General features: G+C 37.0%; 1 pseudogene; it reads right to left on the bottom strand.

Annotated features, from left to right (window-relative positions):
- Positions 1 to 46,061: 46,061 nt before the first annotated feature.
- Positions 46,062 to 65,632, bottom strand: LOC136379514 (heterogeneous nuclear ribonucleoprotein D-like pseudogene; annotated as a pseudogene).
- Between the last annotated feature and the right edge of the window lie 6,457 nt (positions 65,633 to 72,089).

The following is a 72,089-nucleotide window of genomic DNA, read 5'->3' as shown; positions in this document are numbered from 1 at the left end:
CAGGTCCAGATGGTTATACTAGTGAATTCTATCAAACATTCAAAGAAGACTTGGTTCCTATTCTACTCAAAGTCTTCCAAAATATTGAAGAAGAAGCAATACTTCCAAACACATTTTATGAGGCCAACATAACCCTCATACCAAAACCTGGCAAGGATGGCACAAAAAAAGAAAACTACAGACCAATATCTCTAATGAATACAGATGCTAAAATAAAATACTGGCAAAATACTGGCAAATCGAATACAACAACATATTAAAAAAATAATACATCATGATCAAGTGGGATTCATCCCAGAATCTCAAGGATGGTTCAACATACGTAAAACAGTTAACGTAATACACCATATCAACAAAACAAAGAACAAAAACCACATGATCTTATCAATAGATGCAGAAAAGGCTTTCGATAAAATACAACACAATTTTATGTTTAAGACTCTCAACAAAATGGGTATAGAAGGAAAATATCTCAACATAATAAAGGCCATATATGATAAACCATCAGCCAACATCATATTAAATGGCGTAAAACTGAGGACTTTCCACCTTAAATCAGGAACACGACAGGGGTGTCCACTCTCTCCACTCTTATTTAACATGGTGCTAGAAGTGCTGGCCAGAGCAATCAGACAAGACAAAGAAATAAAAGGCATCCATATGGGAAAAGAAGAAGTAAAGGTATCACTTTTTGCTGATGATATGATCCTATACATCAAAAACCCAAAGGACTCCACAAAAAGATTACTAGAAACAATAAATCAATACAGTAAGGTCGCAGGATACAAAATTAACATACAGAAGCCCATAGCCTTTCTATTTGCCAACAATGAAATATTAGAAAACGAACTCAAAAAAATAATCCCCTTCAAGTTTGCAACAAAAAAAATAAAATACCTAGGAATAAACATAACAAAGAATGTAAAGGACCTATATAAAGAAAACTACAAGGCATTGCTAAGAGAAATAGAAAAAGATACAATGAGATGGAAAAATATTCCTTGTTCTTGGATAGGAAGAATAAATATAATTAAAATGGCCATATTACCCAAAGTAATATATAAATTTAATGCAATTCCCATCAAAATTCCTATGAGATTTTTTAAAGAAATGGAACAAAAAATCATCAGATTTATATGGAACTATAAAAAACCCCGAATAGCCAAAGCAATCCTAAGGAAAAAGAATGAAGCTGGGGGCATTACAATACCTGACTTTAAACTATATTATAGGGCCATAATAATCAAAACTGCATGGTATTGGCAAAAAAATAGACACTCAGACCAATGGAACAGAATAGAAAGCCCAGAAATAAAACCACATATATATGGTCAAATAATCTTTGATAAAGGGGCCAACAACACAAAATGGAGAAAAGAAAGCCTCTTCAACAAATGGTGTTGGGAAAACTGGAAAGCCACATGCAAAAGAATGAAACTCGACTACAGCCTGTCCCCGTGTACTAAAATTAATTCAAAATGGATCAAAGACCTAAATATAAGACCTGAAACAATAAAGTACATAGAAGAAGACATAGGTACTAAACTCATGGATCTGGGTTTCAAAGAACATTTTATGAACTTGACTCCAATGGCAAGAGAAGTGAAGGCAAAGATAAATGAATGGGACTACATCAGAATAAAAAGTTTTTGCTCAGCAAGAAAAACTGATATCAAAATAAACAGACAGCCAACTAAATGGGTACTGATATTTTCAAACGACAGCTCAGATAAGGGCCTAATATCCAAAATTTACAAAGAACTCATAAAACTCAACAACAAACAAACAAACAATCCAATAAAAAAATGGGAAGAGGACATGAACAGACACTTCTCCCAGGAAGAAATACAAATGGCCAACAGATATATGAAAAGATGCTCAGCTTCATTAGTTATTAGAGAAATGCAAATCAAAACTACAATGAGATACCACCTCACACCTGTTAGATTAGCTATTATCAACAAGTCGGGTAATAACAAATGTTGGAGAGGCTGTGGAGAAAAAGGAACCCTCATACACTATTGGTGGGAATGTAAAGTAGTACAACCACTATGGAGGAAAGTATGGTGGTTCCTCAAAAAACTGCAAATAGAACTACCTTATGACCCAGCAATCCCTCTACTGGTATATACCCCAAAACCTCAGAATCATTGATACGTAAAGACACATGTAGCCCCATGTTCATTGCAGCACTGTTCACAGTGGCCAAGACATGGAAACAACCAAAAAGCCCTTCAATAGAGGATTGGATAAAGAAGATGTGGCATATATACACTATGGAATACTACTCAGCCATAAGAAATGATGACATTAGATCATTTATAGCAAAATGGTGGGATCTTGATAACATTATACGGAGTGAAATAAGTAAATCAGAAAAAAACAAGAACTACATGATTCCATACATTGGTGGAACATAAAAACGAGACTAAGAGACAAGAGTGTGGTGGTTACCAGGGGTGGGGGGAGGGAGTATGCAGGAGGGAGGGAGGGAGAGATTTAGGGGGAGGGGGGGCACAGAGAAAACTAGATAGAGAGTGACGGAGGACAATCTGACTCTGGGCGAGGGGTATGCAACATAATTTAATGACAAGATAACCTAGACATGTTTTCTTTGAATATATGTACCCTGAATTATTAATGTCATCCCATTAACATTAATAAAAATTTATAAAAAAAAAAAGGAAAAGGAAAACCTAAATGAGCATCTGGCAAAACTCTCAGATGGAGTAGCTGTGCTGAAGGTTGGTGGGACAAGCAATGTTGAAGTCAATGAAAAGAAAGACAGAGTAACAGACAGGCTCCAGACAGGTAGCCCAAAGCAGGTTGCAAACACCTGCTGACAATCACCCATGCCCAAACCCACCCAAGAGGACCCAGAATCAACAAAACAAGTAGTGAGTGGCAGATTGCACCAACACAAGACTTAACTAGCCACATAACTAGTGGCATACCCAAAGGAGGAGTCCAGCTGGCACTGGACACTCCACAGCAGGGGTCCCCAGACTTTTTATACAGGGGGCCAGTTCACTGTCCCTCAGACCATTGGAGGGCCGCCACATACAATGCTCCTCTCATTGACCACCAGTGCCCCTTCAGGAAGTGAGGAGGGGGCTGGATAAATGGCTTCAGGGGGCTTCATTGCGGCCCGCGGGCTGTAGTTTGGGGACACCTGCTCCACAGAATAAATAGAACCAACAGGAAAGACACTGTACAGTGTCTAATATATGTGATTAGGGTTGATCCTTAGAGCCAGCCAGCCTGAAGAGATAACACCACCCTTAAAAGGGCCACTTACATTCAAGATTTGTGTAAAACAGCAGGGTAAATATAGCTCTCAGAAGCTTCCCTAGAGCAAAGAATCCAGGTGGCCTAAAGGGCAGTACCTTTGAGTCTATGATCCTCATAAAGATGTTACAACTTGAGGCCCTGGCTGGTTGGCTCAGTGGTAGAGCATTGGCCTGGCGTCCAGGAGTCCCGGGTTTGATTCCTGGCCAGGACACACAGGAGAAGCGCCAATCTGCTTCTCCACCCCTCCCCCTCCCCTTCCTCTCTGTCTCTCTCTTCCCCTCCTGCAGCCAAGGCTCCATTGGAGCAAAGTTGGCCGGGTGCTGAGGATGGCTCCATGGCTTCTGCCTCAGGCATTAGAATGGCCCTGGTTGCAACAGAGCAGCCGCCCAGATGGGCAGAGCATCGCCTCCTGTTGGGCATGACTGGTGGATCCTGGTCGGGCCAATGTGGGAGTCTGTCTGACTGCCACCCCGTTTCCAACTTCAGAAAAATACAAAAAAATAAAAAAGATATTACAACTTGAAAATCAAAATAGAGCTAATTAATACACAGAGAAAATGGGCAGACAAAGAAATATGACCCAAATAAATCAACAAGAAAAATCTCCAGAAAAAAAACTAAATGAAATAAAAGTAATAAAACTAACAGAAACAGAATTTAAAATAATGGTTATTGGAATGCTCAAGGATCTTAGAGCAAGAATGGATCATCACAATGAGAATTTAAATAAAGACATAGTAAGCATTAAAAAGTGACATTGAAGCCCTGGCCGGTTGGCTCAGTGGTAGAGCGTCGGCCTGGCGAGCAGAAGTCTTGGGTTCTATTCCCGGCCAGGGCACACAGGAGAAGCACCCATCTGCTTCTCCGCCCCTCCCCCTCTCTTTCTTCTCTGTCTCTCTTTTCCCCTCCCGCAGCGAGGCTCCATTGGAGCAAAGATGGCCCGGGCGCTGTGGATGGCTCCTTGGCCTCTGCCCCAGGCGCAAGAGTGGCTCTGGTCTCAACAGAGCAACGCCCCGGAGGGGCAGAGCATCACCCCCTGGTGGGAAGAACGTCGCCCCCTGGTGGGCGTGCCAGGTGGATCCCGGTCGGGCGCATGTGGGAGTCTGTCTGACTGTCTCTCCCCATTTCCAGCTTCAGAAAAATACAAAAAAAAAAAATGACATTAAAAGCATAAAAAAGAACGGGTAAGAAATAACAAATACAATATCAGAAATGAAGACTGCAGCAGAAGAAACCAACCGCAGGCTGGATGAAGCAGAGTATCAAATCAGTGATTTACAAAACAAGATAAACACAAACACGAAAACAAAGCAACAAAAAGAAAAAGGCTCAAATAATTTAGGAAACTCTAAGAGAGCTCTATGATGACATGAAGAAAAAAACCCTGCATTATCAGGGTTCCTGAAGGACAAGAGAACAAACAATGAATAGAGAACTTGTTTGAAGATATTAAAATCAAAAACTTTCCTAAGTTAATTAAGAAAATAGTCATGGGATATATTCCTTAAAAATGGAACAGCTGGATCAAAAGGCAGGTTCCATTTTCAATTTTTTTGAGGAATCTTCATACTGTTTTCCACAGTGGCTACACCAGTCTGCATTCCCAATAGCAGTGCAGGAGGGCTCCCCTTTCTCCACATCCTCGCCAGCACCTATCATGTGTTGTTTTGTTAATGAGCACCATTCTGACTGTTGTGAGGTGATATCTCACTGTGGTTTTAATTTGCATTTCATTAAAGAAATGCAAATTAAAGCAGCAGAATATACATTTTTTTTTCAAGTGCTCATAATACATTTTCTAGGATAGACCACATGGTAGGACACAAAACAAGTTTTAGGCCCTGGCCAGTTGGCTCAGTGGTAGAGCGTCGGCCTGGCGTGCAGAGGTCCTGGGTTTGATTCCCGGCCAGGGCACACAGGAGAAGCACCCATCTGCTTCTCCACCCCTCCCCCTCTCCTTCCTCCCTGTCTCTCTCTTCCCCTCCCGCAGCTGACGCTCAATTGGAGCAAAGATGGCCTGGGCGCTGGGGATGCCTCCTTGGCCTCTGCCCAGGCGCTAGAGTGGCTCTGGTCACAAAAAAGCGACGCCCTGGAGGGGCAGAGCATCGCCCCTGGTGGGCGTGCCGGGTGGATCCCGGTCGGTGCATGCAGGAGTCTGTCTGACTGTCTCTCCCTGTTTCCAGCTTCAGAAAAATGCAAAGAAAAAAAAAGAAGTTTCAATAAAGTTAACATTAAAATCATATCAAGCATCTTCTCTGACCACAATAATATGAAACTAGAAATCAACTATAATAAAAAAAATTCAAGCACTTGGAAGCTAAACAGCAAATTATTAAATAATGAATGGGTTAAAAATGAGATCAAGGAAGCAATTAAAAATTTCCTTGAAATAAATTAAAATGGAAATACAACAACACCAAATTTCTGGGATATAGCAAAAGCAGCCCTGAGAGGGAAGTTCATAGCATTAGATGCATATCTTAAGAAGCAAGATAAAGCTCAAGCAAACAATCTAACCCTGCACTTGAAAGAACTAGAAAAAGGACAATAAATAAAGGCCAGAAGAAGTGGAAGGAAGAAAATAAGAAAGATCAGAGTGGAAATAAATGACATAGAGGTTAAAAAAATAAAAAAAAAATCAATAAAAACAAGAGCTACTTCTTTGAAAAGGTAAACAAGATTGATGAAATTATAACCAGACTTCTCAAGAAAAAAAGAGAAGACCAAAATAAATAAAATTAGAAATGAAGAAGGGAAAGTAACAATTGACATCACAGAAATGCAAAGGACTGTAAGAAAATAATATGAAGGTATATATGCCTAGAAATTAGACAACCATGCAAAATGGATAAATTCCTAGAAACATACAGTTTTCCAAACTACAACCTTCCAAAACTAAATCTGAAAGAATCAGAAAACCTAAACAGACTAATTACAAAAAATGAAATTGAAACAGTTATCAAAAAACTTTAAGAAAACAAAAGTCTTAGAACAGATGGCTTCACAGGTAAATTTTACCAAACATTCAAGAAAGAACTAACACCAGTCCTTCTCAAGCTATTCCAAAAAATTCAAGAGAAGAGAAGATTTTCAACTTCATTTTACAAGACAAGCATTATCTTAATTCCAAAACCAGTTAAAGACACAACAAAAAAAGAAAACAATAGACCAATATCCATAATGAAAACAGATGCTAAATTCTCAACAAAATATTAGCAAACCAGATCCTGCAATACATTAAAGAGATCATGCATCATGATTAACTGGGATTTATTCTGGGAAAGCAAGGCCATTATAATATTTGCAAATAAATAAATGTAATTTATGAACAAATAAATAAATAAATGCGTTACATAGACAAAATCAAGGATAAAAATCACATGATCATATTAATAAATACAGAAAAAGTATTTTATCAAGTCTAGCACCCATTTATGATCAAAATTCTCAGCAAAATAAAAATACAAGGAACATATCTCAACATAATAATGACCATATATGACAAACTGACAGCCAACATTATACTCAATGTGCAATCCTCTTAAGAACAGAAACAAGACAATGGTGCCCCCATTATCACTCCTATTCAACATAGTTCTAGAAGTCCTAGCCACAGTAATCAGACAAAAAGAATAAGTAAAACCTATCTAAATTGAAAAAGAAGAAGTAAAACAATCATTATTTTGCTGATGACATGATACTGTACATAGAAAACCCTAAAGTCTCAACCAAAAAGCTGCTATACCTGAAAAACTGAATTCAGCAAGGTGGCAGGCAGGGTATAAAATTAATATTCAAATATCAGTGGCATTTTTATACACCAAAAATAAACTGTCAGAAAGAGACATTAAGTAGTCAAAAAAAATAATAAAAAGACCTCTTTATCACAATAAAGGCTATGTTAGGAGCAGAAGAGTACCAGTATAGATTATAGGTTAATCACACTGTTGACCCAACCACATTTTTATTTTTTAATGTTATCTTAAGAGTATTGAATAAATTCCCTTATGGCCATGAAACAGCTGTCACACAATTCCAACACATCCTTGACAACATCTTACAGTAGAGCAGGGGTCCCCAAACTACGGCCCCCGGGCCACATGCGGACCCCTGAGGCCATTTATCCGGCCCCTGCCGCACTCCCGGAAGGGGCACCTCTTTCATTGGTGGTCAGTGAGAGGAGCACATTGACCATCTCATTAGCCAAAAGCAGGCCCATAGTTCCCATTGAAATACTGGTCAGTTTGTTGATTTAAATTTATTTGTTCTTCATTTTAAATATTGTATTTGTTCCCGTTTTGTTTTTTTACTTTAAAATAAGGTATAGAGCGTCGGCCTGGCATGCAGAAGTCCCGGGTTCGATTCCTGGCCAGGGCACACAGGAGAAGCACTCATCTGCTTCTCCACCCCTCCCCTTCTCCTTCCTCTCTGTCTCTCTCTTCCCCTCCCCCAGCGAGGCTCCATTGGAGCAAAGATGGCCCCGGCACTGGGGATGGCTCCTTGGCCTCTGCCCCAGGCGCTACAGTGGCTCTGGTCACGGCAGAGCATCGCCCCCTGGTGGGCAGAGCGTTGCGCCCTGGTGGGCGTGCCGGGTGGATCCCGGTCGGGTGCATGGGGGAGTCTGTCTGACTGTCTCTCCCCGTTTCCAGCTTCAGAAAAATACAAAAATAAATAAATAAATAAGATATGTGTAGTGTGCATAGGGATTTGTTCATAGTTTTTCTTATAGTCCGGCCCTCCAACGGTCTGAGGGACAGTGAACTGGCCCCCTGTGTAAAAAGTTTGGGGACCCCTGCAGTAGAGGAAGGGTTTTTGTTTGTTTGTTTTTTGTTTTCTGAAGCTGGAAACAGGGAGAGACAGTCAGACAGACTCCCGCATGCGCCCGACCGGGATCCACCCGGCACGCCCACCAGGGGGCGATGCTCTGCCCCTCAAGGGCATCACTCTGTTGCGACCAGAGCCACTCTAGCACCTGGGGCAGAGGCCAAGGAGCCATCCCCAGCGCCCGGGCCATCTTTGCTCCAATGGAGCCTCGCTGCAGGAGGGGAAGAGAGAGACAGAGAGGAAGGAGAGGGGGAGGGGTGGAGAAGCAGATGAGCGCTTCTCCTGTGTGCCCTGGCCAGGAATCGAACCCGGGACTTCTGCACGCCAGGCTGACGCTCTACCACTGAGCCAACTGGCCAGGGCCAAGAAAAAGGTTTATATTGTTTCTCTTTCTCTCTTTATGCAAAATGTAAACCTTTCCTCTGCAGAGACTTCCCTTTTGTCCCACGAATAAAACTGAATTACATTTCCATGCCCAAACCATTCCATTGAACGGGAGTATAAGCATCACAATTCTCTTTTTGGGAAAAAGACCTACATTTCCTGAAGAGACACAGACCTAAGTCATCTGATGAAGCCCAGTTCTTCAAGCAAAAAAAATAATGAGAGAGAGAGAGAAAGAGAGGTTGCGGAATGAATTACTGGTAATAAGAATATCTACTAAAAGTAACTTTTTTGTTGTTTTTCCTGGAATATTTTGGAATGTTTGTTCTTTGTATTTAGAGTCCAGAAATTTAACCAGAATTTATCTAAATGTTTTTTACAATTTATGAGTTTTCACAAATTGGCCATTTGAGTTTTCCCACAACTCAAGATATTTTTTTTCAAGAACTTCTTTGATTATTTCCTGCCTTCATTCTTTCTGGTTTCACCTTAAACTTCAAATTTAACTTTCATATCATTAACTTGCTTTTCAGCAATAGCCATTCAAATTTTTAGTCTTTCTTTTTATTTTTTTGTTGTCTATATTATTTTTGTTTCATATAAATTACTTTTATCTTTCTCATTACACATTTTTTATAGTTTCTTGGTCTTACTTTTGAACTTAAAACTATCCCCAATCTCTGTAATTACTAATAACTAAGTTTGTGTGAGGTTATAATCTATATCCGACATTATCTTTGTTTTTACTTAAGTTGGTCCTGTTTTGTGATGTGGTTCTCCTCTCTACAGTTGACTTATCTCAAATGTATGATAAGTCTTCATTTTCTGTTTCTATTTATATGTGAAAACTTAGATTCACTCATACAAAAAAAATACTTGAGTTTTATTTATGGTTTTGATGGTTTGGTTTTGTTGTTGTTGTTTTTTTGTTTGTTTGTTTGTTTTTGTATTCCATGGGGAAAAACCGGTGCTTACTATAGGTTCTTATAAATGGGTTAAATGAGCAATAGCTAAGTTACCTTATTGTGCATGGTTGGGTGGAAACAGACCAGCTAAGTGTTCCCAGGTTTGTCAAAGTAAAGAATGTTCTGACCTGAGCAGTGATGGTACAGTGAATAGAGGATTGATCTGAAACCCTGAAATCACCAGCTTGATTGCAGGATCACCAGCTTGAGTGTGCAATCATGGACATGGTCACATGATTGTTGGCTTGAAGCCCATGGTCACTGACTTAGCTGGAACCCCTGGGTCAAGGCACATATGTGAAACCATCAACGCACAACTAAAGTGACACAACTATGAGTTGATGTTTTTCTCATCTCTCTCCCTTTGTCTCTCTCTCCATCTCTCTCTCTTGCTAAATGAACAAGTTTTGTTGAAGTGAGAACCATTGGTATATTTTACTTTTAAAGAAGCTACAATTTTTTATTCAACTATTGTATATGTCTACAGTAACCTAAGAGACTACCTTGCTTCTCTAAGTTTATTATCAGTGTCTGATATAAGAATGATATCTAAATGCAGAGCTTATTAATGGGTAAGGCCATCTCAGCACCTCATCCTGAAGTAACTTGTTCTTGTTTTCATGGTTTGGAAGATTTAACTCTTTTGTGAAAACTGTAAAATTAACATATAAGTGCCATAAAAGGAAGAATGTGAGAATATGTAAAGTAAGTGTATCACAAAGTTGAACCAAGCTAACATACGTTTTTCTAAACAGGTAGCAAGTATTAAGTAATCTTTGTCTACTATAGATTTTCTTTTAGCAAAGATCTTTTTAAAATAAACAAATCATTCTTTTGATCAGCCTTGTTAATATAACATAACAATTTCTTTCCTTTTTTAATTCTGTTCCCCAAATCTTTTTTTAATTAGTTTACATTCAGTATTAGTTTGTACTAGTTTCAGGTATACAGCATAGAGGTTAGACAATCATATACTTTATAAAGTGTTCTCCCTGGTATTTCCTGTACTTATTATACAAAGGTATTACAATATTACTGACTATATATATTCTTTATGTTGTACTACATCCCTGTGACTATTTTGTCACTACCAATTCGGACTACTTAAGCCTTTTTTTCTTTTTTACCTAGTCCCCCAATGTTCCTCTCCTTCTGGCAACCATCAGTCTGTTCTCTGGAGCAAATTCTAAAGTTTAAAACTTTATAAAGGGGAGGGAAGTGAGACATGGAAAATTTAGGGAGTCTTACATAAGGTATATTTCAATTAATTAACCTAATAATAGCATCAGTGCCCATAGCTGATCTGTAAACTTAACTCTGAGCTTGAAGTTTCTCCAAAATTTCCATTCTAAAAATTCTTTTTTATGCCACTTTGAGGCTAATTTAATACTATTTTTGTTTTTCCACAAATTAGATCCCATTTTTTTAATTATCTAGAAATTCTTCCAAAATGTGTTTTTTTATGCTGATGCTTCTTTCAAAAACATTTATGGATTCTTTGCAAAACATTTATGGGTTAAAAATATCAGTCTGTTATTTCACTAGGTGGTGGTGGGTGGTTAAACAGACAAGGTAGATAAGATCATTTGCTTAACCTACTCTTTTGACACAGTTTTAAATGTTTCTCTGATTAGAACATTTCACAATCCCTTCCTTATTTCAGCATTTCCAAAGTCATGACAGTGAAGGATATTATCAAGACAAAGTTAGCTAATTACTGAAAACTCTACTCCAAACTTTGAGACTGTCTTCCCTTGGTGTGCCCAGCCTACCCCCTCCATATGCTACTCAACTCCACTTCATGACCCATGGATTTTCTCTTATGTCCAGCATTAATAGGCTAGAAGCCTAGATCGGTCATCCAAACAGAGAATCAACAAAGACATAGTGGCCTTAAACAAAACACTAGAGCACCTGGATATGATAGACATCTACAGGACATTTCATCCCAAAGTGACTGAGTATACATTTTTCTCCAGTGTACATGGATCATTCTCAAGAATTGACCATATGTTGGGCCACAAAAACAACATCAGCAAATTCAGAAAAATTGAAGTTGTACCAAGCATATTTTCTGATCATAAAGCCTTGAAACTAGAATTCAACTGCAAAAAAGAGGAAAAAAATCCCACAAAAATGTGGAAACTAAACAACATACTTTTAAAAAATGAATGGGTCAAAGAAGAAATAAGTGCAGAGATCAAAAGATATATACAGACTAATGAAAATGACAATACGACATATCAGAATCTATGGGATGCAGCAAAAGCAGTGATAAGAGGGAAGTTCATATCACTTCAGGCATATATGAACAAACAAGAGAGAGCCCAAGTGAACCACTTAACTTCCCACCTTAAGGAACTAGAAAAAGAAGAACAAAGACAACCCAAAACCAGCAGAAGAAAGGAGATAATAAAAATCAGAGCAGAGATAAATGAATTAGAGAACAGAAAAACTATAGAAAAAATTAATAGAACAAGGAGCTGGTTCTTTGAAAAGATCAACAAAATTGACAAACCCTTGGCAAGACTTACCAAGGAAAAAAGAGAAAGAACTCATATAAACAAAATCCAAAATGAAAGAGGAGAAATCACCACGGACACCGTAGATATACAAAGAATTATTGTAGAATACTATGAAAAACTTTATGCCACTAAATTCAACAACCTAGAAGAAATGGATATATTCCTAGAAAAATACAACCTTCCTAGACTGAGTCAAGAAGAAGCAGAAAGCCTAAACAGACCTATCAGTAGAGAAGAAATAGAAAAAACCATTAAAAACCTCCCCAAAAATAAAAGTCCAGGCCCAGACGGCTATACCAGCGAATTTTATCAAACATTCAAAGAAGACTTGGTTCCTATTCTACTCAAAGTCTTCCAAAAAATTGAAGAAGAAGCAATACTTCCAAACACATTTTACGAAGCCAACATAACCCTCATACCAAAACCAGGCAAGGATGGCACAAAAAAAGAAAACTACAGACCAATATCTCTAATGAATACAGATGCTAAAATACTAAACAAAATACTAGCAAATCGAATACAACAACATATTAAAAAAATAATACATCATGATCAAGTGGGATTCATCCCAGAATCTCAAGGATGGTTCAACATACGTAAAACGGTTAATGTAATACACCATATCAACAAAACAAAGAACAAAAACCACATGATCTTATCAATAGACGCAGAAAAGGCTTTTGATAAAATACAACACAATTTTATGTTTAAGACTCTCAACAAAATGGGTATAGAAGGAAAATATCTCAACATGATAAAGGCCATATATGATAAACCATCAGCTAACATCATATTAAATGGCACTAAACTGAAGGCTTTCCCCCTTAAATCAGGAACAAGACAGGGTTGTCCACTCTCTCCACTCTTATTTAATGTGGTACTAGAGGTTCTAGCCAGAGCAATCAGACAAGACAAAGAAATAAAAGGCATCCATATCGGAAAAGAAGAAGTAAAGGTATCACTTTTTGCAGATGATATGATACTATACATCAAAAACCCCAAAGAATCCACAAAAAGACTACTAGAAACAATAAGCCAATACAGTAAGGTCGCAGGATACAAAATTAACATACAGAAGTCAATAGCCTTTCTATATGCCAACAATGAAACAACTGAGAAGGAACTCAAAAGAACAATCCCCTTCACGATTGCAACAAAAAAAATAAAATACTTAGGAATAAACATAACAAAGAATGTAAAGGACTTATATAATGAAAACTATAAACCATTGTTAAGGGAAATCGAAAAAGATATAATGAGATGGAAGAATATACCTTGTTCTTGGCTAGGAAGAATAAATATAATCAAGATGGCTATATTACCCAAAGCAATATACAAATTTAATGCAATTCCCATCAAACTTCCAATGACATTTTTTAAAGAAATAGAGCAAAAAATCATCAGATTTATATGGAACTATAAAAAACCCCGAATAGCCAAAGCAATCCTAAAGAAAAAGAATGAAGCTGGGGGCATTTCAATACCTGACTTCAAACTCTATTATAGGGCCACGACAATCAAAACAGCATGGTATTGGCAGAAAAATAGACACTCAGACCAATGGAACAGAATAGAAAGTCCAGAAATAAAACCACATATATATAGTCAAATAATTTTTGATAAAGGGGCCAAGAACACACAATGGAGAAAAGAAAGCCTCTTCAATAAATGGTGCTGGGAAAACTGGAAAGCCACATGCAAAAGAATGAAACTGGACTACAGTCTCTCCCCCTGTACAAAAATTAACTCAAAATGGATCAAAGATCTAAACATAAGACCTGAAACAATTAAGTACATAGAAGAAGACATAGGTACTCAACTCAGGGACCTGGGTTTTAAAGAGCATTTTATGAATTTGACTCCAATGGCAAGAGAAGTGAAGGCAAAAATTAATGAATGGGACTACATCAGACTAAGAAGTTTTTGCTCAGCAAGAGAAACTGATAACAAAATAAACAGAAAGCCAACTAAATGGGAAATGATTTTTTCAAACGACAGCTCAGATAAGGGCCTAATATCCAAAATATACAAAGAACTCATAAAACTCAACAACAAACAAACAAACAATCCAATAAAAAAATGGGAAGAGGATATGAATAGACACTTCTCCCAGGAAGAAATACAAATGGCCAACAGATATATGAAAAGATGCTCATCTTCTTTAGCTATTAGAGAAATGCAAATCAAAACGGCAATGAGATACCACCTCACACCTGTTCGATTAGCTGTTATTAGCAAGTCAGGTAACAGCAAATGTTGGAGAGGCTGTGGAGAAAAAGGAACCCTCATACACTGTTGGTGGGAATGTAAAGTAGTACAACCATTATGGAAGAAAGTATGGTGGTTCCTCAAAAAACTGAAAATAGAACTACCTTATGACCCAGCAATCCCTCTACTGGGTATATATCCCAAAAACTCAGAAACATTGATACGTAAAGACACATGCAGCCCCATGTTTATTGCAGCATTGTTCACAGTGGCCAGGACATGGAAACAACCAAAAAGCCCATCAATAGATGACTGGATAAAGAAGATGTGGCACATATACACTATGGAATACTACTCAGCCATAAGAAATGATGACATCGGAACATTTACAGCAAAATGGTGGGATCTTGATAACATGATACGAAGCGAAATAAGTAAATCAGAAAAAAACAGGAACTGTATTATTCCATACGTAGGTGGGACATAATAGTGAAACTAAGAGACATTTATACGAGTGTGGTGGTTACGGGGGGGGGGGGAGGGGGGAATGGGAGAGGGATAGGGGGTGGGGAGGGGCACAAAGAAAACAAGATAGAAGGTGACAGAGGACAATCTGACTTTGGGTGGTGGGTATGCAACATAATTGAACGACAAGATAACCTGGACTTGTTATCTTTGAATATATGTATCCTGATTTATTGATGTCACCCCATTAAAAAAATAAAATTATATTAAAAAAAAAAAAAAATAGGCTAGAAGCCAAATTATTAAGATCCTACCTGTTACCTAGATAAAAATGAAGGTAACATTCCCTAAAAAAAAAAAATCAAGTTTTCTCATTGATGCTATTAAATAGATAAAGATAGGACAGATGCAGAAAATAAAGCTGTAGCCTGGCGTAATCCCCAATTGGCTCTGATTTTTATTCTTCCAATGCTTAAAGAGCAAGTACATCCAGAGGAGTGTCTTGGCCCAATTCTGAGTAAAACTACTTTCAGTGTTGCCTAAAGCAGAATTTTGGTAAATAGTCCTTTAAATGCACCATAGAGGCAATGATTATTGACTCAAATGATCTAAGAATTAGAGATTCTGATAGTGACTAGCTAATTGCCCTTAAATAAAATACTTAACCTCACTGGTCCTCAGTTTATTTAGCTTTGAACAATTATGTTTCTGTATACTCTCCTAGGTTCATCTCAGCTAAACATTTCTAGGATGTAGAGCAAAAGAATGAAACTGGAATGTGCTTGGGAGATAACAACATCTGATCTTAGAGAAGAGTGTTTGATATCTACAGTCAGGATGTAGTATCCCTACAGGTCAAATGCGTCTGCATTTGACAGAATCTATAATGAAATATAAGCTTAATAAATAGCAAGTGGTTTGCAATTAAAAATGAAGCTTAATGGGAGATACCAAGATGGTAGCGGAGTAGGCAGACACACAGACTCCCAGCTCACACCACCAAACTGGATTACAAATTAATTTAGAAACAATCAGCATGAAAAACCAACTTTGGACTAAAAGAACAGGTCTCAAAAATCAAGGAGCAAAGAAGAAGCCACACCAAGCCTGGTAGGGTATGCAGAGATGCAGTGGGGACTCCCGTATTTCCAGGAGTGAAGGAGGGGCAAGGCTGAGAGCCCAAAAGGGCTCTCATTATAGGAGAAAAGCAGAAAATATCACTCACAGACATTTGCCTGGGGACCTGGGAATGAGGTGGGCTGAGACAACTGGCTTGTCCTCCAAAAAAAAGGGGGGGGGGTAGAGAGAGACAGACAAGTGATGGGCAGAGGAATGCATGGGATGACCTGAAAAGCTGACTCATCAAGTGGGGAGGTAGTGATAGCTGGGGGAGGGGTTGATCCATCCACACAGAACAAGTCTAACGTGGTTCTGGGTGACACAACTCCAGAAAGCTCTCCAGCTCCAATGAACAAAAAAAGACACAGCTGAAAACAGGAAGTGGGGAGGAGGGGCAGTAACTCAGGTCTCTATGGAGATCTGAAATACAACTCCCTCTATTGAAGCTGAGAAAGCACCCCACCCCCAGAGAGTAGCTGGCAGAGTCTCAGAAGTTACACCCACCGCATTCCTGGATACATTTTCAAATAAGCCCCCTGCTGAGAGCAGTAAACAAGATTACAACTGAATTAAAAAAACTAAGAAGAAAACAAACAAATCAAGATTTCAAAGAGACTCTACTAGGCAAAGAGACCACAACTGGAAGAAGCTTACAAGTCATACATAATGGGAAGGCAAAGAAGCATAAGTCATATGCTTTAACAAGATAAATCCTTAGAAAACTTCCTGGATGAATCGGAAGTAATCAAATTACCAGATGCAGAATATAAATTAATTATCATTAGGATGCTTAAGGATCTCAAAGCTACAATGGATGGACTAAATAAACATCTCAATAAAGATATTGTAAGCATCAAAAAGGACACAAAAATCCTGAAGAACCAGACAGAAATGACAAACACAATACCAGAAATGAAGGCTACACTAAAAGAAATTAAAAGCTGGTTGGATGAAGCAGAAGATCAAATCAGTAACTTAGAGGACAAGATAAGCAAAAGGATGGAAGCAGAAAAGCAAAAAGAAAAGAGGATTAAAAAGTCTGAGGAAACTGTAAGAGAGCTCTGTGACAACATGAAGAGAAACAATATCTGCATAATAAGGGTTCCTGAAGGAGAAGAGAAAGAACAAAACCTAGAGAAGCTTTTTAAAGAAATTTTAGTAAAATTACCCTAAATTGATGCAGGAAAGAGTCACACAATTTCCAGAAGCAGAGAGAACCCCATTAAGAAAGAAACCAAAGAGACATATCATAATAAAAATACCAAAGCTAAGAGATAAAGAAAGAATAAAAAAGACTGTAAGAGAAAAACAACCAATCACATACAAAGGAACACCCATAAGGATGATATCTGACTTCTCAAGAGAAACACTTGAGGGCAGAAAGGATTGGGAAGAAATATTCAAAGTAATGCAGAACAAGCAACTACCACCAAGACTTCTTTATTCAGCAAGATTATTGTTTAAAATTGAAGGAGAAATAAAAAGCTTCCCGGACCAAAAAAAAAAAAAAAAAAAACCCTCAAAGAATTCATCACAACCAAACCAATGCTGTAAAAAAATGTTAAGGGAGGGTGACATCACGGAAATGGCGCCGTGAGCAGCGCATCCGACAGATCTCCCCAAAATCACAACAAATTTATCAACTAGAAACAGGAAAATTTATCTTCGGAGCATTACGGAGTTCCACACAAACTGAAAGCGAAAGGACTGTTATCACTTGAATCTGAGAGACGAGGGTGTGGAGGAAGCTACCGCAGGGACGTTCATTCAAGCCGCGAGGAAGTGCGCCTGGGGTGAGTCATCCCGCACTCGGGAGCCGCGAGCCGCCGCCGCGAGCCGCCGCCTTGAGCCGCCGCCGCCGCGAGCTGCCGCCGCGAGCTGCCGCCGCGAGCCGCCGCGAGCAGCGCCCGGGTCGGTTGCAGAGCGAGCACCGCCCACACTCCGGAGCGGCGAGGAGCCGCTGGCGCGCGCCCGGTCTGGTTGCAGACCAAGTATTGCAGACCGAGCACCGCTAACGTTCCCAGCGGCCCGCGCACGGAGAGCGGGAGAGGCCCCAGGGCGGTATTCCCTACTTGGGAGATTCTCTCCGTGAGTGGGGCACCTCACCCAGCCATTCAAGCTAACAATCAAGCGTTGGGGGAGGGGCGCACGCAGGCAGCCTGAAATACCTTCGGGAGCACAGCTGCGACCCAATTACTAAAATTAACTTAACCCGTGAAATCTGCGCACCCTTGGTTCTAATTGATAAGATCTCTCTCAGTTCACTGACCCAAGACAAGAGGTGTGATATTTTTTAGTGCCTCTCGCTAAAGGGGCGGGGGCAACTTCTGATTGATAGAGCCTCCATATTCAGGGATAAACGCTAACAAGAAGGACTTGGCACATAATAAGATCTATACTACACTAGTCGCAAGCAGAGACTAGTGCCTCTTCTTTCCAGCCAAAACAGGCTACAAAGTGTGGAAAGCCTGGGTTGAGAGGTCCAACTGAATGCTAGGCGCTGAACAGTCACCTTGACAACAATTGACTCCCACCCCCGCCTGATTACACTGGAGGCCCTGACTGCCAGGGCCTTTCCCAAAGCCTTGCACTGAGTGGGGATAGAGTGGGGATTTCCCAGCTCTTTGAGCCTCTTACTCCCCACGCAGAAGCAGTGGCAGCCTTATAGCTGGATCACCAGGCTGCTAATTCAGGAAGGGGGGACTAGGAGAGAGAATCCAGGAAAGTAAACTCTCTCATCGTTGGACCCTGCAAACGCCAACAAGCCTTGACTACCAGCAAGACTAAAGCCAATTATATGACATTGCCATAGAATCCCATCAACTGCAAATCCCTACCTAAGTGTGACACAGGGGCAGAGCCTGGGGTACAGAGTCACCGACCAGGAAGAGGGAGAGGAAAGAAAAAGGAAGAAGTTAACCTCTCCAAATCAAGAAAAATCCACAGACTTTACAACTTGTTCCACTAATTTTTTTTTTGTTGTTGTTTGTTTCTTCTATCTTATTGCCTTTATCTCCTCCACCTCAGTCCTTCTATTCTCTGCCCATCTTATGCTTCCCTTTTCTTGAACTACACTACCCATAAGTGTTACATTTTATTTCTCTTCTTCATCCTCACCCTCCTTTGGGGTTATACTCCAGGACACTTAACTCTCACTCTCTCATCTTTTGTTGTTTTTTTCTTTTGTTTTGTTTTTGTTTGTTTTTGTTTTGCTTTATTTTGTTTTTTTTCTCTTCCTTTTTTATTTCTTCCTTCGTTTTTCTCTTTTTCTTATTTTTTCCTTTCTATTCATTTTTTCTTTTCTCGTTTTACTTTCCTCCCATTTAATCCTCAATCACGAACAAATTAGTTAATTTGGGACTCAAGGCTTTTTCTGGCTTTATTTTTCTTTTTCGCTTTTGTTTTTGTTTTTTTCTTGTGAGTTTATTTTTGTGGCATTTTGGGTCCTCCCAACCCAAGGTCTCCTTTGTATTTGGTCTTCGCTCCACTTAATACAACAGATTTTTACTTACTATTTTTATTTTTTTCTTCTTTATTATTCCTTTTTTTGTCCTTTTTTCTGGTTCCCTCTTATCCCTCTCATTATATCTCTTAGTTGACCATCACCCACAGGCAGATCATCTTATGCTTGTCTAAGATTTTCTTCCTTTTTTTTTTTTTTTTTTTTTTTTTTTTTTTTTTTTTTTTTTGCATTTAGTAGGTCCCTACTCCCCTTTTTTTTTGCCCCTTGAACTCTTCACCGCAAACCAGGCCCTCCATTATAGGCACAATATTTCCCTGAGGAGAGGAGAGGAGGGAAGGAGAAGAAAGAAAAAAAGGGGGAAATAATAAATTATTACTGCTTTTTTTTGTGGGGTGTTTTACCCTTTGTTTTTTTGTTTGTTTTTTTTTTTTTTACTTTTTACTCTTTATTAATTCTTTTTTTTTTTTTTTTTATATATATATATAATTTTATTTTTTTAATGGGGTGACATCAATAAATCAGGATACATATATTCAAAGATAACAAGTCCAGGTTATCTTGTCGTTCAATTATGTTGCATACCCACCACCCAAAGTCAGATTGTCCTCTGTCACCTTCTATCTTGTTTTCTTTGTGCCCCTCCCCCTCCCCTATCCCTCTCCCATTCCCCCCTCCCCCCCGTAATCACCGCACTCTTATAAATGTCTCTTAGTTTCACTATTATGTCCCACCTACGTATGGAATAATACAGTTCCTGTTTTTTTCTGATTTACTTATTTCGCTTCGTATCATGTTATCAAGATCCCACCATTTTGCTGTAAATGTTCCGATGTCATCATTTCTTATGGCTGAGTAGTATTCCATAGTGTATATGTGCCACATCTTCTTTATCCAGTCATCTATTGATGGGCTTTTTGGTTGTTTCCATGTCCTGGCCACTGTGAACAATGCTGCAATAAACATGGGGCTGCATGTGTCTTTACGTATCAATGTTTCTGAGTTTTTGGGATATATACCCAGTAGAGGGATTGCTGGGTCATAAGGTAGTTCTATTTTCAGTTTTTTGAGGAACCACCATACTTTCTTCCATAATGGTTGTACTACTTTACATTCCCACCAACAGTGTATGAGGGTTCCTTTTTCTCCACAGCCTCTCCAACATTTGCTGTTACCTGACTTGCTAATAACAGCTAATCGAACAGGTGTGAGGTGGTATCTCATTGCAGTTTTGATTTGCATTTCTCTAATAGCTAAAGAAGATGAGCATCTTTTCATATATCTGTTGGCCATTTGTATTTCTTCCTGGGAGAAGTGTCTATTCATATCCTCTTCCCATTTTTTTATTGGATTGTTTGTTTGTTTGTTGTTGAGTTTTATGAGTTCTTTGTATATTTTGGATATTAGGCCCTTATCTGAGCTGTCGTTTGAAAAAATCATTTCCCATTTAGTTGGCTTTCTGTTTATTTTGTTATCAGTTTCTCTTGCTGAGCAAAAACTTCTTAGTCTGATGTAGTCCCATTCATTAATTTTTGCCTTCACTTCTCTTGCCATTGGAGTCAAATTCATAAAATGCTCTTTAAAACCCAGGTCCCTGAGTTGAGTACCTATGTCTTCTTCTATGTACTTAATTGTTTCAGGTCTTATATTTAGATCTTTGATCCATTTTGAGTTAATTTTTGTACAGGGGGAGAGACTGTAGTCCAGTTTCATTCTTATGCATGTGGCTTTCCAGTTTTCCCAGCACCATTTATTGAAGAGGCTTTCTTTTCTCCATTGTGTGTTGTTGGCCCCTTTATCAAAAATTATTTGACTATATATATGTGGTTTTATTTCTGGACTTTCTATTCTGTTCCATTGGTCTGAGTGTCTTTTTTTCTGCCAATACCATGCTGTTTTGATTGTCGTGGCCCTATAATAGAGTTTGAAGTCAGGTATTGAAATGCCCCCAGCTTCATTCTTTTTCTTTAGGATTGCTTTGGCTATTCGGGGTTTTTTATAGTTCCATATAAATCTGATGATTTTTTGCTCTATTTCTTTAAAAAATGTCATTGGAAGTTTGATGGGAATTGCATTAAATTTGTATATTGCTTTGGGTAATATAGCCATCTTGATTATATTTATTCTTCCTAGCCAAGAACAAGGTATATTCTTCCATCTCATTATATCTTTTTCGATTTCCCTTAACAATGGTTTATAGTTTTCATTATATAAGTCCTTTACATTCTTTGTTATGTTTATTCCTAATTATTTTATTTTTTTTGTTGCAATCGTGAAGGGGATTATTCTTTTGAGTTCCTTCTCAGTTGTTTCATTGTTGGCATATAGAAAGGCTATTGACTTCTGTATGTTAATTTTGTATCCTGCGACCTTACTGTATTGGCTTATTGTTTCTAGTAGTCTTTTTGTGGATTCTTTGGGGTTTTCGATGTATAGTATCATATCATCTGCAAATAGTGATACCTTTACTTCTTCTTTTCTGATATGGATGCCTTTTATTTCTTTGTCTTGTCTGATTGCTCTGGCTAGAACCTCTAGTACCACATTAAATAAGAGTGGAGAGAGTGGACAACCCTGTCTTGTTCCTGATTTAAGGGGGAAAGCCTTCAGTTTAGTGCCATTTAATATGATGTTAGCTGATGGTTTATCATATATGGCCTTTATCATGTTGAGATATTTTCCTTCTATACTCATTTTGTTGAGAGTCTTAAACATAAAATTGTGTTGTATTTTATCGAAAGCCTTTTCTGCGTCTATTGATAAGATCATGTGGTTTTTGTTCTTTGTTTTGTTGATATGGTGTATTACGTTAACCGTTTTACGTATGTTGAACCATCCTTGAGATTCTGGGATGAATCCCACTTGATCATGATGTATTATTTTTTTAATATGTTGTTGTATTCAATTTGCTAGTATTTTGTTTAGTATTTTAGCATCTGTATTCATTAGAGATATTGGTCTGTAGTTTTCTTTTTTTGTGCCATCCTTGCCTGGTTTTGGTATGAGGGTTATGTTGGCTTCGTAAAATGTGTTTGGAAGTATTGCTTCTTCTTCAATTTTTTGGAAGACTTTGAGTAGAATAGGAACCAAGTCTTCTTTGAATGTTTGATAAAATTCGCTGGTATAGCCGTCAGGGCCTGGACTTTTATTTTTGGGGAGGTTTTCAATGGTTTTTTCTATTTCTTCTCTACTGATAGGTCTGTTTAGGCTTTCTGCTTCTTCTTGACTCAGTCTAGGAAGGTTGTATTTTTCTAGGAATTTATCCATTTTTTCCAGGTTGTTGAATTTAGTGGCATAAAGTTTTTCATAGTATTCTACAATAATTCTTTGTATATCTACGGTGTCCGTGGTGATTTCTCCTCTTTCATTTTGGATTTTGTTTATATGAGTTCTTTCTCTTTTTTCCTTGGTAAGTCTTGCCAAGGGTTTGTCAATTTTGTTGATCTTTTCAAAGAACCAGCTCCTTGTTCTATTAATTTTTTCTATAGCTTTTCTGTTCTCTAATTCATTTATTTCTGCTCTGATTTTTATTATCTCCTTTCTTCGGCTGGTTTTGGGTTGTCTTTGTTCTTCTTTTTCTAGTTCCTTAAGGTAGGAAGTTAAGTGGTTCACTTGGGCTCTCTCTTGTTTGTTCATATATGCCTGAAGTGATATGAACTTCCCTCTTATTACTGCTTTTGCTGCATCCCATAGATTCTGATATGTCGTATTGTCATTTTCATTAGTCTGTATATATCTTTTGATCTCTGCACTTATTTCTTCTTTGACTCATTCATTTTTTAAAAGTATGTTGTTTAGTTTCCACATTTTTGTGGGATTTTTTTCCTCTTTTTTGCAGTTGAATTCTAGTTTCAAGGCTTTATGATCAGAAAATATGCTTGGTACAACTTCAATTTTTCTGAATTTGCTGATGTTGTTTTTGTGGCCCAACATATGGTCAATTCTTGAGAATGATCCATGTACACTGGAGAAAAATGTATACTCAGTCACTTTGGGATGAAATGTCCTGTAGATGTCTATCATATCCAGGTGCTCTAGTGTTTTGTTTAAGGCCACTATGTCTTTTTTGATTCTCTGTTTGGATGACCGATCTAGATCCGTCAGCGGTGTATTGAGGTCTCCAAGTATGATTGTATTTTTGTAAGTTTTTGTTTTAAGATCAATAAGTAGCTGTCTTATATATTTTGGTGCTCCTTGGTTTGGTGCATATATATTAAGAATTGTTATGTCTTCTTGATTCAGTGTCCCCTTAGCCATTATGAAATGGCCATTTTTGTCTCTGAGTACTTTTCCTGTCTTGTAGTCAGCATTATCTGATATGAGTATTGCTACACCTGCTTTTTTTTGGATGTTATTTGCTTGGAGTATTGTTTTCCAGCCTTTCACTTTGAATTTGTTTTTATCCTTGTTACTTAGATGAGTTTCCTGTAGGCAGCATACAGTTGGATTTTCTTTTTTAATCCATTCTGCTACTCTGTGCCTTTTTATTGGTGAGTTTAATCCGTTTACATTTAGTGTAATTATTGATAATTGTGAGTTCCCTATTGCCATTTTATATCTTGCTTTCTGTTAGTTTTGTGTCTTGTTTGATCCATCTCTTTTGTTTTTCTATCTTTTGTTTTTATTTGGTTGTATTCCATACATCTTTCCACTGTTGCTATCTTTTTTATCTCATGTGCTTCTGTGGTGGTTTTTTCAATGGTGGTTACCTTTGAATAATGAAAAGGGTCCCTACCCTGTTCATTGTAGCGAACTATTTTGTGAGTACTTTTGCACTCCATCGTCCTTTGCTACTGTTAATCTCCATCTTCTCCCCCTCTTTCTTTTTGTTGTTGTCACAGTTTAAATTTGGTTTTATTGTGTTCTTCTTGGAGCTTTTACTTGTGGCTCTGTTTTTTTTTGTTCTTTGTATCTGATTGGAGAACCCCCTTTAGTAATTCCTGGAGTGGGGGTTTTATGATAATAAATTTCCTCATCTTTTCTGTGTCTGTGAATGTTTTTATTTCTCCTTCATATTTGAAGGATAGCTTTGATGGGTATAGTATTCGTGGCTGAAAGTTCCTCTCTTTCAGGGCTTTAAATATTGGGGTCCACTCTCTTCTAGCTTGTAGAGTTTCTGCTGAGAAATCTGATGATAATCTAATAGGCCTTCCTTTATATGTTGTATTCTTCTTTTCCCTGGCTGCCTTGAGAATTTTTTCTTTGCTGTTGGTTTGTGTCAATTTCATTATGATATGCCTTGGAGTAGGTTTGTTGGGGTTAAGAAAACTTGGAGTTCTGTTTGCTTCTTGAACTTGAGGCTTTAGTTCTTTCCACAGGCTTGGGAAGTTCTCATCTATTATTTGTTTGAGTATGTTCTCCATTCCATTTTCTCTCTCTTCTCCCTCTGATATACCTATTATTCTTATGTTATTCTTTTTGATGGAGTCAGATAATTCTTGTAGGGCTATCTCATTTTTTTTAATTTTTGAGTCTCTTTCTTCTTCTCTCTGTTGTGCCTCAAGTTGCTTGTCTTCTATTTCACTAATCCTCTCTTCTATCTGACGTGTTCTATTAGCTAAGCTTGTTACTTCGTTTTTCAGCTCGTGAATTGAGTTTTTCATCTCTGTTTGATTTGTTTTTATAGTTTCAATTTCCTTGGACATATATTCTTTGTGTTCATTGAGTTGTTTTCTGAGCTCCCTAAATTGCCTTTCTGTGTTTTCTTGTATATCTCGGAGGATTTTTAGGATTTCTATCTTGAATTCTCTGTCATTTAGCTCCAAGGTTTCCACTATATTAAATTTTTTCTCCATAGATTTTTCCTCATCTAGCTGTGTTACCTCTCTTTCTTTTGTATCCATGATATTCGATTTTCTCTTCCTTAATGGCATCTGAGGGTGGTTTTGTTGATAGTATTAATGAGCTTTAATAAAGAATAAAAAGTTTAAAAAAATTATTAAAAAAAAATTGAAAAGGGTTTTTTTTAAAAAAAAAAATTAATAATGAAATAAAGAAAAATAAAATAAAATAAAAATTTAAAAAAAAAAAAAAAAAAAAGGAAATTATTTCCCCCCTCCTTTTTTCCTCTCCTCTCCTCTCCCCTCTTTCTTGATAAAATCTTGTGGTGGACTGTGAATTATAACAAACAATGCCTGTGATGGAGGGCCTGAATAGGGGAAAAGTAAAAAAGAGGCAAAAAAAAAAAAAAAAAGAAAGAAAAAAGAAAAAAAAAAGAGCGTATGGACCCACAAAAAGCAAATAAGGAAAAAATTTGGGTCAAGAATAAAATGATTTGCTTTTAGGTGTTGGTTGTTTAAGAGTTATGATGAGAGGATTAAGAGGAAAACGGAAAAATGGGGGGACAAATTAAAAAATTACTATTGTATTTAGTGGAAGAACAACTAGATAATATGGAGAGCCAGGGATGGGACCACTGCTAGTGAGTTAAAAAGGTGAAGTAAAAACCCCCCAAAATGCCACAAACATAAGTTTGAGTCCCAGATAACATAATTTGTTTGTTATTGAGGTTTGAATGAGAGGAGATGTAAAGGAGAAAGGAAGAAACTAATATAGAGGGAGAAAAGAAAGAGAGAGAGAGAAAAAAAAAAGAGGGAACCACTAAAAGAAGAAAAAAGAAAGGAGAGAGAGAGAGAGAGAGTTAAGGGTTTTGGAGTGCAACCCTCATAGAGAGAAAGGAAGAGAAGAGAAAAGATAATGGGAGATGTAACACTTATGGGTAGTGTAGTTCAAGGAGAGGAGAGAGTAAGACCGGTAGAGAGTTAATCGGCCAAATTGGAGGAGGAAAAAAGAAAGTATCAAGAATGAAGATAAGAGAAACAAACGAACAAATATAATAAAATGGGATAGGTTATAAAGTCTGCAGATTATTCTTGATTTTGAGAGGTTATCTTCTTGCTTTTTCTTTTCTCTCCCTCTTCCTGGTCGGTGACTCTGTACCCCGGGTTTTGCCCCTTTGCCACGCTCAGGTGGAGGTTTGCAGTTGATAAGTCTCTATGGCAATGTCGTGTATTGTGCTTGAGTCTCGTTGGCAGTCGAGGCTATTAGCATTTATAGGCTCCAACAGTGAGAGAGTCCGTGTTCCTGGAGCCTTTCTCCTAGTCTTTTCTTCCTCAATTAGTAGCCTGATAATCCAGCTATGGGGTTGCTGCTGCCTCTGCCTGGATAGTAAGAGGCTCAAAGAGCTGGCAACTCCCCACTCTATTTCCACTCAGCACAGGGCTCTGGGTAAGGCTCAGTCAGTCAGAGCTGCTAGCATAATCAGGCGGGCTTTCCGGCCATTCAAAGACCTCTGGCTCTGCCACTCTGTCCGGTAACACAAGCGGGCGCCCACTTCCAGGGCGCTTGGAGGAAACTCTCACTCACTGGCTGCGCGCGCAGACCAGGATATCCGGCCAGCAGTCTCACGCTCTGAGTGAAACCCCCAACCGCAGGGAAAAGTTGCAGTGTTGGAATTGAGTCTCGCTCCGTCCCCGTGCGCGGCTTTTGCAAGGCGCTGGGGCGGCCCGAGATTCCGCTTTGGCCCACACAAAGGCCCCTGACTCTGCCCCTCTGTGCGATGACACGGGCGCGCACTGCCGAGGCACTCGGAGGAATCGCTCACTCCTTATCTGCGCTCGCAAACCAGGATATGAGGCCGGCCGCGATTCCCTCTGAGTGAAACCACCAGCAGCACAGAAAATCTCCACCGTTGAAATTAGTTCTCACTCCCTCCCGTGCGTGGCTTTCCCAGGGCGCTGGGGCTGCCCAGAGACTCTGCCCTCGGCCCACAGAAAGGCCTCTGACCCTGCCTCTCCGTGGGGCAACACGGGCACCCACTTCCGGGGCTTAGGAAGAAATCTCTCGCCCACTAACTGCGCACCAACCAGGAGACCGGGTAAAATGTCCACGCCGCTTGTCTTTCTTTGTTTAGGTTTGGCGCGAGTGTTAGCTTGTATTGCCCGGGTTGCCACAGGATCAGATTTTCCTCGGCTTGGATCTCCATGCCACAGCCTGGTTCGGCTGTTTGTGTCGCGGCCTGGATGTATTCACCCCCTTTGCCCGCCTCAGTTTCTATATTCACAGTTACCAGAGAAAGCCGCCCTGTTTAGGTTAGTGAGGAAGGCGGAGCATTTCTTACTCCCTATTTCCTTCAAGGTTTGGTTATATATTTAGCCAATTTTTCACTCAATCATACCTTTGGGTGTATTGCGAAGCATCTGGAAGCTCCAAGTATAGGTTTTTCTGTTTCTGGTTGAAGATCTTGTTGAGTTTTGAGGGAGATTTATCGGTATCGCTTCCTACCCCGCCATTACTCTGACGTCATCCTTTCTTTATTAATTCTAATTAGTGCTATCAACAAGACCACCCTCAGATGCCAATAAGAAAGAGGAAATCGAATATTATGGATACAAAAGAAAGAGAGGTAACACAAATAGATGTGGGAAAATCTATGGAGAAAAGACAACATATTGGACGCCTTGGAGCTAAATGACAGAGAATTTAAAATAGAAATCTTAAAAATTCTCAGAGATATACAAGAAAACACAGAAAGGCAATATAGGGAGATCAGAAAACAACTCAATGAACACAAAGAATATATTACCAAGGAAATTGAAACTATAAAAACAAATCAAACAGAAATGAAAAACTCAATTCACGAGCTGAAAAACGAGGTAACAAGCTTAGCTAGCAGAAGAACCCAGATTGAAGATAGGATTAGTGAAATAGAAGACAAACAACTTGAGGCACAACAGAGAGAAGAAGAAAGAGACTCAAAAATAATAAAAAATGAGAAAGCCCTACAGGAATTATCTGACTCCATCAGAAAGAATAACATAAGAATAATAGGTATATCAGAGGGAGAAGAGAAAGAAAATGGAATGGAGAATATACTCAAACAAATAATAGACGAGAACTTCCCAAGCCTGTGGAAAGAACTAAAGCCTCAAATTCAAGAAGCAAACAGAACACCGAGTTTTCTTAACCCCAACAAACCCACTCCAAGGCACATCATAATAAAGATGACACAAACCAATGACAAAGAAAAAATTCTCAAGGCAGCCAGGGAAAAGAAGAGTACAACATATAAAGGAAGGCCTATTAGATTATCATCAGATTTCTCAGCAGAAACTCTACAAGCTAGAAGAGAGTGGACCCCAATATTTAAAGCCCTGAAAGAGAGGAACTTTCAGCCAAGAATACTATACCCATCAAAGCTATCCTTCAAGTATGAAGGAGATATAAAAACATTCACAAATACAGAAAAGATGAGAGAATTTATCACCAGAAAGCCCACACTCCAGGAAATACTAAAGGGGGTTTTCCAACCAGATTCAAAGAACAAAAGAAAGCAACACCACAAGTAACAGCTCCACCAAGAACACAATAAAACCAAACTTAAACTGTGACAACAAAGGAAAAAAAAGGGGGGGAGAGAATGGAGATTAACAGTAGCAAAGGACGATGAAGTGCAGAAATACTTATAAGATAGGGTACTACAATGAATATGGTAGGTACCGTTTTCATTACTTAATGGTAACCACCCTAGAAAAAACCACCACAAAAACACATGACTTAAAAAAGGTAGCAAAAGAGGAAAGAATTATGGAACACAAACAAACAGAAACAAATGATAGAAAAACAAAAGAGAAGAATCAAACTAGATACAAAACTAACAGAAAGCAATTTATAAAATGGCAGTAGGGAACCCACAAGTGTCAATAATTACACTAAATGTAAATGGATTAAACTTACCAATAAAAAGACACAGAGTAGCAGAATGGATTAAAAAAGAAAATCCAACTATATGCTGCCTACAAGAAACACATCTAAGCAACAAGGATAAAAACAAATTCAAAGTGAAAGGCTGGAAAACAATACTCCAAGCAAACAACACCCAAAAAAATGCAGGTGTAGCAATACTCATATCTGATAATGCTGATTACAAGACAGAAAAAATACTCAGAGACAAAAATGGTCACTTCATAATGATTAAGGGGACACTGAATCAAGAAGACATAACAATCCTTAATATATATGCACCAAACCAAGGAGCACCAAAATATGTAAGACAGCTACTTATTGACCTTAAAACAAAAACTAACAAAAATACAATCATACTTGGAGACCTCAATACTCCGCTGACGGCTCTAGATCGGTCATCCAAACAGAGAATCAATAAAGGTATAGTGGCCTTAAACGAAATACTAGAACACCTGGATATGATAGACATCTACAGGACACTTCATCCCAAAGCGACAGAGTATACATTTTTCTCTAGTGTACATGGAACATTCTCAAGAATTGACCATATGTTGGGCCACAAAGACAATATCAGCAAATTTAGAAAAATTGAAATTGTACCAAGCATATTTTCTGATCATAAAGCCTTGAAACTAGAATTCAACTGCAAAAAAGAGGGGGAAAAACCCACAAAAATGTGGAAACTAAACAACATACTTCTAAAAAATGAATGGGTCAAAGAAGAAATAAGCGCAGAGATCAAAAGATATATACAGACAAATGAAAATGAAAATAGGACATATCAGAATCTCTGGGATGCAGCAAAAGCAGTAATAAGAGGAAAGTTCATATCCCTTCAGGCCTATATGAACAAACAAGAGAGAGCCGAAGTAAACCACTTAACTTCACACCTTAAGGAACTAGAAAAAGAAGAACAAAGACAACCCAAAACCAGCCGAAGAAAGGAGATAATAAAAATCAGAGCAGAAATAAATGAAATAGAGAACAGAAAAACTATAGAAAAAATTAATAAAACAAGGAGCTGGTTCTTTGAAAAGATCAACAAAATTGACAAACCCTTGGCAAGACTCACCAAGGAAAAAAGGCACAGGACTCAAATAAACAAAATCCAAAATGAAAGAGGAGAGATCACCACAGACATCATAGATATACAAAGAATTATTGTAGAATACTATGAAAAATTATATGCCACCAAATACAACAATCTAGAAGAAATGGATAAATTCCTAGAACAATACAACCTTCCTAGACTGAGTCATGAAGAAGCAGAAAGCCTAAACAGACCAATCAGCAGGGAGGAAATAGAAAAAACTATTAAAAACCTCCCCAAAAATAAAAGTCCAGGCCCAGACGGTTATACTAGTGAATTCTATCAAACATTCAAAGAAGACTTGGTTCCTATTCTACTCAAAGTCTTCCAAAAAATTGAAGAAGAAGCAATACTTCCAAACACATTTTATGAGGCCAACATAACGCTCATACCAACACCTAGCAAGGATGGCACAAAGAAAGAAAACTACAGACCAATATCTCTAATGAATACAGATGCTAAAATTCTAAACAAAATACTGGCAAACCGAATACAGCAACATATTAAAAAAATAATACATCATGATCAAGTGGGATTCATCCCAGAATCTCAAGGATGGTTCAACATATGCAAAACGGTTAACGTAATACACCATATCAACAAAACAAAGAACAAAAACCACATGATCTTATCAATAGATGCAGAAAAGGCTTTTGATAAAATACAACACAATTTTATGTTTAAGACTCTCAACAAAATGGGTATAGAAGGAAAATATCTCAACATGATAAAGGCCATATATGATAAACCATCAGCCAACATCATTTTAAACGGCATAAAACTGAGGACTTTCTACCTTAAATCAGGAACAAGACAGGGTTGTCCACTCTCTCCACTCTTATTTAACGTGGTGCTAGAAGTTCTGGCCAGAGCAATCAGACAAGACAAAGAAATAAAAGGCATCCATATCGGAAAAGAATAAGTAAAGGTATCACTTTTTGCTGATGATATGATCCTATACATGGAAAACCCGAAGGACTCCACAAAAAGATTATTAGAAACAATAAACCAATACAGTAAGGTCGCAGGATACAAAATTAACATACAGAAGTCCATAGCCTTTCTCTATGCCAACAATGAAATATTAGAAAACGAACTCAAAAAAATAATCCCCTTCACGATTGCAACAAAAAAATAAAATACCTAGGAATAAACATAACAAAGAATGTAAAGGACCTATATAATGAAAATTACAAAGCATTGTTAAGGGAAATCGAAAAAGATACAATGAGATGGAAAAATATTCCTTGTTCTTGGATAGGAAGAATAAATATAATCAAAATGGCCATATTACCCAAAGCAATATACAAATTTAATGCAATTCCCATCAAAATCCCTATGAGATTTTTTAAAGAAATGGAACAAAAAATCATCAGATTTATATGGAACTATAAAAAACCCCGAATAGCCAAAACAATCCTAAGGAAAAAGAATGAAGCTGGGGGCATTACAATACCTGACTTTAAACTATATTATAGGGCCACGATAATCAAAACAGCATGGTATTGGCAGAAAAATAGACACTCAGACCAATGGAACAGAATAGAAAGCCCAGAAATAAAACCACATATATATGGTCAAATAATCTTTGATAAAGGGGCCAACAACACACAATGGAGAAAAGAAAGCCTCTTCAACAAATGGTGTTGGGAAAACTGGAAAGCCACATGCAAAAGAATGAAACTCGACTACAGCCTGTCCCCGTGTACTAAAATTAATTCAAAATGGATCAAAGACCTAAATATAAGACCTGAAACAATAAAGTACATAGAAGAAGACATAGGTACTAAACTCATGGACCTGGGTTTTAAAGAACATTTTATGAACTTGACTCCAATGGCAAGAGAAGTGAAGGCAAAGATAAATGAATGGGACTACATCAGAATAAAAAGTTTTTGCTCAGCAAGAAAAACTGATATCAAAATAAACAGACAGCCAACTAAATGGGAAATGATATTTTCAAACAACAGCTCAGATAAGGGCCTAATTTCCAAAATTTACAAAGAACTCATAAAACTCAACAACAAACAAACAAACAATCCAATAAAAAAATGGGAAGAGGACATGAATAGACACTTCTCCCAGGAAGAGATACAAATGGCCAACAGATATATGAAAAGATGCTCAGCTTCATTAGTTATTAGGGAAATGCAAATCAAAACTACAATGAGATACCACCTCACCCCTGTTAGATTAGCTATTATCAACAAGACGGGTAATAGCAAATGTTGGAGAGGCTGTGGAGAAAAAGGAACCCTCATTCACTGTTGGTGGGACTGTAAAGTAGTACAACCATTATGGAGGAAAGTATGGTGGTTCCTCAAAAAACTGCAAATAGAACTACCTTATGACCCAGCAATCCCTCTACTGGGTATATACCCCAAAACCTCAGAAACATTGATACGTGAAGACACATGTAGCCCCATGTTCATTGCAGCACTGTTCACAGTGGCCAAGACATGGAAACAACCAAAAAGCCCTTCAATAGAAGACTGGATAAAGAAGATGTGGCACATATACACTATGGAATACTACTCAGCCATAAGAAGTGATGACATCAGATCATTTACAGCAAAATGGTGGGATCTTGATAACATTATAAGGAGTGAAATAAGTAAATCAGAAAAAAACAAGAACTACATGATTCCATACATTGGTGGAACATAAAAATGAGACTAAGAGACATGGACAAGTGTGTGGTGGTTACCGGGGTGGGGGGAGGGAAGACAGGGGGAGAGTTAGGGGGATGGGGAGGGGCACAGAGAACTAGATAGAGGGTGGCGAAGGACAATCTGACTTTGGGCGAGGGGTATGCAACATAATTTAATGACAAGGTAACCTAGACATGTTTTCTTTGAATATATGTACCCTGATTTATTAATGTCATCCCATTACCATTAATAAAAATTTATTTAAAAAAAATGTTAAGGGGTCTGCTGTAGATAGAACAAAGCAGGGGGGAATATATATATATATTAAAAGAGGAATAGAGATTTAAAAAAAAATGGCAACAAACAACTACATATCAAAAATAACCTTATATGTAAATTGTTAAATGATCCAATGAAAAGACATAGCATAGCTGAATGGATAAGATAAAAGGACCCCTAAACATATGCTGTCTATAGGAGACCCACCTCAAAACAAAAGATACACATAGACTGAAAGTAAAAGGATAGAAAAAAATATTTCATGCAAATGAAAATGAAAGAAAAAGCTGGGGTAGCAATACTTATATCTGACAAAATAGACTTTAAAACAAAGACTATAGTATAGGATTAAGAAGGTCACTATATAATGATAAAGGGAGCAATCCAACAGGAAGAGATAACCATTATTAAAATCTATGTACCTAATATAGGAGCACCTAAATATATAAAGCAGATTTTGATAGACATAAAGGGAGAGATCAACAGCAATGCTATAATGGTAGGGGATTTTAGTACCCCACTAACATCAATGGATAGATCCTCAAGAAAAAAAATTAACAAAAAAACAGCAGAATTGAGGGACACACTAGATCAATTGTACTTAATAAGTATCTTCAGAACCTTTCACCTTAAAGCAGCAGCATATACATTCTTTTCAAGTGCCTATGGTACATTCTCTAGGATAGATCACATATTAGGGCATAAAACGAGTCTCAACAAATTTAAGAAGATTGAAACCATATCAAACATCTTCTCTGACCACAATGGCATGAAACTAGAAATCAACTACAATAGAAAAACTGAAAAGCATTCAAACACTTGAAAACTAAACAGCATGTTATTAAATAATGAATGGATCAAGAATGAAATCAAGGAAGAAATCAAAAATTTCTTTGAAACAAAGAAAATAAACATACAAGTCAAAATGTATGGGACACAGCAAAAGCAGTCCTGAGAGGGAAGTTCATAGCATTACAGGCATACCTTAAGAAGATAGAAAAAGCTCAAATAAACAACTTAATCCTACAACTAAAAGAACTAGGAAAAGAACAGCAGGTAAAGCCTAGAGGAAGTAGAAGAAAGGAAATAATAAAGATTAGAGCAAAAATAAATGACATAGAGACTAAAAAAACAATACAGAGAATCAATGAAACCAAGAGCTGGTTCTTTGAAATAGTAAACAAGATTGATAAACCCTTAGCCAGACTCACCAAGAAAAAAAGAGAGAGGATTCAAATAAATAAAATTAGAAATGAGGGTGGAGAAGTAACAATGGACACAACAGAAACACAAAGGATTGTAAGAAAATGCTATGAAGAACTATATGCCAAAAATTAGACAACCTAAGTGAAATGGAAAAATTCTTTGAAAAATATAATCTTACAAAAATCATTCTGAAAGAATCAGAAAACCTAAATAGACTGATTACAACAAATGAGATCAAAACAGTTATCAAAAAACTTCCAACAAACAAAAGCCCTGGGCCAGATGACTTCACAGGTGAATTCTACCAAACATTGAAAGAAGAACTAATGCCTATTCTTCTCAAGTTATTTCAAAAAATTCAAGAGGAGGGAAAACTTTACTCCTTTTCCAGAGGGAAAGGGTACAGAGGGAAAGGGGATGATAGGGTGATAGGATGGGATGAGAGTAGAAAAGCAAATCCTAGATAGAAGGGGGAAGGCGTTACAGGGAGGGGGACAGAGTGGATGTCCTGGGGGACATGGGGGAGGGGAAGATGTATTCGGGGGGGGGGACACTAGAATCTATGTAAACATAATAAATTAATAAAAAAATGAAGCTTTATGGGTTTTCTTATGTACACAATCTTTCAAAGAATTATAGGTGGCTTAAATAAGAAATCTTATTTCCCTGGTCTTGGTGAATATCATATTGTACAATGAGAATTCTGTCAAATGCTGGTCCCCCTAGTGTCAATAAGTTGCTGTGGAAAGAACACAAATCTTGGAGCCGATATACCTGGATTTGAGTCAAAGACTATTAATTCCAATTATATGGCTTTGAAAAAAAATATCGTCTCTGATTTTTTTATCTATAAAATGGGATGTTTTAATGTGAAATATCTGCTTCAAAAGATTATTGTGAAGAAAAATAAAATAATAGCTGTTAAAGGGATTTGGAAACTGAAACCTGAATATAAGTGTGAAGCTCTTTTTAGGAAGAAACTTAAATGAGCAGGATACACTTTGCTGCTTTTAGAGGTCATAATTTTATTTTGTAGCATGGAGCTAACTGATTAAAAATCTTCCCCTTATTACATGTTAGTGATGAAGATTACAGACCCTATATTCATTTTAGCAATACTGGGGGTCCTTGGGTTATGGCAGTAGTGACATATGACATTCTGAATTTATGACACTCACTCCCATAGAACCTTAAAAATAATGAGACATGAATGTTTTGGCTGATGCTGATGTTATTAGCATTGTACTTTCGGATTATGTGGGCAAACTAGTTTAGTTGTGTGCCGCGGAAGAATATGCAGTATCAAATACAGCATAGTATATTTATGTTCTTTTCCTTTTTCTGTGGCTTAGTTGTGTTTTATGTTCTAAATAATGATTTTACAACTGTGTTAGGATAGGTAAGTGACTTAGGCTAGGGCAGTGGTTGGCAAACCACGGCTTGCGAGCCACGAGAGGCTCAATCAGATTGAGGACGTTTTAAGCAAAGGCCAGTTTAGCAGTACCCTAATTAAGTTAATAACAATGTACTTACCTATATAGTTTAAGTTTAAAAAATTTGGCTCTCAAAAGAAATTTCAATCGTTGTACTGTTGATATTTGGCTCTGTTGACTAATGAGTTTGCCGACCACTGTTGTGTTTTGACTTACACCATAATTTGGGTTACATCACTGTTGTAGGAACAGAACTGTGTCATAACCCAAAAAACCTCTGTATTAAAACCATACATTACACCACCATTTCTCTCTGAGCTATCAATAGCCCATTTATTGTGTACTCCTGGAAAGAGACTGAGTTTGTTTATTAAATTAGATGTCAGCTTTCAAGTTCTGAGACTCCCAAGTGCATCTGAGCTGATGAGTCCCTCCCACCAATCGTCAGCATATGGATGGAGTCAAGTGTATTACTGGATAAGAGCAAGATCTGAAACATGAACCTGCTGAAGGAATGCATATATAATATTTCATAAACCAAGATAGATTTGTTTGTAAATAAAAAATCATGTTTTTCTTCTTCAATATTCCAAATTTTAAAAAATAATAAATAAAACCACTGCTATTAATGGCACTGAGCAGTCCAAGAAAATACCAGAAGCATTTGGCATTTTGGTGTTGAGGGAAAGCAGTATTTCTGTTATTTGTTGCTATTGTAGTAATAAAGCCCAAAAGAAACATGCAGAAAGGGAGACGGATCTAAGCTGTGTTGAACTAGCAGGGAAATGGCACCTACGAACAACCCCACTGCCAACTTCCATGATGATTTGTCAGGTTTGATTAAAATCTGAACAACACAGTCCTCATTAGAACCTCAGAAGGATGAATTATACTGCATAACTAGATTACTCGTGCCCTGATAGAAACCCCGGTACCATACACCCTGCGAGTGACTGTCAATTACATTGATAAATGAGAAGTTAAACTGCAATTTTTTTTTTCAGCACTATCCATTTTGTCTTTAATATCCTGCCAATTCTGTTTTTATTGTGATAGAGAAAAGATGCTGCAATGAAACAGTCATCTAGATAAGTGTCACACTCCAGACCAAGTGATAATAAGGGGTTAGAGCTATGGTGGGAAAAAGGATGCCAAGAAGAGTGAAACGTGTTCTCTTTTTATAATTGTATCATGCATTTAGAAATTGCCTCCACCCATATCATAGGTTAAACTAGCCAGATTATTTGGAAAAACTACTAAAGACAGTGTCTTGAAAGTGCTATTGGAAAATTTAAGCTCATAGGTCAGGGTCTAGATTTATTAAGCTGTCAAGTTCATACAGTTGACCTTTGAACAGCAAGAGGGTCAAAGGCACTGACCTTCCCACCCACTGTGTGGTCAAGAATCCACACTTCGGCCCTGGACAGTTGGCTCAATGATAGAGTGTTGACCTGGCGTGCAGGAGTCCCAGGTTCGATTCCCAGCCAGGGCACACAGGAGAAGCACCCATCTGCTTCTCCACCCCTCCCCCTCTCCTTCCTCTCTATCTCTCTCTTCCCCTCCCGCAGCCAGGGCTCCATTGGAGCAGAGTTGGCCAGGGCTCTGGGGTGGCTCTATGGCCTCTGCCTCAGGTGCTAGAATAGCTCTGGTTGCAACAGAGCAACGGCCCAGATGGGCAAAGCATCACCCCCTGGTGGGCATGCCAGGTGGATCCCGGTCAGGCGCATGCAGGAGTCTGTCTGACTGCCTCCCCATTTCCAACTTCAGAAAAATACAAAAAAAAATCCACACTTCCCTCTCCAAAAACTTAACTACTGATAGCCTATTGTGGACTGGAAGTCTCACCAATAATATAAACAGTTGATTAACACATAGGTTGTATGTTATATGCATTATGTACTGTATTCTTATCATAAAGGAAGATGAAGATAAGAAAATACCAAGAAAATCATAATGAAAATATATTTACAATATTTATGGGGAAAAACATCTGCATATAAGTGGACCCATGCAGTTCCAATTAATGTCATTCAAGACTGAACTGCAGATTTCATTTGCCATAGTTAATCATTGTATAATCTTCCAAAATTAGAGAAGATAGTAAAAGCACTTAGCATGTTAGTCGCTATTTCCTCCTCTTGGCTGTTCATTAAATTTATATCCCATCTCGTGTTTTTGGTTCCTGCCACCCATTTTTCCTATTAATGCCCATTGTGAATAATTGGGCTAGGCATTGTGCAAAAGAGGGAAGGCAGCAAAAGTAGTTATTTTCCAAATGAACTGGGTTTTCTTGCTCGAACGCTCAGACCCATCTTAGCATGGTGGTACACCCAATGAAACAAAAGTCCAACTCCTCAAAGACTTGGAAAGCAGGTGCCTAAACTTAAGTCTTCTGGAGAGTCCAAAAAAGAAAAAAATTGTATCTAATGACACACAAAAACTTTCACAAAATCCCTTCTCCCCATATTGCCTCTCCCTAAACCCCCACTCCAGTTTTAAGCAGCTGTTAAAACTCTTCTTGCCCAGCCTCAAAATTCCTCCAACCATTCATGGTTTCCCTACTCCCTACTGTCTCTCTTGCTGCTCTCTTCCAGTCATGGGGCCTTTTCTTTTTTTCCAGCTCTTAAGTGTAGGTCCAGAATGTAAACTAGGTTTGCTCAGCTTCCTCCAGTTGTGTTCTCCACTCAGACATTAAAGAACCGTGATCCAAATAGCAAAATAAATCCTCCTCATAGTAGAGGAAAATGGATCTGATTATTTACCTTTTTACTACTGTTAGCACATTTATATTACCAAGGAGCTGGGGGGACCTCTCCAAAATATAAAACAAAATTTCACCGACAGCAGTTTCTGCTCTTATAGGTTTGAAGGCATATTCCTCTTAGTTTTTTTCACATCCCATAGTAGTTTCATGCCGGCTTAGATCACACACTTTCAAAACCTTTCCCCTTTTCTATAAAAGAACTTCAAATTGAGAGGGAAGAAATTTGAGGAGAAATTTTCAGCACAGAGATTTGGAGAAGGAAGGGGGAGAAGGAATGACATTTCAGGCAAGAAACTGTTAAAGACAAACTCCTATTTCAAAAGTAGCCTAAAGCTTGGAGTAGGGAGAAAGATCATAAAGAAATAAAAGGTGGCTATGACCATTGAGCCCCAAATCCTGAAATTAGGAACATCTCCTCCTGGGTCTCTGTTTATTCTTCTGTAAAATGAGGGAACTGAAGTAAAGAATCGGAAAGGCTCATACCTTGATGTTATGAATCTCTCTTCAATAAACCTACCCTCTAATCACTCCCCATCATTGGGGTCATCCTAAGGACTCTGTGCTCTTGCCCACATAGCCTGAAATGTGCTGTTTTTGCTTTATGCTCTATACAAAGTTCAGCAGTCCATGAATACAGGTACATTCTCTCCATTATTAAATTCATCATCTATAACAAAAAAATATTTTAATTACCTAACTGATTATAATACTTTACTAAGTTTACAGAATAATGACCTCATGGGAGATGACAAATTAAGAAAAATGAAGTTGCTACACATACAAAGAATAAAAACATTGAATCAAAATACATATGACTAGGGGTGGTGAACACACAATACAGTGTACAGATGATGGGTTGTAGAATTGTGCACCTGAAACCTGTATAATTTTGTTTATCAGTGTCACTGCAATAAATTCAATAAAAACAAATATAAAATAAAAATAAAATCTGAGTTGGAGAAAAAAATAATTTCAATTAATAGATTTAAAAAAAGACATATGACTAGAAAATGTAAGTTATACAAGTGTGTAGCCATGAGCTATTTTATCTGTTAACATACATATACCCAATAGATAATCTATTTTGAAATAGACACCTAGGGAAAAAATATGCCACAGTTAGAATTGTTCACCAGTCACACACAAAATTCAGTGGTATTTCTAGTTTGTGCTTCTTCAACTTTATTTTGCAAAATGGAACTTACTTTCTTATCAGCCTTACTCGCTGGACTTCATTACAAATGATCTTGATCTATTCTCAGGAAAAGGATAAACCATGCTTCAGGTTTCAAAGAGAATTCTAAGAATTCTAAAATAACACGATGAGTTTTTTAGTATCTAATTTTCTAAGGTGAATACTTTGAAAAGAACAAAAAGTAAAAATTTTGGATTAAGAACAATATCAGATTTTTTTAAATCGTATGTTCAATATGTCAAGTTTACCTTGGAAGTAAGGAACACTTTGGTAATAAGAAAGCACTTTATATGAGGCCTCGGAGGCATGACAGTAAAATGCCATCATTTGTACCAAAAGATCTGCTCACTCTTCCCTCCCTGTAAGCACTATATCAGTGTTCTGTGTTTCACCGAACAAGATGCAACTCTTATTTGCATTTGACAGAGAATCTAAGCAAAAGCCATGGAGTTATTTGCAGAAGGTTGAAACAGAGATAGAATGAAACCTTTAATATCTCTGCTTCTATTCTAAGATTTACATCACCTGAAATCAGAAGAGTGTCCGAAACAAATGGAGTTTTGGTTATTTTAATATTTTATTGAAAAAAAATCAAGTAAATAAAGATAGTGAGAAAAAATTTTGCTTCATATATCTCCCTTTTATGATACAAATCCTTGCCATCTATGCAGAATACTGGTCAACTCTAAATATAAATTACACTGTAATATTCATCTGTATTCATAATAAAATAAATCCATGCGAGGTGAGAGAGTTTCTGGATCATCAAGTCCCACAGTGAGGAGAGAAGAGATTTCTCTTTTTAATTTTTTTACAATGTTATTTATGTTGTTAAAATAATCACACAATTCTACAAAGCTTTAGAAAAGAAAAATATACATGTAGATCCTTCTCCTTCTCTCTATTCACACCTGCCCCCGCGCCTCCCACCTCGCCTCCCTCCTCACTCTGAGATTTCCTCCTCATGTCCTAAACTCACCTCTCCAGAAAATTCACTTGCCTCTTTTCAGGGGAAGAGAGCAGTGGGAACCTGACAGTGTGGGCTGAAGGAGGAAATCTGGGGTTGATATTTGAAGTGGCCTTTCTAATAATCCTCCTTCTGTTTTTCAGTCCTGCTAACACTCCCTGTTTGATACCTCGGGGCTCCATGTGGTCCAAACTGCTCTGCTATTGGTCTTTATCTCCCTAACCAGTTGAGGTTCAACTTTCTGCTGTCTGCTGATTGCAGCTTTTAGACATTTATTATGTTGTTATCTCTATTGTCTTCCCTGCCATTGTGGATTTATGATTTTTAAAAAATATATCACTTCATGTTCTTTTATTGGAATTTTACAAGGAACCTGGAATAAAATGTGTATGTCATACTTATCCAGAAATCTCAACTATTATTTTTTTATCCTAAATCCTTATATACTGATAACTGCTGGGATATTTTCTGTAACATAAAAATAAATGTAGCCCTGGCTGATTGCTCAGTGGATAGAGCATCAGCTTGGCATGGGGACGTCTTGGGTTCAATCCCTGGTCAAGGCACACATGAGAAGCAACCATTTATTTCTCCCCTCCCCACTCTCCCCCTTTTCACTCTCCCTTCCACTCTCATAGCCAGTCGTTCGATTGCAGCACTGGCCTGGGTGCTGAGGATAACTCAGTTGATTTGAGCATCTGCCCTCAATGGGGATTGCCAGGTAAATCCTGGTTGGGGCGCATGCAGGATTCTCTTTATCTTCCCTCCACTCACTTAAAAAAATAAATAAAAATAATAATAGTAAATGTAAAATTAAGGCCATATAATCTGTAATATACTGCTCACAAAAATTAGGGGATATTTCAAAATAAGTATGAAGCGATAAAAAAAAGAAGCATTTGATTTTTTTTATTAAACAAGAACATCAGAAAAGCAAACGACAAGTCAAAGAAAACTGAGATGCAAAACCCACTTTTATTTCATGGGTGAAAATACACTATATAAAAGGCTGAAAGGCTTGGAGTATCTACACTTTCCCTGATCCCCTAATTTTTGTGAGCAGTAGTTTTATCCTTGCTCGAAGGCTCTCAGTTTTTCACTATTTTCTGTTCTCTGGCTAATTCTAGATGGTTAAACTAGTTTGAAGCTGGGGTTCTGAATTGGTGCACCCTTCTGTATAAGCCACATAAATTCAAAAGAATATTCATCAAAAAGATCAGTGTCGCTTTCTTTACATAATGGTATAGGGTATAGTTTGTGGAGCTATAAACAACCCTTTGCCCCACAGGTTGTTCAGGCTGCTGCATATAAACGCACTTTAAAGACAGTTCTGTTTTCGTATTCCCTTTCTCTTCCCTTTTAAAATAAATGATCTTATTCTTCAAGGCACAGCTCAAATATTCCTTCCCTTTTGGCCTCTTCTTTTCCCTTCTATTTCCCTAGCAGAATCAATTACCCCATTATCTGAGCTCCTTTAATATTTTGTGTATGTTTCTACTGCAGCATATAACAATGTGCTAAGATGATTTATTATCTCCACCTCCACTATGTTTTGAACTCCCTCCTCGAAGACAGAATCTATATTCCATTCTTTTTTGTATCACCAGTAGCTAGTAAACTACCTAGAACTTAAGAGAGCATCAGTAAACAACCTTGAACTTAATCACAATAAAATATATGCCCCTTTTACTCTGAGAAAGCCCAGGACTGCATAAAGAAAAATAAGGGTGAACACTCAATTCAAAGTCTACGATAAAGGGGCTTTATATCCTAATATGACAGGTGAAAGAATTGAAACTCAAATAACTTGGTCAAGGTCAAAGCTAGTGAGCATTAGAATAAGAGCATTTTAACTCTTCCAAAGCTAGAAGAGTTTTAGCTTCTCTTTTTAATGTTTCTTTCTTAAGAGATCAGTAAATATAACATGAATTAAGGAACAGTTTTTCATCTGCATTTTGCCAGATCTTATTCTATAATTGACTACAGTCTTCAAATACAAGTTTATATCCAAATGTTTGTTTTTTTACTTATTTTTACATTGTTCATTTCTGAGCCCATTACATCTGCCATGGTTAGTTAAGCCTGCTGTGAACTGGTATAGTCCGAGACTGCTATTACTTTAAATGGCAATTCTCAGTGCATGAAGATGATACTCCCAACTGTTCTATCTTCAGGGAAGAAAGATGGGTGCATACAATTCCTCAACTTGTATTCTCAACCACATATTGTGCACCTTTAATTTGCATACTTTGGAAAGGTGTCTATTAGGGCTTTGATTTTTGGTGTGTTTTTTAAGAAAAGTAAAATGTAATGGTGGAACACATGCATAGCACAGTAGGATGTTGTTGGGATGTACACTTGGTGCTATTTATATTATTTGTCTCCTTTGTGTACCTACACATGGGCTGCAATACTGGAATTTGAGTCCACATAGCTATATCTCTACATCTAGATTCCTATATAGTTAACACAGACATGCTCTGCAATGTCAACATGAACAGTTTTTTTTCTTAAATATTAATTCCTAATCCCCCTTTTCCAAGAAATTAATGACTATAAATTAGCACAGCCAAAACAGTAATTGTTTTCACTGTGGACAGTCTGATTTTGTTTTTCATCTAGACCTGGCTAATACAATCCAGGTATTTCATAGATTCTTGCACCATACATGTCATACTGTCTCTGCCATGATTGGTAGGATGGCAGAACATAAATCCTTGGCATCCTCATTCCTATATCTGCTGAAAGCTTCTTACTTCAGGTACTTACAGTTCTTCTCCTAGAGCTTTATCTACTTTCCACAGAATGCTCAGCCCATGCATAAGGGAGTCCTGAAGTGGCACAAAGACTACATCCCTAAAGCAGCTTTGAACCAGTGACAAGAACGAGTTGGTGACTAAATATCACAGCCCATTCACTTTTCAGGGGGATAACTGGAAAATGTGTCTAGCAATGACTTGCAGAAGTCCCCCAGCAGGACTGAACCCTGCTTCACCATTGTGATAATCTTCTCATTAAGGTATTGGTTTCCTTCACTTTCTTGTCTCACTTTCTTCCTGGTGGTACCTGAGATGGTCTTCCACCTGACTGCCAGCCCTGAGGCCTGAAACAGTGGGCAACAGCCCATTTTAGGAATAGTGTTTACTAGGCAATACCATGGAGATTTGTTTCCTCAACTGTGCAGAGTACATCACTACTTCCCAACTCTCTCATTTCACTAAGATTGGCATCTGCTTATTTACTCTGTGCATCAGTTCTCCCTCACCTGGGTGTCCTTTCACAGGACCCACACTCTCTGCATACTGTAGAAAAACTAGGGGCATTTTAGACTCCTTGGGCAAGAAGAGTCACTCTGCTATGTGTTCAAGATGGAATGGATTCCCTCCTACCCTTGACCAGTGAATAATACCTGTGTAGCACCAATTAATTCTTCTCCAATCTGCCATCCACCTCTGGGGTTACTATGTAATCATATCATGTCCCTTTGCCCAATCTTCCCAAGTAAGCTACTACCATCTATTCTTCTGGTAAGCTATAAACATGCACACATGCATGCACACACATACTCAGTTATTTTATTTAATAAGTGTGTCCATTTCTTTTTGCTGCTGTAAACACAGGCTACCCCTGAGCACCTGCATGACTCAGCCAGCCCCACACTGTAAGCCGATCACCACACAGATAGGCCCATTCTGGTCACAGACAGCATGTGATATTGACCTGTGCCTAAAGTCCCTCCCAAAAGGCACCACAACCAACATACCTAGTGGCTAGTTTCATAACACAATAGAGCAGCACTCAAATTGTTTCACAAGTGACACACCCAAAGGTAGACCTAAGCAAGCACCAGCTCCCACTAGGGCAAATCCCACTCTACAGGGTAGCTCATACACTGTGGTCATGGCCAGTCTGCAAAGTCAGCCAGCCTGAGCATCAATTCCACCCAATGACATGCCAACAGCCATCAAGGCTCAATTCTGACCTATGACATAGAAACAGATCCATAGAGGCAGCCAAACTGCAGAGACAAAGAAACACGTTCCAAATGAAAGAACAGGAGAAATCTCCAGAAAACAAACTAAAATGAAATGAAATAGAAGCAGGCAGTCTATCAGATTCAGAGTTTAAACAATAATTATAAAAATGCTCAATGAATTTAGGGAAAGAACAGATTAACCCAGTGAGACTTTACACAAAGAGATAGCAAGCATAAAAAAAAAAGACATAGAAAACATTTTAAAAAGTCAGAAATGATGAATACAATATCTGAAATAAATACACTAGAAGGAATCAACAGATTAGATAAAGCTACTGTAAACATATTACCATAAACTTAATGGCTTTAAAATATATATATTATGTTATAGTTCTGGGGATCAGAAATCAGAAATGAGTCTCATAGGATTAAACTCAAAATGGTGGCAAGATTGCATTTCTTCTGAAGATTCCAAGGGAGAACCTGTTTCCTTGCCTTTTCCAGCTCCCAGAGACTACCCGCATTCCTTGGCTCATGGCCACACTCCTTCGTTTTCAAAACCAGCATTGTTAAGATGAGTCCTCTTATGCTGACACATTTCTGATTCTTTATTGTCTGTCTCCCCCTTCCACTTCCAAGAGCTTTTATGATTACATTTGGCCCATCCAGATATCTCAAGATCAGCTGATTAGCAACTTTAACCCCATCTGTAACTAATTCCCCTTGCTATATAACCTAACATATTCAGATTTTAGGGATTAGGATATGGCAATCTTTGGAAAGAGGGATGTTATTTTATATACCACTATAATTTTACCTACTACTGTCAAGCCTAAATTATTCTAGATGCTGTATAACCTTACTCACTTTAGAAATAAAATTAATCTAAAACACATAATACTGTATTTGTAGGTTCACATTGCCAATAATGTCATTACTAAGAAATGTAATATGTCAGTTATTCGATATACTAAATAATTTTTCATAGTTACATTGTGGCCTTCAGAATCAGTCTAGTTTGAATTTGATATTGTGTCTACCACCTAAATGGATAATCCTCTGGAAAAGTTAATTAAGCCTCCTGAATATCATTGTATCAAGTGTTAAAGAGACAGTATACTTCCTTCTCAGTGATGAGTTGATCATTTTACTATTTTAATAGCTAATACTATAATTCTTATTTGAAAGGTTTGTCATCTTTTGTAAAAACTAAGAAGATTATTTGATTACACATAGAATTGCCACACATTTTTACCTTTAATGCTCCCAAAATTACAGTTGAGAAACTAGCATCTTATTAACCCATAACCTGAAGAATGATAGAGGAGACAATAGTGAGTAAAAAGTAAGAACAAAGAAAACTAACTGGTAGCTATATGTAGGTGGACACAGTTGTCTCATAAACTGTAAAGTTTTTTACAAAGTAATTGTCTTAGATCAATAGAAGACCAATCTTCAGTGTCGGTCTGCAAGATGGGTTACTTTAGCAATCTTCTGTTTCTCCAACATCCTCTTTTAGTATGGATAATACCTGTTTTGGTAATTACCACCCCCATGAGAGGCCTTCTTCTGTTGGCCACTGTAGTCTGCATCTCCCTGTCCATATCCAAACTTCCCATAGCTATACCCAGTATAATCACAGCCACTAGAGTTTTGAGCACCACCATACACACTACTGTAATTCCCATGTCTTTGGTCATTGCAATTATTAAAATCTATGATTCCAATTTTAGCCCTGACTTTGGCCATGACCTTTTGTAGCATCTTGCCCACCGCTGTAGCACCTCTGCTCCTTTTTGTTGTACTGTTGCTGCCTATATACCTTTTGGGTTAGACAACTTTGATTTCACACTTTCCAAAACCAATTTGATATATGCTTTCAAACCATTTTCTTTACAGGCTCCTTGTCTGTACATGTGATAAAACAAAAACTGTGTCTTCCATTTGTTCTTGTATTCATGGGAATTTCAATATTTTCAATCTCTCCGAAGATTCCAAAATGTTCTTTAATTTGTTTTTCAGAAGTATTTGGGCTCAATCCACTCAGAAGAAGAAGATTTGGGGGGTGTTCCTTCCTTTTTAATGCTTGGGCCCTTTGGGGCTCTATTAATTTGCCATCCAGTTTATATTCCTTCAGTTCCAAAATCTTAACTCTAGTAGCATTTTTGAAAAGTATAAATCGAACCAAATCCTCTGTTCTTCCAGTGACTAGATTCTTCAGTTGTGCAGTCAACAACATCCCCAAATCGAGACAAATATTGAAATCTTTCTTGCTTGAATCCCAGCCTAAGCCTCCAATAAACATTTTACCATCATCCTGCTGATTCCTGTTCGCGTGATCCTGGATCTCTCTCCGAATTCTCTGTGCTGCTGTACTAGTTCATGTCCTCCTGGTGGCGGAGTTGGGAGGGGGCAGGAAAGGGGGTGTAGGGACGTGTAGGCGCACAGTCTGAGTCATGGCAGCGGAGGTGGCAGTGGCAGCAGTGCAGAGGGCACAGCGGCGGTGATTTGTGTGGGGCTGGATTTAAAATGCTGGTTCAAGAGCAGAGAAATTATTTCAATAAATATTTGAGAGATGAAAAATAGATGGAGAAGTGGTGACTGGCTTATCAAAATACAATGTTAAAAGAGACCAAAAAAGAAGTTAGCCAATTCATCTAACAAAACACTCGGAAGCTCAGCCTTTGAAATCAGTGTACTTTATAAAAACAAAGAGCTGGGATAAACAGAGAGAAATGTTTAGAGACCTTCACTCATAGTAAGTAGAGACATGAAGACCTTCCCACTCACGTTCCCTTTCCTACTTTGTGTAGTCAGGCAAATTGTTTTCATCCTCTGCTATGTGAGAGATGGGATATATTTTTCCTATGGAGAAAAGGAGTCAGTAAGGCTCCTAATGTGGAAAAGGGGGTAATTAATAGTATTGACAAGCAGGGAATTATGTGTAAGTTCATGTACTGAACTATAGGACTCTCAGAACTCTATCCCCATCAGAAGAAAACTGGAGGATTGTTGTTTAGAGTAAACAGTTCTACATACTGACTTTTGGGTTAACCTTCAGTGAAATCACTGGCTCCATATTGAAGGTCATCAGATGACAAGTCAATTGACCCTTCCACAGAAATTTAGATCAAAGTTTTAGTGACAAATTTTTAAATATAGTAAATGGAAAGCCAAAGAGTCAAACATATAAAGAAGGTCCCCAAAGCAAAAGATCAAAACAAACAGAAACAAACAAAAAAAGGTAAAAGGCAATAAAGAAGAAAATCTTCACAACACATAAGATGTTCAGAAAACTGTCATTCTGTCTATAAAATAAGAAAATGATGCAATGAAAAAGAAATTCTTAAAGTTTAAAATAAAAAATCTTTTGAAAGCTAAAGATATTACTGTATAACTGATTTTTAAAAATCAAAAGAGGGGATGGAAGTTAAAAATTGAAAAGTCCAGGGAAACAAACTAAAATGTAAAGCAAGATAGAATATAGGAAAATCATGACAAAAAAATGAAAGAATTACACACTACTTTCCAACATCTAATAGGAGTTTCAGAAAACCTGAATATAGAAATTATCAAAGAATTATTAGGTTTCCCTGAACTGAAATAAATAATCTTCCTGAAAGAGAATGCTCAGAACAATAAATAAGAAATATCACTAGAAATTGATCAAGAGTTAAAGATTCTGAAAGCTTATAACACATACACAGAAGGCCATTATAAAATAATAGGTATCACATGACATCAGCAGTACTAGATACTCAGTGACAGTAAAATCAAACCTCTCAACTTCTGATTCAAAATTATTCTTAATCTAGAATTCCATATTAATTGTATCAGTCTTAGTTGCAAAGAAGAGAAGGCATACTGTTCACCAAGAAAAGTAAATTTCTAAAGGATAATAGATAATTCACTGAATCATTGGAAGGAATAGAGAAATAAGCTCAAGATCGGGGTTCCAGAACCAAGGCGCAGAACCACCTTAAGGGAGGACATTTCTTTGTTTTATCCCTCCACTAATTTGCACCGGAATTCATTGCAACTACTCTTGCCTCCAGCACTGAGGACACTGCTGCCCCTGAAAACCACATGCCTCTGAACCTTGACCAGAAAAGTGGTAAATTCCTACAAAAATCATGCTACTTGTTTCTGAATGGAAATCTGTATTGGTTTGTTTGAGAGGTTGGAGTCATATAACTGTACCAAGGCTGCAAAGGAGGTGGGGGAAGGAAAAGGTATTGCCTGGATTAACTTTAGAAAGACAGAATTCACAAGATGGGGAATCATAAAAATATAGGAAAAGTGTTTGAAAGATACTCTTAATGGCCACTATTTCAACCAAATGATAAATGTATACTGTTCAAACCAAAATGTCAAACAAATATAAGAGGAATAAGGACATTTTGAGACATGCAAGGATTCAAATAAATTGCCATGCACTCTTTCTTAGAGATACTAGAAGATGAGCTTTAGAAAAATAAAAAGAATAAATTAAGAAAAAAGGCTACATAGCATCCCAGATAAAGGACCATACACTGAAAAAGACTGATAGTTGTTCAAAAGACGAGTATAACCAGCTGGGACTGAAGAAGGATAATGCAAAGATGTGAAGGAGCCTTCCAAGTGGGAAAGAAATTTTAAATAAGTTGATTTGTTATCTCTTATATTTTAGCATTTGAAAAAAAATAAGTAAGTTTTTGAGAGATTTATTGGAGCCTTTGGAAGGAAAAAATAGAAAAATACAAACAAAATAAATATAGTAAAGTAATAGAGTAAAACTGGAAAGGAAGAAACATACTACTAAGCTCAGCAGTAAATAATATTTAATTATTCAATAACATGTAAACTGGAAAGGAAGAACCGTATTACTAAGCTCAGAAGTAAATAATATTTAATTATTCAATAACACGTAAACTATGTACTATGTTCATTAGAAATGTGCTAAACTATATTGAGAGAACAGTATGAGGAAATACTTGTGTATGTGCGGAGGGGGTTGTATTGAGTGATAGATCCTGAACTAGCAAAACAAGAAATCTAAAACCAATGAGATTGATACCTTAAGAAAAAGCAATACAAGTATATTTATAAAGATGCTGAAAAATTATAAAAGAGAACTGTAAAAAAGTTGAACTTGATATATATTTAGAAGAACAGGACTTGAAATAAGAAAAAGTGGGACAGGAGACTATATTTTATTCAAATACACCTTTTAGTTTTATTTGATTCTTAACTGTGTGAATGCAATACATTGATAACTATAGGATTTTTGTCTACAAAGAAAATTACCTTGGAAAAATGATAATGTAGAAAGTAGGAATTCAAGAGTCTAGATAACAGGTAGCAAAACTTTAAAGAAGAATAACTAATGCCTGACCTATGGTGGCGCAGTGGATAAAGCAGTGACCTGGAATGCTGAGGTTGCTAGTTCAAAACCCTGGGCTTGCCTGGTCAAGGCACATATGGAAGTTGATGCTTCCTACTTCCCCCACCTTCTCTCTCTCTTCCCTTCTCGCTCTTCTCTCTAAAATAAATAATTTTTAAAAAAAATCTAAAAGAATGACTAGTCTTGCATAATGGAAAACAACCAATTTAAAGTTCCCAAAAAAGTTAAGAAGAAAGAAAGTAACAGAGTGGGCAGAAAAAAAATATACAGGTAAAGGTGAAATTTTGTGCCACACAAAATGTAACCTTTTTCCATTTTACTACAAAATCATCAGTACTGTATCTTAAACTCACAAGTGACTGGTGCAAGCAATCTCTGATAAGGAAACTGAAGGATAAACTGTCACCTTCAAACATAGTTGGTATCAGATGAAGAAAGACCCAGTAGGCTGGACTAGCTCTTAGAAAATGAGTTCCTTGAAAATTAGCAAAAATATAAGAAGGATTTTGGATTTACAGTTTTAATATTTTCTGAAACTTTAAGGACAGCAAACTACCCAACTAGTATCTAATTGCGTCAGCTAGACATGACATATGAGTTCAGCACAGTGCTGGGATAGGAGGAAAAAGCTGAGATATATGATTTTCTCAAGATCACATAGACTAGTTCCTTGTCAATCAAAGCCTTTGCAGAAACCAACAGAAACATTATCAAATCATCATAAGGTATAAGTAAAACCATAAACACACTGATCACATCATTAATGATTCATCCTCTGTGTTATATTTTTAAATGAGTGTGGCAAAAGATGAGGACATACACACATTTTGCTTTAGAACCCAAGATGCTCTAACTATTCTTAAACAGATTGAATGATAAAAACTGAGTAGGAGTGGAAATGATCGTGATAAAGTAGAGCAACTTTTAAACATGTCCATATTTTATGTAGGAGGATTGCTTTCTCTGTTTTATTTTTTAACATTTTTGTGGGAGGGTAACTAACATCTCTCTTTACAATGCTTTAAAAAACCCAATACCTAAATCACTTAATAGATTATGAATGCCATCCTGATTCTGTTAAGAGTACTAGATCCTCAACTACTAAAAGAGAATGTCTAAAAATACCAACTGAAATTAATGTATTAAAAAATGGCCATATAAGCATATTATTTGAAAAAATGTTAGAAAAATTGGTTTGGACACAATTCATCAGTTCCAGCAACCATGGATAAACATGCTGAATCCATTACATTGCCTACACAAACTTTTTGCTTTTTATTGCCTAAATTTACTGCATGTGACTGTAAAATTATATATATATATATGAGTTAAATGAAAATTATTTGTTCTGTGTCTTAGAAATCACTTCTCTCTCATATTTTAAAAAACTATACATCTGAGAGGATGTCAGACTAATGGCAGCATGAGAGATACTCCTGAAGTCTTCCCTTGAAATTTCAACAAATTCAACAACTATAACACAGAGAAGCAAAGCAACCACAGCTGAGCTAGTAGGCTATGTTTATGCTCTTTACTTTTTGTGGGTTTTTTTTTAATTGTCATTTTTCAAATTCTTTATATTTTAATTTATTTTTTATTTTTATTTATCATTTTTAGTAGTTTTTTGTTAGAGGTTTTTTGTGGGGTTTTTTTGTATTTTTCTGAAGCTGGAAACGGGGAGGCAGTCAGATAGACTCCCGCATACGCCCGATGGGGATCTACCCAGCATGCCCACCAGGGGGTGATGCTCTGCCCATGCAGGGTGTCACTCTGTTGCAACCAGAGCCACTCTAGCACCTGAGGCAGAGGCCAAGGAGCCATCCCCAGCACCCGGGCCATCTTTGCTCCAATGGAGCCTTGGCTGTGGGAGGGGAAGAGAAAGACAGAGAGGAAGGAGAGGGGGAGGGGTGGAGAAGCAGATGGGCGCTTCTCCTGTGTGCCCTGGCTGGGAATCGAACCCAGGACTTCCACACGCCAGGCCAATGCTCTACCACTGAGCCAACTGGCCAGGGCTTGTTAGAGTTTTTAATAACACTCTTAAATGCCATTAAGAAAAATTAAATTGAATATCATTGGCTATAAATGACAGAGACATAGTTCACAAAGAAAATGAATAATCTTCAGAAAGCAATCTCAATTACATGGAAATCTTGCAGTTAAATGATAGAGAATTCAAAATTGAAGTTCTGAAACTACTCAGTGAGATGCAAGAAAACACCAATAGGTAACTCAATGAGCTCAGAAAACAAAATGAATGTCTTACAAAGGAGATTGAAACTTTTAAAAACAGAGATGAAGAACTCAATACTTGAATTGAAAAATAAGGGAGCAAATTTAGCTAATAGAACAGACCAGATAGAGAATAGAATTAGTGACATCGAAGACTGGAAACTAGAGATGCTACAGAGAGAAAAACAGAAAGGCTCGTGAATTTAGTAACAAGCTATAGAAATGATCCCTGAAAGTATAGTCTTTGAGATTCATGACTGACTCCAACAGGAAGAGCAATATAAGAATAATGGGTATATAAGAAGAAGAAGAGAAGGAGAAGGGAATGGAGAGCCTATTCAAACAAATAATTTTAAAAACTTTCCAATTTTATGGAAAGAGTTACATCCTCAAATTCACAAAAGAAACAGAAGATCAGGTTACCTCAACCCAAATAGAACTTCTCTAAGTCACATGGTACTAAAACTGTCAAAAATCAATGACAAAGAAAGAATCCTCAAGGCAGCTAAGAAAAAGAAAAACATGGCATATAAAGAAAAATCCATTATAATCAGACTTCTCAGCGACACTCTATATTGCAAAGAGAGAGGACTCAAATATTCAAAGTACGAAAAGAGAGGAATTACCAGCCAAAAATACTATATTCATCAAAGTTGTCCTTCAAACATGAAGGAGAAATAAAAACTCTTGCAGACATACAGAAGCTGAAGAAATTTATCACCTAAAAACCCCAACTGGAGGAAATCCTCAAGATGGTCATTTGACCAGATACAAAGAGCAACACAAATCAATACTGAGAGCAAAAGCTCCAATAAGGTTACAATAAAAACTAGGATAATCTGTGAAAACAATAACATAAATTGGAAGAGGATAAAGAACTACAGTAACAAAGGAATATGGAATGCAGAAGCACCCATTCTGCATTCTTGTGCATATGACATATTTTCTCTTAATAGCCTACTAGTAACCACCCAGGAAAAAGCCACTACTGAAACACATTGCTTAAAAAAATAAAGAAATAAAAATTTAAAAAGAGGCCCTGGCCTGATTGGCTCAGTGGTAGAGCATCAGCCTGAAATGTGATGTCTCGGGTTTGATTCCCAGTCAGAGCACACAGGAGAAGCACCCATCTGCTTGTCCACACCTTTCCCTCTTGCTTCTCTCACTGAGGATAGCTTCATGGCCTCTGCCTCAAGCACTAAGAAGAGCTCAGTTGCTGAGAAAGGAGCATTAACACAGATGAGAGTATCACCCCATAGTGGGCTTGCTGAGTGGATCCTGGTCAAGGCACATGTGGGAATCTATTTATGCTTCCCCTCTTCTCACTGAATAAAAAAGAAAGAAAAGAAATATAGAATACTACCAAACAAAATCAACAGACAAAAATATAAAAGAGAACCAAACAAAACACAAAGTTACCAGAAAAAACAAACAAACATAAAATGGCTATAAGAAATTCTTAAGTGTCAATAATTACCCTAAATGTTAATGAACTGAATTCACCAATAAAGAGACAAAAAGTAACAGACTGGAACAAAAAACAAAACTTGAATCTATGTAAATACAAATTAAAATCATAAATTAAAAAAATTTAGATGTAATAAGAAGAATGATGGTAGACATCTGGAGGAACATGATAGCATTATGAAGTCTAACTTATAAAGTCATAGAAATAATACTAGAAACAGTAGTATGTAGGCTCATCATAGAAAATGAAAATATTATCTTTTCAGTTTGGTTTATGCAAAGGGGTCACAAACATGCACTACCTATGCCATGTGTACTGATACATAGTAGGGTTTATTAAGGGGAAACTTACAGATAAAGGAGTAGTGGAGAGCACACAAACCACTGAGCAATCATTATCCTATGGCTTAGGCCAAGTGTAGTTTGGATGGACCATGCCTAATGGTCCTGATGAGACTCTCCTCCTCAAAGTTCTACACACTTACAGGGTAGAGGCTCAGGGAATATATAGATGACCATGTAACAGGGCAGTCACCTGTTTAAGCAATGGCCTTAGTAGAGAATGTTAATCTCCAGTACGCAGTGTCGGTATCACTGTCCTTCGGTTGCACTAAGTCCAGTCTGCAGAACCTGTTGTCTGATAAACCACTGAACAGGGATAAACTAAGCCTCTAGGATCATTCAGGCCCTGACTCTTGGGGATTTGTTTAAACTACATACTGCCCATCAGCTCCAAATGGCTGCAGTTGTGTGTTTTCCACAGTGTCCTTGGGAGTGCGGCAGTTTCGCAGCATAGTGTGAGAGGGAGGGACCAGTTCAGAACCTAGACCAGATTTCCAGTGCTACCCAGGATGAAGCAGCCACTGCACTTATCTCTCTCACTGATAAAAACCAAAAATGTTGGAAAAATTAAAAAAAAAAAAAAAACTATGTGAAGATTCCAGAAACTGAATAACAGAAAGCAGATTGGAGAAGAAAGTCAACATTTGGAGAATGGCTAGTACCACAAAGTTGAGTTTCCTGGTTTTCTTTCTTGCTCCTTTTTTTCCTGTCTCTTTTTTTTCCTCCAGACCTCCAGAGATCAACATTCCTTGGGGTACTGAACTGTCATTACCATGGAAGCTACGATAAGGAAGAACTTTATCACACTGTGCAGTGACATGCACATGTGGTAATGACAAGCACCCAAAACCCTAAGAATATGGATAAAGTAACAAAAGTGTCAAAGGCACCTGTTGTGCAAAGACTAGAAGGTAGAAATCCTGATTATTTTTTCTCTTTCTAATCTCTTGGAACTTCACATTTAGTCATACACTATTATACAACAGCATGGGGTACTAAAACTTTGAGTGAATCTCTGGCAACCAAGAATATGGGACAAATTTCAGAAGAGAGAGAAGTTGACAGAACTGGCAGTCTTGCTCCCAAACTGAGTATGCATGAGACACAGAGAAGAAAGAGTATCAAAGGCTTTGAGAACCAAATTCTGGGATAAACCAGCATCCATATCTCAAACTAACCTTTGAATGGCTCAGACATATGGCAGACACAAGGACCACAGCAAAAACTTCTCAACTGAACAGACATTACATACAGGAGGAGAGTCAGAACTTTGATCACTTGTGAAAACAAACAAACAAACAAACAAACAAAAAATCAACATTTTCCAGAGAATTGTAACAGGATTCAGAGTTTCAGGATCTAATGTTCAAAATGTCCAGGATATAATGAAAAATAATTGACATGAAAAAAAAAATTGGAAGACAAGGGATAAGACAATCAAAAAATGGAAACTCCAAGATGATCTAGATCAGTGGTAGTCAACCTGGTCCTTACCACCCACTAGTGGGCATTCCAGCTTTCATGGTGGGTGGTAGCAGAGCAAAGTATAAATAAAAAGATAGATTTAACTATAGTAAGTTGTTTTATAAAAATTTATTCTGCCAAACTTAGCAAAAATCCGACGTAAAGTACTTGGTAAGTAATTATCATATGCTTTAACTTGTTGTAACTCTGCTTTATAAATTTTATAAAGTAAAGTTACTTCCCTACTTTATAAATCACCATTATTGTGGAACTGGTGGGCAGTTAGAAAATTTTACTACTAACAGAGATACAAAAGTGAGCAGTAGGTATAAAAAGGTTGACTACCCCTGAATTCTAGATGTTGGAAATATTAAGGAAAACTTTATAGTAGCAATGATAAGTTACCTCACTGAGATAAAGCTGAACATTCTTGACATTAATGGAAAGCTAAAAGTTTTCAGAAGAGCTAATTTGGTGAATGTTTCCTATGTGTTTAAAAAGATGCATATTTTGTCTGACCAGTGATGGCACAGTGGATGGAGCATCAACCTGGGATGCTGAGGTCCCAGGTTCAAAACCCCAAGGTTGCTGGCTTGAGCACAGGGTCACCAGCTTAAGTGTGAATTCATCAAAATGATCTATCCCAGGGTTGCTGGCTTAAGCCCAAGGTCCCTGGCTTTACCAAGGGGTCACTGGCTCAACTTGGGCTCTCCACCCCCATTAAGGCATGTATGAGAAGCAATCAATGAACAACTACAATGACACAACTAAGAGTTGATGCTTCTCATCTCTCTCTCTCCTCTCTCTCTCTCTCTCTCTCTCTAAAAAAAATTATATTTTACATTTGTTGGTTATCATGTTCTGCATATGTCATTTATATCAAGTGTTCTAACTAGTCCAGGGTTAGAAAACTAGCCATTTCCAAAATAAATGAATAGATCTTTGAAGCATATGGCAACACTAATATGAATAAGAGTCAATAGTAAAAACATCTTGCTGTCAAAAAACAAAAACAAATGTATTCTGCCTTCAAGAGACATATTTAAGCACAAGGACAAAATTAGAATTAAAGTGAAAAGTTGGAAAATGATTCTCCAAGAAAATAATACCCAAAGAAAAGCAGGTGTAGTCATACTAACATCTGACAATGCTGACTTCAAGACAACAGAGGTAACAAGAGACAAAGATGGACAGTTCATAGTGATAAAGAGGATATTGCATCAAAAAAATAACACTTCTTAATATATATACATCAAATCAGAGAGCACCACATTATATGACATCTACTAACTGATCTAAAAATAGAAACAGACAAAAATACAATTATACTTGGAGATCTCAACAAACCATTGATGGCTTTTGATAGATCATCCAAATAGAAAATCAATAAAGAAATATAAACCTTAAATGACACACTAGATTTAGGAAACATAATAGACATTTACAGGTCATGCCATGCCAGAACATCAGGTTATACATTTTTTTTCCAGTGTGCATGAAACAAACTCAAAGATAGAACATATGTTGGGCCATAAAACGTGAACCAATTCAGGAAGATTGAAATTATACCAAGCATATTTTCTGACCATAGGGCTTTGAAATTAGAATTCAATTACAAAAAGGAAAAAAACATCCCTCTACAAAAATGTAAAAATTATACAGCATACTTCTAAAAAAATGACTGGGTCAAAAGAGAAATAAAAACAAAGATCAAAAGATATATACAGACAAACAAGAATACCAACACAACATATCAAAATTTCTGGGATGCAGTGAAAGCAGTAATAAGAGGGAAGTTTATATCATTATAGGCTTATATCAAGAAATAAGAGAGATCCTAAGTAAATAACATAAAATCACACCTGAAAGAACTAAAAAAATAACAAAGACAGCACAAAGAAAAGGTACAGTAAAATGTAGAGCAGATCTAAATGAAATGGAGAACAAAAACAAACAAAAAAACTATAGAAAAAATTAATGCAACATAGAGCCGGTTCTTTGAGAAGATCAATAAAATTGACAAACCCCTCTAGACTCACAAAGGAAAAAAGAAAAAGAACTCATATAAACAAAATCTGAAATGAAAGAGGAGAAATTACTATGGATATCTAAATATACAAAGGATTATACTAGAATACTATGAAAAATTATATGCCACCAAATTTAACAATCTAGAAGAAATGTGTAAGTTCTCAAACTATACAATAGTCTTTGACTGGGCCTTAAAAAGTGGAAAATCTAAATAGACTCATAAGCACAAAGAAAATAGAAACTACCAAAAACTTTTCTAAGAATAAAAGTACAGGACCAGATGGCTAAAATAGTAAATTCTATCAAACATTCAAAGAAGAGTTGCTACCTGTTCTTCTTAAAGTCTTACCAAAAATAGAAGAAGCAATATTCCTTAATGCATTTTATGAGATCAACATAACTCTCATACCAAAACCTGGCAAGGACAGCACAAAAAAAGAAGACTACAGAAAAATATCTCTAATGAATACAGATACAAAACTTCTAAACAAAATACTAATAAATCAAATACAACAATACATTTAAAAAATAATACATCATGATCAAGTGAGAGTCATACCAGGAGCACAGGATAGTTCAGCATACATAAATGATCAATGTAATATACCATATCAAGAAAACAAAGAACAGAAATCATATGGTTCTATCAATAGATACAGATAAGTCATACAATAAGATACAACATCTGTTTCTGTTTAAAAAAATCAATAAAGTGGGTATAGAAGGAAAGTACCCCAACACAGTAAAAGACACATATGACAAATTATCAGCTAACATCATAGTAAATGGTGAGAAAATGAAGGCTTTTTCTCTAAAATTAGGAACAAGAAAAGACTACTTGCTTTCTCAACTCTTATTCAACAAAGTACAGAAAGTCTTGGCCAGAGCTATCAGGTAAGAGAGAGAAATAAAAGGCATCCAAATTGGGAAAGAAGAAGTAAAGGTATCACTTCTTGCAGATGACATAATCCTGTATACAGAAAACCCCAAAGACTCCACTAAAAAACTGTAAGAAACAATAAACCAATACAATAGAGTAGCAAGTACAAAATCAATATGCAGAAGTCTATTGCTTTCCTATATGCCAATAATAAATAAACTTCAGAAAATGGACTAAAAAAACACAATTCCTTTTATAATTGCAACAAAATATAAAATACCTAGGAATAAACTTAACAAAGCATGTGAAGGACCTATATACTGAAAACTATAAAACATTATTGAATGAAAATGAAAAAGACACAGTGAAATGCAAACACATTCCATGATCATGGATTGGAAGAATCAACATAGTTAAAATGACCATATTACCCAAAGCATTCTTACAAATTTACTGCAAACTCCATTAAAATTTCAATTTTATTGTTTAACAAAATAGAACAAAAAAATCACCAGGTTTGTATGGAACTATAAAAAACTTGAATAGCCAAAGCAATTCTAAAAAAAAAAAAAAAGAATGAAGCTTGACATATTACACTACCTGACTTTAAAGTATACTATAGAGCCACAATAATCAAACCAGCATGGTTTTGGCAGAAAAATAGACATTCAGACCAATGGAACAGAATTGAGAGCCCAGAAAAAAATAACATAGACAAATCATCTTTGACAAAGGAGCCAAAAACACACAATGGAGAAAAGAAAACCTCTTCAATAAATGGTGCTGGGAAAATAAGAAAGTCACATGCAAAAGAATAAAACTTGACTACAGTTTTTCCACCTGCACAAAAACTAATTAAAAATGTATCAAAGCCCTAAATATATATAAGTTCTGAAACAATAAATTACATAGAAGAAAACATAGGTACTAAACTTAGGAACCTTGGAAGTAGAGAACAACTTTTGAATTTTACCCCAAAGGCAAGGGAAGTAAAGGCAAAAATAAATAAATGGGATTATATCAAACTAAAAAACATCTGCACAGCAAAAGAAACCAACAACCAAACAAAAAGGCAGCCAACCCAATGGGAGATGATATTTGTAAACAACTGCTTTAATAAGGGGTTAATATCCAAAATATATAAAGAACCTACAAAACTCAGCAGCAAGCAAGAAAAAAATCCAGTTAAAAAATGGAAAGAGGACTGAACAGATAGTTTTCGCAAAAGACATACAAATGGCCAACAGATATATAAAAAGATGTTTATCCTCACTAGTTATTAAAGAAATGCAGATTAAAACTACAATGAGATACCACCTCACACCTGTCATATTGACTTTATCAACAAGACAGGTAATTACAAGTGTTGCAGAGGTTATACAGGAAAAGAACACTTATTCACTGCTGGTGGGAATGTAAACTGGTACAGTTATTATGGAAAAAGTATGGTGGTTCCTCAAAAAACTAAGAATAGAACTTTAATATGGCCCACCAATATTTCTAATGGGTATCTACCCCCAAAACTCAAAAAACCTCAGTACGTAAAGACACATGCACCCCTATGTCTATGGAAGTGTTATTCACAGTGGCTAAGGCATGAAAACACCTTGAGTGTTCTTCAACCGAAGATTGGATAAAGAAGATCCTACTCAGCCATAACAAATGATGACATATTGCCATTTTTGACAACTTGAATGGACCTTGAGATCATTATACTGAGTGAAATAAGTAAATCAGAAAAGCTAAGAACTATGTGATTTCACACATAAGTAGGATATAAAACTGAGACTCATAGATATTGATAAAATGAAATGGTTACCATCACTGGTAAAAATTATGATAAACTATAAAATATATGTCCCCTAAAAATACTCAGATTCAGTAATTTTTGCTGGACCAGTTAATAGATTCTTGCCAGTTTTATTTTTCCTACAGGCTACCAGTTTGTGATTTCTTATCAAAAGTATCCCTGTTTGCCATCAACATCCTTTTCAAAATTAGTGTCATCATCTGCTTCATTTCCTACTGACTCCTCAGAGATCGTTTATGGAGATTCAGTAAAAACTCTTTCATTCGTTGAAAGTGCACTGAGTCTCATCCTTGGCCCAGGCTCTTTACTAGCCGTTTAGGGAAACAGCACAGAGAGCAAAACATAGGGCTTTGTTTCTAGTGTCATGCCTGGGACAGAAAAGTAACCATTGGCATAGCCACACAAATAAATACATACTTACACATCCTAACATACTCTGTTTTACAAGGTGCTTTGGGAGTATTGATGTATCTGAGATTTTTATAATCTTCAAGGGCATGTTTCTTCTAGTAGGAGACCTGAGCTCATTTAGATCCACTGGGTGTTCTCATAATATCTTCATCCGTATCGATTTAAATTCCCCTGTAACCAATTTTGTTTTATGCTCCTATGGTCTGAAGATCATTCTGTTTGACAGAAAGGGCAAAAGCAAAACAAAAGTTGGGAGTGTCTGCTCCTCCATATTATTCATCGATATTGTAATGTTGGCTCTAGTCAACACACTGTTTCTTCATTAATCTTTTGCCTCAAGTGCAGCTTTTTAAAAAGGCATTTCTGAAAGTCTTTGCATGCTTGTCTCAGGTCAGTTTGGACTTTAAACTTTATGACACTATTCTTAAAAAGCAGCTAAGTTTAGAAAAGAAGCTTGGGTTAAGATTTGAATCCTTAATTGAACACTAACAAGTTGCTTTATCAGAACCAAATTATTTCATCGCTTTGAGCCTCACTTTATTCATTTCAAAATGAGAGTAATAATTCCTACTTTGAAGTACTAAGGTAATGATGAGATTAGATTATGAAAGCAAAATATCTCCTGTAATGCCTAGCAAATCGCAGGGATGCACCAAACAACTGGGGTCTATTATTTTTACAGGTCTGTGGTACATATAATGGCTGTCCTCACCAATACAGCAAGTTTCTTAGGGACAGAGCAGGAGCCTCCCACTTTTGTTCTCTGGCATATTATGTCTAAGCATACATTCTCAGATAGAGTAGGCAGACATGTTAACCATTAATAACAGCGGTGAAAACTTCAAAGGAATTCCATATTTGATAATATTCTTTAGTTTAATTGGAATAATAGCTTTTATCTTGTAAATACTAAATTGCATGCTCTTTTTCCAGTTAAACATAGTTTATTTACCAATAATTGTCACTTTAGTGGCTTCTGCTCCAATGAAATTTCGTACACTGTGTTGACAGGTTTATACTTCTATTGTGTCCTTATTCTCACAGAACAAATCCTCTGCATGATGAGGGCTTATCTCCTTATACCAAACAACCCTCTGCCTCAATATTTTACTATCAAAGTGTTCAGTTATTTTGATCCTGCTGAGCAAAGGTAAATGTTATCAAACACTATTAGAACAAGATATAGAAGAGAAAATCTAGTCCTATATATATATTTAAAGCCTCTTTATCTATGGCAAAGAATTCTTAACTCTAGGTGGGTATATCAAGGAAGAAATAAGGGATATCTTACTATCCAAGTTATTAAAAAAAACTACTATAAACATGTAAAATGTTATAGGTGAGCCTCATTTTATAAAATAGAAAAGCAAACAGACTTCTAGCAGTTTAGCTCAGCAAATATTTCTCCTGGGGTATCAGAATTAAAATATGTCACATTTAAAATTTAAATCCGGCCTGACCTTTGGTGGCGCAGTGGACAAAACATCAACCTGGAATGCTAAGGTCGCTGGTTCAAAACCCTGGGCTTGCCTGGTCAAGGCACATATAAGAAGCAACTGCTACAACTTGATGCTTCCTGCTAATCACCTATGCCCGCTCTCTCTCTCTCTCTCTCTCTCTCTCTCTCTCTTTCTTGCCTCTAAAATCAATAAATAAAATCTTAAAAAGAAAAGTTCTAAATTAAACTTTTCTGGGCCTGTATCGTAATAATAGAAGTAAGTCTATTTTGTCCTCACCCCAGCCATACCATTTCTGTGGTAATACCCTGGTGTAACAAGCAGTGATGATGCTCTTCCCAGATCCCCTCAAATGCCTTTCACAGGCCTTGTGTGCCCACCTCTGGCCTCTGTGTCCCTTTGTTGCTGGTGTCATACCTGGGACTCTCTTTGGAGAGTCATATATCACTAGCTTACTCTGCTACTATTTAAATATTTAAGTGCAACTTTAAATGTTACTTCTAAAAAAGATTATATCTTAAAATTAGATTCTGGGACTACACCTAACCCTCTAATCCAAAGACTATCTACATAGTAGCATAAAAAAGGTTTCCTCACCAAACAATAATAGTGATCACAGCTCCATTGGTGACTTGCACTATCAGACATTTCTACACTGTGGCATTTGAGACCAATGCTTCAGATTTCTCAGGATCACCTAGATACAAAGCTATAAAAAGTCTATTCACACATATATTTTAACACTTAATTTAATTTAACTTCAGTGCTTAGACCACAGACTATCTTATAGAAAGCACTTAATACATGTTAGTTAAATATTAAAAATGACCACATGAGTAAACAAACTCATGGATTTAAAAGACTTCTATTGAATAACTTTTATATGCCAGGTACTGAACTAGACTCTAGAGATATCACAAATACCAAAACCATTCACAGACCTTACTCTCATGGAGTTTACATCCAAGTGAGGCAGAAAGACAGACACTCTGTGTGTGTGTGCACCTATGGAGCACTAGCCAAATTCTGTAAGGGAATAATGGTTTGTAAGGATAACAAATATCCAATATGGGACTCAGCAACAAAGACAGGAGTATATAGGGATTGATATTTGGCCCAGTAGCTCCTGAAGTTATTGACACTGAGTCCATATGCATGTATCATTGGTATGTCCAGGATATCTAAGATTCCCAGAAGTGTATATCAAAACAGATGTCTTTACAAAGAAAATTCTACTTTCAATAAATATTTGAAAGTCATTGTATAGCAAATATTCATGCAAAGTAAGGAATCATCTCTAATCAGTTTTTCAACTTATCATTATGGGCTATTTAGAGTAAGATAAGTCTGCAATGTAATTAAATAATAATGAAGTGAATTGTTAGAGCCAAGAATGAGAGGAAAGCTTATAATGAATTCCAGCAATTTGGCTCCCTCCCCAAAAGGCATTTATTTCCTCCTCTTTTGAAAGTGGGAAGTCCTGCACACTATGGAACAACATGCTAGTATTAGCCTCAATATAAATTTTCTTTATAAAAATTATGATAATTTTTCTGACAGAATAAATAATCAATTTAATTTTATTAACTGTTTGCTTACTATAGTAAAAACAGCATTTAGTATGATGCTATGGGAAATTATTTCAACTCTCCTATAGCTGTACTGGCATGCTTATCAACAATTTTACTCTTTCTTAGACTATGTCCTAAGTTCAACAGAGTCACATGATAGCTAAAGGAAAGACACCATGAGTGTCATATACAATAATAGCTATGCTGCTTCAGTAAGTGAACTGATAAGGCAATTCTTCTATAAACACTGAAAAAAAAATTACCAAAGTAGAAGATAGTAAATAGGACATGATAAGAAACATCTTTACATCTGAAAACTATATTTTGTTGTAACAATAATTTTTTCTGACATTTTAGACCAGGGTTGCTCAGATATTTTTGTTCTAAAGTATGAAAACACATCTATTAATATGTTGTCAGTCTTCATGGAGGCTCTGGATTATAACCTATTTTTGACATGTCAAAGATAGACATTACTAATATCTCTAAGAATAAAAACAAAGTAAAAGAAAAACTTTAAACAACTCTGACATCTTGATTATAGACTGCCTTGTATCATCCTCTAGTGTCTTTATCAGTCACTGGGTCTTGAACCATGCAGGACAGTGTCTGTGACAGGCCGTGTAGTTTGGTATAAACAATATAGACATTAGAGACAGAAAACTATGATTTAAATACTGTCTTGGCCAAATACAAGGTGTACAACACTGAGTACTTAACACTTCGAGTATAATCACCTTCATCTCTGAAAGGAAGAATGTATACTTTACAGATTGTTAAGAGGGTAAAATGTAGTCATACATATAAAATTCTTTTCATGGTCTCATGTTAGGTATTTAATTAATTTTTCAAATAAATACAAAGTTGTCTTCTTCTCACCATTACAAAATGAAGTGTGTAAATTTGTACAATTATAATGACTCCTTTGGGTACACTCACCAAATTCTTCCAGCTTCCCTCCTCTCACTTACTTCCAAGTTAGAGAATTTTTTAACATCCTCCCCATTGCTAAAGGCAGTGGTGGGATTCAGCCAGTTCTCACTGGTTTGGCAGAACCAATATTTAATTTTTTCTTCAGCTCATTGAACCGGTTGTTAAAATGACACTTGTAATCCAGGTTCTCTCTGAGGTGGGCACCTGGGCAGCTGTCCAATGTGAAAATCACAAATTGATATTCCTTACTGTTTTGTTTTGTTTTTTGTTTGTTTGTTTGTTGTATATTTTTCCCAAGTTGGAAACGGGGAGGCAGTCAGACAGACTCCCGCATGCGCCTGACCGGGATCCACCCGGCACGCCCACCAGGGGGCGATGCTCTGCCCATCTGGGGCATCGCTCTGTTGCAACCAGAGCCATTCTAGCACCTGAGGCAGAGGCCACAGAGCCATCCTCAGCGCCCAGGCAAACTTTGCTCCAGTGGAGCCTTGACTGCGGGAGGGGAAGAGAGAGACAGAGAGGAAGGAGAGGGGGAGGGGTGGAGAAGCAGATGGGCGCTTCTCCTCTGTGCCCTGGCCGGGAATCGAACCAGAGACTCCCGCACGCCAGGCTGACGCTCTACCACTGAGCCAACTGGCCAGGGCCCTTACTGTTTTTTAATGTTCATCTATGCAACAGTATATTCTAAGCGCCTGTAGTAATGTTCATTTCATTCATAGATGAAAAAAATTTTAAATGAGGACACCAATCAAGAAGCAGTATGGAAATACTTTAAATAACTGTTTTTGTCAGGTGTTATTTAATATTTTTTCATTAATGTTTTAAAAAACTTTCTTATAGCATAATCTAGTTTTATATACCTCTTTTATTGTTCTTATTTAAGTATTAAATGCATAAAATTCTTTTAATTCAGTTTAATTCGTTATACTTAATACAGTCATTAGGGCAGAGAACCAGTTGTTAAACTATTTAAATCCTACCACTGACTAAAGGGATCTGTTTTACTATGAATGTTCAGCTGTCCACAGCCTTTCGTGTGACATCTACTCTTCCCTTCTGAATCCCATATACCTCCAGAATAATCTCCATAAAGCTTCACTTTGATCATGTCACTTCATTATCAACAACCTCCTATGAATCCTAAATTTCCACAGAATATGTTCCAAATCTGAGCTAGAGCACTGAAGACCTTTTATTCTCAATACCTATGGGGATGGAATAGTAGAAAATCTATCATTAAAATTATGGTCAAAATCTATTAATACAAATTATAAACCATAGTTTAATATCTTATGCCTCAACAGATTGAGAATCAGTTACACAAACATAGAGCTAGGAAGTAGCAGATGTCTTTGAATCCTTCTCTGCTATAATTTCTAGTATGTCTCTACAATATTATGAGGACTTTATTCTTTTATAACAAGTAGAGATGCTATGCTGGGCTTCAGAGTAAAATAGTCTTTATAAAGTACTGACTCAAAGAGTCTCAGGTAGTGAAATAATACCAATAATAACAAGTATTCAATGACACCGATCTCAGCCCAATTTCCCTAGACAGACTAAGTCAAAGGTTTATTGCTAACATCTTTTTGGGAAGAACAGAGGTTTAAAAAAGGAGAAACTATGAGGAAGTAGATTACTGAGCTGGCCACAGCTTTGTAGCAAGGTCCATTGATTGCTCATGCTCCCTGGATGACTTTAGAGAAACATGTAGGACTAATGAGTTTCCAAACAGTCCAGAGAAAAGACATAAGGAAATAATTTCTTTGCTTGTTCCCTTCTGGCTCCTGCCCCCTGAACAGTCAATGTTCACATCATGGGGAATAAATTCCTTACATCTTGGTGGTGTCATCTACCCCTTTAGCAATGCTGAGGAAGCAAGTCCTATGTCCTTCACCCTGGTGCTTTGAGGAATGAGGTGATAAGAGAAGTCAATTTCAGGCAATGGGATCTCATAGACCTCATGCAGGTAGTCACTGAAATAATGAATTTTACCACAGCAGATAGGTAAGTGAAGTCTATGCTGAGCCAGTCATAAGATCTCTTCTGTGTCTGTTCAGAATTAAGTGGATAATGCTCAGGAAAGATTAAAGTGGGAAGAAATGGATTGAATAAGGAAAGTCTTCAGACCACTCAACAGATCTGACATCTTTGAGAAAGAGGGAAGGAAGCAGGATTGGGCCAGGTAAGTTGCAGACTGTAACTCAGGTCTGACAAAGCCTAAGTCAGTTCTGTAGGGTGCTCTGTGGTAGAGTGCCCAGTAAAGGAGACCCACATCAGACAGAAATGGACAGACCCTTGTACCCCTACCAGCTCAGTGATGTGCTGACAGCCACTTCACTAATAGTGACCTTGGTCTGAATACCACGGCAGGTCCCAAAGGTGCTATATTTGAATGCTGTTATGTAACTACATAGCTCCTAACTTTAAAATAAGTTTCTTCTTGAAGTGAGATCCAAGTTGGACATCGCCACAGCTCCCAGACCCATAGAGACCTTGTTTGTCTCAGAAAAGCTGGTTAAGCAATTGAGAGTTCGATGAGATTGATCTAATTGTAAAATTTGACACATGGTTTTCTTGTTTGAACTTTCTGATTTTGAAACTGTTGAGCAATTTTTTCTAGCTAATGGCCTGGTAATTATACTTTTTCATAGCAGTAAACTTGGCAAAAAATAAATATATGACCAAAATTATTTAAGGGCAATTTCCTTCTAGATTCTAGAGATATGGAAACTCTATAACTGAAAAACAAGTTTTCCTCTTCTTCGGACCAGTTCAACAACATAGAGCAGGTGACAAATAGGAAAGTGTTCCAAGATGAGCACGCTGATAATTATGGCAGGATTGATTGATAGAAAAAGAAACAAGTCCTATTTGTAAAGCTGGTCTTCACAGTTACTAAGAAGGACCAAAAATGTCTGTAACTACTCAGAATGTAAAACACAATTAGTAAAAATGCAAGGGATATAAGTCCATGCTGTAGATCAAATTTTTAAAAATAAATAATTTTAAAAAAATTTTTTTGCTGAATGGCAAGAAAAAAACTTCCTGACCTAGAAGAGGCTTATGAAATTATATTTAAAAGTAGAATAGAAAGAAACCTAGGTCATAGTAAACAATTTTGTACCATCCCATAGGGGAATGAGCTTATTGGATTTTTCCCATTTCTTGTTTATCTCCTTCTGTGTCTATACAACTTTCCAGAGACTTTATTAGTGCTCTGGGCAGCTATGGTAACAAATGGATAAGTAATGATTTCCCTATGGAAGAATCGAATATCCCTGGAGAGAAGGCTGCACTGAAATTTTTAGAGCAACTACCACATTCTCCCCTCAAGTGGCAGCTGTCTGCCGGCGAGAAGTACAGGAAGTCCTCAAATGAAGAGTAGGCTGTGTTCTAAAAGCTGCAGAATAAAAACTCATAATCCAGTTCCCCATGGACAGACCATGAACAATGATTAACTAGCATTAGAGAATACTGCCTGGATCAAGTTTGTTTAAGGCCTACAGTACCAGAGGTGTAGTTATAACAGTACTAGTTTAAACAAGCCTAATTTTCTATTCACTTGTATCACTCCTAAGTACTTGCTTCTAGGGGGAAATGCAATGAAAGCAAGCAGGGAATAAGAGAAAGAACACAGTCTTGCTACAACAATAAGAATGAACATTTTCTCAATCCTTATCGCAGCAGTAGGGTGAGAAGTGGAGCAAGGAGGTACATCCCGTACTACTATTAACACTCAGGAATGGTTTTCTGGCCATACAACTTACTTAGTTGCACAGAGCCCCCTGCTTAGAAAACTCTGTCTTTGGTTTAATGCTCTGGCAGTGCCACCTTAAAATTCTTAGTTTCTGGACAAAGGGCAGCACATTTTAATTTTGCATTGGACCTCACAAATCATGCAGCCAGCCCTGTTAACGCTATCTTAAAATTAACAAAGTGCTTTCCATACATTAGTCACGATATCATCACAAATCCCTGTGAAGTAGGTGAGGAGGGTTTTATTGTCTCTGTTTTACAGCTCTGTAAATAGGGGCTCAAAGAAGATAAGGTGTTTGCTTCACAAAGTTAAATGCATGGTAGAGCTGAGAGCTAAGTCCATGACTTCAGACTTCAACATGAGGATTCTTTCCATCATCCTTCACTGTCTCCAGATATCCTGAACTGTGTGGTTCAGTTACGAAACAATGTAAAATAAGAGATCAGATCGGGCAGGTGAGAATAGCCCCCTATTCTCAGTAGCTCTACATTACTAATATTATTTCATCTCAAATTTTTACTGTGTAAGTGATAAGATCTTGCTTTTTTTAACAAGATCAACTTCTTTCTTTTCTACTTTTCAACAGACCTTAAAATTTGGCTATTTAGTCATTATTTAAATCCCATTGATTCTCATGTGTTAATGTCCTTTCCCTAAATGGCAGGGTATCCTGTGCTTGTCTGACCCGTCAAGTACACAGAAATGATCTATAATTTTGCTAGTTGAGCGCGTGAGATTTTGAGTAACTTCTTAGCTCTGTACAGTAGAAAGGGAGTTCTAACTAGAAATCCCATGGGGCATAGCTGAAAAATGTTGAATAGCATGTAATAAAGTGCATTTATCCCTGTTAGAAAATGCCTAGGAGAATCAGATGAGGGAAAAGATGAGTGATGATAAGATATCAGGTTAGAGGATTACAAAAGTTACTGGAAGACACACAATACAGCCAGAAGGACCAGGGGTTTCTCGCTTTGCACAATAGATCTGAAGAAATAAAATTCCTCAAGACTTCTGTTTGTAAGGGTAAAAGTAGTTTTAAAGCCTCTAAGAACAAGAAAATTGTTTTTTCTCTCTTAGGTGCAAATAACATAAAGAATCATATTTAAGTTACCAAGGTGTTTGGTCTTGGGGAAAAGTTATAGCTATCCCAATGGTGAATCTAACTGAATTTCAGGGGAGAAAAACAAGTGAGGTATTGATGATAATGTACTACAATAAAAGGGACAGAAAAACTATTATAAAAGATTATATTCTAATGACATCCTCAGTTTCAATTACTGAAAGTAAAAATAACATGGGAGCAATAACATGGTAGGTAAATATTTCTATAGCACTTTGAACTGTTGATTGTGTTCTGTACCCATCACTGAAAGTTAAATCACTTTTGATCACCATGTATTTGCGCCTCTTTACTCCTCTCCAGTCACCCCCACCCCTACAGCCCTCTCTCCTGGAAACCACTTCACCTTTATCTATGTCTATGAGTCTCAGTTTTATATCCCACCTATGTGTAAAACCTAATAGTTCTTAGCTTTTTCTGATTTAATTATTTCACACAGTATGTTCTCAAGGTCCATTCATGTTGTCTTATATAGCACTATGTCATCATTTACTAAGACTGAGTAGTATTCCATTGTATATAAGTACCACATATTATTTATCCAATCTTCTATTGAAGAACACTTTGGTTGTTTTCATGTCTTGGCCACTGTGAACAATGCTGCAATGAATATGGGGGTGCGTGTGTCTTTCCATACCAATGGGGTTTTTTTGTTTTTTGGGGGGGTAGATAACAAGTAAAGGCATTGCTGGGTCATATGGAAGTTCTCTTAGGTTTTTGAGGAACCACCTGCTTTCTTCCATAATGACTGTACCAGTTTACATTCCTACTAGCAGTGAATAAGAGTTCCTTTCTCCACAACCAAAACTTGTTTCTACGTGTCTTGTTGATAATAGCCAAGCTAACAGGTGTGAGGTGGTATCTCATTGTACTTTTGATTTGCATTTCTTGAACCGCTAGTGAAGATGAGCATCTTTTCAAATATCTGTTGGCCATTGATATGTCCTCTTGGAAGAATTGCCTGTTCAGGTCCTCTTCATCCTCTCCCCATTTTTAATTGGATTGTTTGCTTGTTTGTCGTTGAGCTTTGTAAGTTCTTTATATATTTTGGATATTAAACCATGATTGAAGCTGTTTTTTGCAAATATCATCTCCCATTTAGTTGGCTACCTATTTTTTGGTTGTTGTTATCGATTTCTTTTGCTATGAAAAAAGCTTTTTAGTTTGATACAGTCCCTTGCTTTTGCATCTTATTTTCCTAAAAGAACTATCACCTCTTAACATAAACTCATGAAATCTGAATGGCCTTTGCTTGAGTCACCTTGTGGTTAACTAAATCTATCTCTCAAAAATTATAACAATCTAAAAACCTTGCAGTATAAAATTTAATAATTTTAGCATGTTTTACTAAATCAGTCTGTTTAATAAGTTACCACACTTATTTTTTGTGTGCCTTGCTTCCACACTTGGCTCTTAGTTTACTATAGAAGATATTTTCAGGTATTTTCTATATAAGAAGAAAGCCAACATAGTAAGACATAAAGAAAAACATCACAGGATTGATTGTTAAAACAAAAGACATGGGTTCTTTTTCCTACCTGCTGGAGGCTGAATATTTGTATACTCCCTAAATTTATAAGTTGAAATCCTAATTAATCCTACTGTCCAGTGTGATAGACAATATTAAAAGGTGGAAGTTTTATTGGGCTAGTGAGAGGAAGTAATTAAGTCATAAGCTAAAAGGGCAGAATCCTCATAAATGGGATTAGTGCTTTTACAGAAGAAGCCCCAGAGAGCTCCCTCGCCCCTTCTATATGCAGGGATACAAGAAGTCTGCAACTCAGGGGAAGACCCTCACCTTGATTTCAGACTCCATCCTCCAGAACTGTGAGTAATAAATTTCTGTTATTTACAGGTCACCAAGTCTGCGGTATTTTGTTAGAGCAGCCCAAATGGACTAAGAGACGACTTTTGAATTTCCCAGCATTTGATCTTAAAATAGTCATTTCACCACTCTAAGCCACTTTTTCTTTTTTTGAATTCTAAAATTAGGCCAAGGTAAACTATGAGACCTATACCAGTTATAGACTCCAGCGACCCAGTTTTCCAAAAACATTATGTGGAAGTCCACACACTTACTTGTTTTGCTTGCCATGTTGTAAGGTAAAAATTTTCTACCAGAATTAAAGAAAATTATTCATTAAAAAAAAATTAAAGACCAATGAGATCAGCAATGTGCCTCTGTCTTAGTGTAATAACTCTGTATGAGTGAATTGTTAGTTCATATCAGAGAACATAATGACCTTTAAAGACATTTAGATCCAATGCCTCGTTAATAAATGGAAACTGAGACATGAAACGTTCATCCAAAACTGACCACTTAAGTTGTGGAAATGCTAGGACTCAGGGCTCCTGACTCCAGGCTGTTATGATTATTGATTTATAAATATGCCAGGGTTCTTCACATTAATACAACAATGGGTGAGACTTTGAGAAACTTCATTCAATTGAAATTTAAAGCTATATTGTTTATATTTTTGTGTACTTTCCAGTAATTTCTATCCTAAAAGTATGCAAAAGTCAAGAAGAATGAGAAAAGGATGAATGATGAGATGAAGACTTGGACCTCTCAAACACTGAGCTAATCCCAAATGCCAGCAGTTACTTGTGGCCTTCATAGATGCTATAAAAAACTACTTTCTTTTTTTTTTTTTTTTTTTTTTTTAAATAAATTTTTATTAATGG

The sequence above is a fragment of the Saccopteryx leptura genome, chromosome 8 (genome assembly GCF_036850995.1).
Source record: "Saccopteryx leptura isolate mSacLep1 chromosome 8, mSacLep1_pri_phased_curated, whole genome shotgun sequence".
Classification (NCBI taxonomy): domain Eukaryota; kingdom Metazoa; phylum Chordata; class Mammalia; order Chiroptera; family Emballonuridae; genus Saccopteryx; species Saccopteryx leptura.
This window is presented reverse-complemented; position numbering and strand designations above follow the sequence as displayed.